Source organism: Solanum pennellii, chromosome 4 (genome assembly GCF_001406875.1).
Source record: "Solanum pennellii chromosome 4, SPENNV200".
Taxonomy (NCBI): Eukaryota; Viridiplantae; Streptophyta; class Magnoliopsida; order Solanales; family Solanaceae; genus Solanum; species Solanum pennellii.
This window is the reverse complement of record NC_028640.1, coordinates 52590688-52644101: the sequence shown is the minus strand read 5'-3', so window position 1 is coordinate 52644101 and position 53414 is coordinate 52590688. Positions and strand designations below refer to the sequence as shown.

General features: G+C 33.3%; 1 pseudogene; it reads left to right on the top strand.

The window, feature by feature from the left end:
* The first annotated feature begins 26124 nt into the window (after positions 1-26124).
* LOC107016763 lies at positions 26125-30302 on the top strand (annotated as a pseudogene).
* Positions 30303-53414: the final 23112 nt, after the last annotated feature.

The window sequence follows — 53414 nt, the reverse complement described above, 5'->3', positions numbered from 1 at the left end:
ATCCTTGTGTCGGAACGTGAGACTCCGATCCATCTACTATCCTGGTGGCGGAACGTGACACTCCGATCCATCTACTATCCTGGTGTCGGAACGTGACCCCCGATCCATTACTATCCTGGTGTCGGAACGTGACCCCCGATCCATTACTATCCTGGTGTCGGAACGTGACCCCCGATCCATTACTATCCTGGTGTCGGAACGTGACCCCCGATCCATTACTATCCTGGTGTCGGAACGTGACCCCCGATCCATTACTATCCTGGTGTCGGAACGTGACCCCCGATCCATTACTATCCTGGTGTCGGAACGTGACCCCCGATCCATTACTATCCTGGTGTCGGAACGTGACCCCCGATCCATTACTATCCTGGTGTCGGAACGTGACCCCCGATCCATTACTATCCTGGTGTCGGAACGTGACCCCCGATCCATTACTATCCTGGTGTCGGAACGTGACCCCCGATCCATTACTATCCTGGTGTCGGAACGTGACCCCCGATCCATTACTATCCTGGTGTCGGAACGTGACCCCCGATCCATTACTATCCTGGTGTCGGAACGTGACCCCCGATCCATTACTATCCTGGTGTCGGAACGTGACCCCCGATCCATTACTATCCTGGTGTCGGAACGTGACCCCCGATCCATTACTATCCTGGTGTCGGAACGTGACCCCCGATCCATTACTATCCTGGTGTCGGAACGTGACCCCCGATCCATTACTATCCTGGTGTCGGAACGTGACCCCCGATCCATTACTATCCTGGTGTCGGAACGTGACCCCCGATCCATTACTATCCTGGTGTCGGAACGTGACCCCCGATCCATTACTATCCTGGTGTCGGAACGTGACCCCCGATCCATTACTATCCTGGTGTCGGAACGTGACCCCCGATCCATTACTATCCTGGTGTCGGAACGTGACCCCCGATCCATTACTATCCTGGTGTCGGAACGTGACCCCCGATCCATTACTATCCTGGTGTCGGAACGTGACCCCCGATCCATTACTATCCTGGTGTCGGAACGTGACCCCCGATCCATTACTATCCTGGTGTCGGAACGTGACCCCCGATCCATTACTATCCTGGTGTCGGAACGTGACCCCCGATCCATTACTATCCTGGTGTCGGAACGTGACCCCCGATCCATTACTATCCTGGTGTCGGAACGTGACCCCCGATCCATTACTATCCTGGTGTCGGAACGTGACCCCCGATCCATTACTATCCTGGTGTCGGAACGTGACCCCCGATCCATTACTATCCTGGTGTCGGAACGTGACCCCCGATCCATTACTATCCTGGTGTCGGAACGTGACCCCCGATCCATTACTATCCTGGTGTCGGAACGTGACCCCCGATCCATTACTATCCTGGTGTCGGAACGTGACCCCCGATCCATTACTATCCTGGTGTCGGAACGTGACCCCCGATCCATTACTATCCTGGTGTCGGAACGTGACCCCCGATCCATTACTATCCTGGTGTCGGAACGTGACCCCCGATCCATTACTATCCTGGTGTCGGAACGTGACCCCCGATCCATTACTATCCTGGTGTCGGAACGTGACCCCCGATCCATTACTATCCTGGTGTCGGAACGTGACCCCCGATCCATTACTATCCTGGTGTCGGAACGTGACCCCCGATCCATTACTATCCTGGTGTCGGAACGTGACCCCCGATCCATTACTATCCTGGTGTCGGAACGTGACCCCCGATCCATTACTATCCTGGTGTCGGAACGTGACCCCCGATCCATTACTATCCTGGTGTCGGAACGTGACCCCCGATCCATTACTATCCTGGTGTCGGAACGTGACCCCCGATCCATTACTATCCTGGTGTCGGAACGTGACCCCCGATCCATTACTATCCTGGTGTCGGAACGTGACCCCCGATCCATTACTATCCTGGTGTCGGAACGTGACCCCCGATCCATTACTATCCTGGTGTCGGAACGTGACCCCCGATCCATTACTATCCTGGTGTCGGAACGTGACCCCCGATCCATTACTATCCTGGTGTCGGAACGTGACCCCCGATCCATTACTATCCTGGTGTCGGAACGTGACACTCCGATCCATCTACTATCCTGGTGTCAGAACGTGACACCCGATCCATTACTATCCTGGTGTCGGAACGTGACACCCGATCCATCACCCTCATTCCTTTAGTTCATCAAGCCTTCTTTTATACCAAGGCATAATCATTAACAAAGTGGTTTTAAGGTTTTAAGATTCAACAGCCTCATCATGCTAATTCATCACAATTATATAATCACATCATGCATGCACACAATTAAGCATATAGGAGACTTTACAATACTACCCAATACATATCATTCGCTATAAAGAGTTTACTATGAAATAGCATAAACCATAACCTACGTCCACCGAAGAATCGTGATCAAGCAATCTACTTCCCAAGCCTTTTTGTTTCCCTCTTCGTTCTCCCTCTCTCTCTGTTCTTTCTATTTTTCTTATTCAAACCCTTTTTCTTTACCCTAATTGTCATATAATTAAGTATAAAAGATGATAAAAATAACCCACTTTTTATTTCAGGGTTATCTCCTTTAACCCCCAAGTAATTGAATTATTAACATTAATCCACTAACTTTATAATTATAAGCATGAATAGTCCAAAACGCCCCTTTAAAAACATTAGCAGAAATCCGACCCAGTCAGGGTTACGCAGTCTGTGACGGTCCGTCACGACTGTGACGGTCCGTCCTGCATGTCCGTCACAAAGTTCAGAGAGTTAATTCTGTGGGGAGATTTGTGACGGTCCGTCGTGCCAACGACGGTCCGTCCTGCCATTCTGTCGTGAAGTTCAGAGAGTCGATCTCAGTACCCAAATTTTCAGATTCTAAGTGTTTTGGAACGAGACCCCCTCGACGGTCCGTCGTGCCCATGACGGTCCGTCGTGGGATCCGTCGACCCTGACAGTTATTAAAAGAATAAACTCTACTGCTCAAAACGACTAAACAGGTCGTTACATACAAACAGAAACGAGACCTTTGGTTGCTTGGGTAGTAAGGCGGTGTTTTTCCTTTTCTTTATGGTATTAAAAAGATTTTACCTGTTTGGAAACGTAAAATTTTGAATGTTTTGAATACTCTGTTTGGTAACACAGATGGTTTTACATTCATGCTTGTTCTTAAATGATGTATGATTTGAGACTTTGATTGTTTATTTCAAAGTTATGTTGTGTGTTGAATTCACTTAGGGAACTTCAAACATTGAGTGGTAACTTACAATTTGGCTAGTAGGAATTTCTTTCCTGTTAATGGCTTAGTCCAAGTTATATCGAGAAGTATTTATGTCGGACATGATGCGTCCTCATCTATAAAGAAGAAACTCAAAGAAGCATCATTCAATTTGGGGTTCTTGTGTTGATGTTTATTTTGGAGCATCATAATAGAAATCTTAGATAATAATGTAATTATAAATTATTTTATTAAAATTTAGAGTGAAAATATGTCTTTTTTATTTTATATTAGTTATTTGTTTTTCTCGTTACAAAAAATCATAAATAAAAATGATAAATTTCATTAATTTGGACTTTAAGAATCTTTTTCTGAAGCTTTACAAACTTGATTACATTTACAAAAATAAAAAAGGAACAATTTTAAGGATAAATGAGATCAAAATGATTGGAAGAACTATCTATGACAAAGTGAACAATTAATATAGGACTATGAAAAGACTTTCTTTTCGAAACAACCTAAAAAAAGAGCCAATATCACATAAATTAAGGGAAAAAGAAAGTAAAAATTAATGTGATTATTTATTTAGAGAAATTGGCACGTATTTTTAGTTACTGAAAATTTACTTTGATCTGTCCAATTTAATCCACTTTTTTTTTTAAATGTAACATTTAATACCTCAAAATAGTTAAATTTTATTGTGTAGGCCAGTTACATATTCAATTTTCTGATGTTATGACTATTTTAATTATAGGAAATCGTCATTTTTATGTATAAGAGATACAGAAGATACCAAGAGATATCATTTCTTCAGTATTATAGACACAAAATTTGTACATTTTAGCTATTTTTATGTAAGGGCAATCAAGAAGGAGCAAAGGTATATTCGTTTGAATTTTCTTGACAACAAATTTATATGATATATATAAGATTTTTTTTTGTGTTTATATATAAATTTTAAATTCCTCAGTATAAATGTCTTTGTACATTGTAAGGCGTTTAAATTTCACTTGTTTAATTACCATTTTTAGCAGACCACGAAAAAGTTAGAGGTTTTGTAGTAGTATGAATTTTTTATACATATTCATAAAATATTTTTGTCAATAACGTTATTGTTTACTAAAATATTTTAAAGAACTAATAAAATAATTAAACTTAGCAAAAATTGAGTTGAATTGTGTCTTGACTCATTATATGCCCAGTTTTGGCTCAATTGATATTGATCCAATCAAATTCAGTTCGAATTCGATCTTCACCCGTTTGTTGTCTTGACCCATTATGATTGACCTAAAATTGATCCAATTTGCTCAATTACCGTCCCTAACAAAGCCTAAGATTAAAATAGAAGAAAAATCAATGAAACAAATGCACTTAAACAAGAAAAACTAATTAAAAACTACCAAGTAGTTATCCTCTTTTGGATGAGTCGCGATTTAAAAGAGCAAATGAAGATTAGCCAAGAAATCCCTAATGTTACAACCAAATTGTAGATAGTCGTGTGTATTTACCATTTCACTATGAAATAAAAAGATCAGCTATAAATAGTAATTACTTTTAGCATTCACTACAAATATTACTAGTATGATAATTACATATCATAAATAAGTTGTACCATATGAGTTTTATTTTATTTTAATAATTCAATAGATTCACCATTTCATTATATTACATGTTGCACAACAAAAAATAAAAACATTTTTCGTGAAATCCTATAAATTGGTCCTTTTATGATAATTAGGGTTACTACCTCCACTCGATTCAATCACAAAAGTTACAGTAGCGTAAGATAGGTCAAAGGGACATTGATTTCGTTTTCTGCCTCAAATATGCTCGTTCAAAATCCTGGTATGTATATATATTAATTTCTTTATTAGCATAAATGTTTATGCTTTTACATACCGTATCAAAGCCTAGAACTTGAACTAATGATTTTCACTCAAGATGTAACTTTATCTTGTTATCACAGGCGAACCCACATTCATATGTGTGGGCGCATATACATCTATATCTATCTCTGACAAAAAAAAGATATAACTAATAGCGCACTCTTAATGAGTGTAGAGCTATCCTTGTGCTAGAGAAATTACCCAGAAAACTAGGGTTTGAATCTCGCTAAAGCCCTTATTCTTTTTAAGTTTATTGGTCCAAATGAAGTCTTCAATTTTTAAGCCCATTTTTTCTTGTTATAGACACAGATTTTTATATACTATTATGACATAAGATTTTGGACAACCACTATTAAGAATGGAGAAAGAAAAATGTGTTAGAATGGGCATTTAATAAACAACAACAATATTTTTTTGATAGATTTAATACATCATGTTAGGAATCTAACTAAAAGAAAGAGAATGATTCTTATTTAGTCCTAGAACCCACGAAATCAAAAAAGAAATAGTTATGGAAAAACGTAATCAAGTTTTTAAGTATTAAATCTTTTTCAGGTGGCGTAGAGAGTGTTGAAAGCAAATGACAAGTAAAAAATATGAAGGAAGGAAAATTAATCAGTATTCAACATATGTCCTTTCTTAATTGATCATTTTAACATTAGTTAGTGTAGAAATCTCACAAAAGTATGTATAAATCAAGGATTTATTGATGATTATAATGTTGAGTTACAAACGTCTTACATAGGAGAAGAGTCCTATTCTAGTTGTACTAGGAGTCCTACTACAATACAAATATTTACATGAGTAGTAATTTATTACAAGTGAAATACCTTATCCTAATCAACTCCTACAATGTTCAGTTTCTTAATCGTACAAAACTTAGGATTTAGTAGTCTAATCCTAGTATGAATCTAACTCTAACTCGTCAGCCTGCTTCAATGGACTTGTTCTTTCGACGTGTTCCATCAGTCGTCAAGCTTCCTTCAACACTTCCCCTCATGCTAGTGAGTAGAGAAATTGTAACTCATAGCTTGCTGCAAAAACCAGAAAAAACCTATTTTGTTAAGGCTTTGGTATGAATATTAGCTAGCTGATCCTTAGACTTTACAAATTGAGTAAGAAGTTGTCCCCTGCCCGTTTCTCACGAACAAAATGATAGTCCAGTTCAACATGTATGGTTCTAGCATGCATAACTGGATTAATCCTCATGTACAACACACTCATATTATATTAATACAATGTACAAACATATCGAAGGAACACTCCAAGGTCATGAAGATGATATAAAATCCAAGTCATATCTGCGGCAGTGAAGGCTAGTGATCTATAATCAGCTTCAGCGCTCGATCGAGCTATTGTGCTCTGTTTCTTCGAGGTCTAAGAATACAATTTGCACCTATGTAGATACTAAAACATGTAGTTGATCTCCTAGTTTATCTACAACCTCCCAAATACACATTTAAGTAGTCATACAACCTCCATGGTGATTGTGAAATAATTCTGAGTCCAAAGTGTAGACTACCTTTGATGTACTTGAGTAATCATTTTTACTCCTTGAATATGTTCAACGTTTGGGATTTGCATAAATTGGCTTGCTAAACTCACAGCATGAGTGATATCAGGTATTGTGAAGGTCAAATATTGAAGACTCCCTACTATCATTCTTTAAAATGATGCATATACAAAACTTCCCACAGTTTTTTGCAAACCAAGAATTTTCTATTTTATTTGTTGGAATTGAATTTGAATAAAGAATTAATAGAAGACGGAATCACTGAAATCTTGTTTCGTCTTCACTGGGAACTTGAGTAAGGAGTAGACCTTTTTATTTTGGGATTTTTTAGAGTGTTTTCTAGCCAAACAAGTGGCTACAGCCTTTGCCAAAGTCATCTCTGTCTTTGCCAACATCTCAGCACCATACTTGCTTTGGTTTAAGTGAATTCCACCTTTGAAATAGTTCACCTCAATTCCTAAGAAGAAGTGTAAAGGCCAAGATCTTTCACAGAAATTTCTTTCCAAGTTGTAGAACCAACTCTAAAACATGAGATGAATACTTCCTGTGACAATAATATCATCCACGTATAACAAAGAGAAATATTTTTCCTTTGTGAGTTTGCAAAGTAAATAGGGAAGGGTCAATCTTACTACAAATAAAACCAAGGTGTAAGAGATGCATGTTAAACATATAAAACCAGACTCTTGTGGCTTGTTTAAGACCATACAATGCCTTTTAAGTAGACACTCATGCGGAGGATACTAGGGATCAATAAAACTAGGGGGTTGACTCATGTACACCTCCTCTTTTAAGAAGCCTTGTAGAAACACATTTTTGACTTCTACTTGTCTAAATTTCTACTTTGAACTGACAACAATGGATAGAACCACCTTAACAGTTGTAGCTTTAACGACAAAACTAAATATTTCTTCAAAATCTAGCCCTTCAAGCTGCGAGAATCCCATTGCCACAAGTCTGGACTTATACCTATCTATTGTCCCATCAACTTTTAATTTTGTCTTGAACACCCATTTTGATCAAACCAAGTTCATATCAAGAGATTTAGGCACAAAAATTTATGTCTTGTTAGTATGTAAAACACCAATTTCTTCTTGTATTGCTGCAAGCCAATAAGGTGATTTTAGTGCTTCCTTAGTAGTATTTGGTTCTCTCACAATTTATGTGTTGCTGCTAGCAACAAGTAACAAGTGTCGTTCCTTTGCCTTGTTCCAGGTGATCATATGATGCCCTTGGGGTGCTGGAAGTACCTCAACTGTACATTAACCAAGACAGTGGAATGGAGTGTAGCATTGTAAAGTTGAAGGTCAACTGGTACATAAACTAAAGTGGTTGTTTGATGATGATCATTGGTTGGACCTTTAAGAGCAACTTGTTCCTCACTGCTGCTGGCATATTCAAAATTTTCAGCTGGAGTTTCAATGTTAATGTATGGATCATCAAATTCAACCTGTTCTTCAACATCTGATATTGTGCGTGAGAGGTCAATAATACTCTTATCATCAATGAGTACATGAGGTGTAGCAGCATTATCAATAGTAATGGGCGGGCTAGCAACCTGTACTTCCCCTGAATCATAATTATCGGGTGTCTGCTGTTTTGAGAAAGATTCAACAAAAGTAGCAAGGTGAGGTGAGACATAAAAGTTAGTTTGATATTGCTTTGGAGACACATAAGGTAATGTGTTTTCATCAAACACAACATGTCTGAATATGTAAAACCTCCTTGAAGTCTCTTTCTGTTGAATTGAAGTTATTATTTCCTCTTTTTTGTGAGTAGTTTCCTCTTCCTCTGCCTCTTTGGGCAGAGAATGCCATGTTATTGTTTTGTTAAGGCACTTCTTCTTCCTCCTCCCTCATATGAAAACCCTTGAGAGCATTAACAATCTGATTAAAAGTAGGATATGGTGTCTTAACTAGCATGACAGTCCTGAAGGTCTTGTAATTATTACCTAGACCTCTAGGATAATTACTATGTTCATCAACAGACTTGTGAATGGTTGGAAAACCATCACATATGACTTTGAATTCCTTAATGTATTCGTCAATTGTTTGTGTTCCTAGCCTCCGACTTTTCACTTGTTACTTTATTTGGAACTTCTTATCTTTTGTTGCTTGAAAATATGTTTCTCCCAAGCATTCCCACATCTCCTTGGCAGTTGAGCAGCCTACAATCAGGTACACGCTTTCTGCTTTCAAGGTGCCTGAAATCCAACTCCTTCGCAACATATTGTTATCCTCCCAATCATGAACAATGTTGTTGTCTTCTGCACCCTTTCGCCTGTTACACTTTTCTCTGTAGTCTGTCCATTGAAACAGGTCCCTCAACGTGGTAATGTGATGATTTCGGTTAATCTCATCAGTTGAATCAACTAAGTCATCTGTGTCCTCCATATAAGATAGTTCATTGTCTTAAGTTTAATGGAGTAGGACAAAATAAGATGATGAAGTGAAGAGGTCGAAAGAGTGTTGGTAAAATGGGCCATTGCATTTTATAATTTGGTTGTTTTTTATTTTGATCTAATACGTTAAAGAGTGGAAAAACTTTATTGGTCAGATACCACTTATAAATCTCATGAAAGTATGTTAAATCAAGGATGCATTGATTATTATAATGTTGAGTTACAATCTCCTTATATATGAGAAGGGTCCTATTCTAGTTATACTAGGAATCCTACTACAATACAAATAATTACATGAGTAGTATTGTATTACAAGTCAAATACATTATCCTAGTTGACTCCTATAATATTCAATAGCTTAGTCGTACGTAACTTAAGATTTAGTAGTCTAATCGTAGTACGAGTCTAACTCTAACTCGTCAGTCTGCTTCGATGGACCTGTTCCTTCGACGTGTCCCATCAGTCGTCAAGCTTCCTTCAACAGTTAGTACACATAATTGATATAAAAAAAAAACTCAGTGACGGCTCAAGCTAGATAGTATCCTAAAGCTAAAAGTAATTTGGAGGACGAATTTTAATTATTTTTTATTTTTATTTGAGATTCAAGTTGTTTCTTTCTTTTTCATAAAAATAGTTTTATTTTTATGATATTAAACGAAAGATATATTTATACCAATTTTTTTTAAATCTTGTGGTCTTAAACATATCATGTGGAAGTTAAATTTAAAATTGATCCATATAAAAGAGTTACATACAAATTAAAACATTCTTTTTTTTCCTACAAAAAGCTTACGATAATTTTATTGTTACTAAAACATTAGGCCTTTCAATTTTTTGTACCCTAAGGCATATGCCTCATATTTAAAGGCATAGAGCCACCCTATGAAGAAACCTAATTAAAACAATAATAACAAAAGTATTTTTTTTTAAAAAAGAACAGTAGTATACCATGATGATGGGTGTACCTAAATTCATTGTGTAATGGTAGGAACAAAATTAAGTTATTTCTTGTTTCCTCCTAAGATTTGTAGTTTTTTAAAAAAATTAAACTATTAAGAAAAAGTAAAATATTTGTGTAATTCTAATTATGTTTTCTTGAGAAAACATAGGTTAAAGGCATATGGACTTATGTGACTTAGTCTTGAATAATGAATATCGCTTTGTTCAACTATCAATGTTTTTTTTTATTTATAGGAATCTGATTTATCATTCAAGTCTTGATGGCTTTAGGTTTAATTATGGGTTTGGATATGAATATTTGAATTAACAAAATAATACCATTTCTCATGATTTTGGTGTTCTTATTAATAGCTTATACATAAATTAAAATTTCAGGATGTATTTTTTTATTATGTTTCACCAAAATATTGAAATTAAGTGTGTAATTCACTAAATTAATATTTTATGCTTCTTGTAGAACATATGTTCGGGGTCATATGTATCAAAAGAGGTTAATTGTAATACTAGTATTACCTGTACCAGAGTTAAATTTACGGTCAAATATTGTACTAAAATTTCATACAAACTATTTTTATATATACTACCAAATGACACCTTTAGTGCTAAAGGAAGCGTCAAGTATTATCTATTCATTTATAATGTTACAACAACCACATGTCATTCCTATAGTATTTTGATTTAAGCACTCAATACTATAAATTTCTAGTACAATAAGTATGAAATAACTAATTTAAACGTCTAAGTTTTTTTCAAATTCTATAAGAAAATACTTTATATGTGTTTGACTTAACCTATGCCAAACAAATTTACATCAAGAGTTGCAGATTAAAGAAATTAATGCAAATGTCAGCTACTAATAATTTCTTTTGCATTTTTTAAACATGGAAAATGGTTACAATTGCGTCCTATTATGCACCTTTTCTTTTAATCTTAGAGTTATGACATGTTTGGTTGTTGTTCGTGTAGCGTGTGGATTGGCCTTACCTATTGTGCTTTTGTTTATTTTCTACAGATTATCATGCCTTAGGATGAACAAGGACTTAGTTTACCTTCTCCTGATCGACTTAACAACCTTAACATTCATTTAATCGATGACATTCTAAGTAGGTTGTGTTTTCGAGATGTTCGAAGGACTGACAATATATTTGCTGGAGAATTCCACATGTGAAGATTGATCAAACAGTGTGGAAAACACCCGAGGACTTGAAATCCCCTACCATTGGAGTTATTCCGATTCTTGATATTTTCCTCAGGTTTCATAGAGGAATAATATTGAAGGTCACCCTCAGTATTATTAGTCTAATAGTGTGTCCTAATGTTGATCATCTGATTTATTCCCTCGACACTGATCACATTCAACATTTTGTCCTTAAACTTCCATTTATTTATCCTTCATACAGGTTTCCCAACTTCTTTTTTTATTGTTCAGCATTGAGGAATTTGTATTTCATGGAATGTGAAATACAACTTCCATGTTTCTTTCAGGGATTTAAAAGGTGATTAGGCTAAAATTGAAATATGTCACATTATCTACTAATACGATTGAAAGTTTTACATCTAATAACCCGTTGCTTCAGGATTTGGTGCTAAAAGACATAGACAATCTGTACCTCATGAGTATTAATGCTCCTAATCTAAGGTCATTTGTCTTTCGTGGCGATATACAATTGATATATCTTGAAAATGTTCCTGTTCTTTCCAATGTTCTGTATGCGCCTAGAGAATTGGTTCTAGAGGATGAAGATGATTTTGTCAGTATTTTTTCGTCTATTCCTGCTCTTGAGTGTTTCAGCTGGGATCTTTTTGAGGTAATGTTCCTTCATTTAACATAATGGTAATGCATTTTCATTTGTGCTTTTTTTTTATTTTGAGTCATCCTGACTTTGTCATTTTATTTGTTGTTCGATAATGGATCAACTGAAGTTATACAAACAAGGCTTCCATCAACTCTTAACTGTCTGAAATACCTTTTCATGTCTTGGACTACTCTTGGAGAGTTTTTTTAACTTTCGTTTATTCTTTGCATTATACAATGTTCCCAAAATTTGGAAGAAATTGAAATTAAGGTCGTCACTAATGTTTATTTTTCTCTCTATCTTTTCCATGTTTTTATATTCGTGTGTAATGAGTTAATGTTTTTTTCTTGATATTTCTTGAGGGAGTATCATTAATGATGGAGATTATTTTCGAATCTGTGCCCCAGGAGGTTTTTGATGAGATTCCTGCAAGCTTTTTAGATATCACAGTTAATCATCTGAGGACAGTTAAGTTTGATGATGTACTATTAGAAGAGGGTGAAATGCAGCTTCTCAAGGTTTGAAAGTGCAAACAGAAACAAGATGTTTTGTTGATGAGTAGTAAGGCTGTGATTTGCCTTTGTTTTAATGTACTATAAAGATTTTATCTGTTTGGAAACATAGAATTCTAAATGTTTTGAATACTCTGTTTTGGGAACAGAGATGGTTTTTACATTTCATGGATGCTCTTAAATGAAATATGATTTGAGTCTTTGGTTGTTTATTGCAAAGTTATGTTATTTGTTGAATTCTCTCATGGAAACTTACTTTTTGGTTAGTAGGAACTTCTTTCCTGTTAAGGGATTAGTCAAAGTTAGATCAAGAATTTTTATTTAGGACATACTTTTAGACTAGTAATGTCTAGGATAACTTTCAATGTTATTCCTATATGAAACCAGAGGAAACAATCAAGAATAGGAATAAATCCAATGGTAGGGGATGTCAAGTCCTCTCGTGTTTCCCAAACCTTTTGATCAAATTTAACCTGTGTAATTTTTTTGTCAAGTATATTGCCAATCCTTAGAAAGTGTACTAGTTCTTATAAATCTTGAAAAGACAAACTATTTAAAATGTCATCAACTAAATGAATGGCAAGATTGCTAAGTCGATCAAGAGAAGGTAAACATAGTCTTTGTTCATCTAGAGGCATGATAATTTGTAGAAATTAAAAAAGAATACGATTTGTAAGGACAGAGTATATGCTACACGAACAACAAACAAACATGTCACAACTTTAACAATAAAAGAAAAGGTGTATAATTCGTAGATGACACTTGCATTGATTTCTTTAATTTGCAACTTTTGATGTAAAATTGTTTGGATTAGGTTAAAGTAAACATATATAAAGTATTTTTGTATAGAATTTGAAGAGAACCTAGAAGTTCAAATTAGTTATGCGATACTTATTGCACTAAAAATTTAAAGTAGTGAGTGTTTACATCAAAACAATATATGAATGACAGGTGTTTATGCAACATCATAAATCAATAGATAATACTTTACACTTCTTTTAACACTAAAGGAGTCGTTTGGAAGTATAGATAAAAATAGTACTTGTATTAATTTTAGTACCAATGTTTGACTATAAATTTAACATTGGTACAACAAATACTACTATTTCAGTTAACTTTTTTGGGATATATGACCCCAACATTTATAGTACAAGAAGAATGATTATGTATCCTTAGTGAAGTGGATTATTTCGAACTTGTGCCCTATGAGTTTAGTGATGAGATTCATGCAAGATTCTCGAATATCACATTTAATCACCTGAGGACAATTAAGTTTTATGATGTACTATTAGAAGAGAGTGAAATGCAACTTACTTTTAGGAATTTCTTGCTTATTAAAGAATAACTCCAAGTTATATCGAGAAGTATGATGGACATACTCATTCCTTATCTATGAAGACGAAACTCGAAGAATAATCACCCAATTAGGGATTCTTGATTGATGTTTATTTCAAATTTTCAAATTTATGTTGTGTGTTAAATTTCCTTGGGTGAGCTTGACGCATTGAGTGGAAACTTACTTTCTGTCTAGCTAGTAGAAATTTCCTGTCTTCTAAGGAATTAGTCCAAATTAGACCGAGAAGTATATATGTTAGACATGATGCTTCCTCATTTGAGAAGAAGAAACTTGAGAAGAATCACCCAATTTGGGATTCGTGAGTTGATGTTTGTCTAGAAGTTATGTAGTGTGTTGAATTCTCTTGGCGAGCTTGAAGTATTGAATGGAAACTTACTTTTTGTACAGTTAGTACGAATTTTTTTTTTCTTAAGGGATTAGTCTTAGTTAAACGGACAAGTATATATGTTGGACGTTATCCTTCCTCATCTGTGAAGAAGAAACTCGAAGATCATGTCCAACATATATATACTGGTCGGTCTAACTTAGACAAATCCCTTAGCAAACAAGAAATTCCTACTAACCATACAAAAAGTAAGTTTCCACAATACTTCAAGCTCGCCTAGGAGAATTTAACACACAACATAACTTCGAAATTTACATCAACTCAAGAATCCCAAATTGGATTATGCATCTTCTCAAGAAAGGAACATGTCCAACATACTTCTCGTTCTTACTTGGACTAATCTCATAAAAAGCAAGAAATCTCTACTAACCAGAAAGAAAGTAAGTTTCCACTCAATGTTTCAACCTCTCCTACGGAAATTTAACACATAACATAACTTTGAAATAAATATCAACTCACGAATCCCAAATTGGGTGATGCTTCTCGAGTTTCTTTTTCATAGGTGAGGAAGGATCATGTCCAATATATATACATATTGGTAAAACTTGGACTAGTTCCTTAGCCAGACAGAAAGTTAAGTTTCCCAAGTTGTAGAAAGGATAGCATGTACACAACAGTTTACTCCTAACTTTCTTTGTGGTGTTTCAGAGTTGATTTTTGATAGCCCCTCGAATTAAAAGAAATGTTATGCAGTAAAACCAACATCTAAAAAACAAAAATAAATAAATAAAGGATAATAGGGTTCTTTCTACGTTCCAAAATCCCAAGAAAACTAACATCTACCACAAAAAAAAAGTACAAAGTGGAAGATAGGGCTTCTATTTCACAAAATTAACAACACCCAAATGAGAAAGACTTGATTTCTAAACAAAAAGAGAGCAAATTTTAAGCTTATCAACAACTAAAATTACTACTGTAAACATCCAAAAAAAAGATAGAAAAGTATCAAATACCATTTTGCACACACGTTATCCTTCAACTGCTGAACACAAATTTTTTTGATTTTGAAGTCTTCAATTTCATCACCGCGGAGTGAAAGAGGGAACTAAAGAAGGAAAGGGGGAGATAGGTTTTCTTCTTAAATTAAGTTTTATATGAAGTGGGGTGAGTGGGGTGGGTGGTGGGGGCAATTAATTATGTTGGTTCCTTAGTTATATTGTCTTGTACATATCAATTTACGTGATACAATTTAATTCCACATAAAAAAATAAAAATAAACAAAAAATTGGAATGTGACATATAATATAAATCTTATAGATTAATGTGATTATAAATTTACTAAAAATTTAGAGATAAATTATGTATTTTTTATTTTAATTTACTTATTTATTTTCTCATTATAAAAATGATAAATTTCATTAATTTGCACTTAAAGAATTTTTTTCTGAAGGTTTACAAAATTTATTAATTTACAAAATTAAAAAAGTAATAATTTTAACAATAAATGAGATCCAAATGATTGAAATAATAATCTATAATAAAGTGGTCATTTAATATAGGACTATGAAAAGACTTTCTTTTGGAAATAACTTTAAAAAAAGAAGAAAATATCACATAAATTAATGGGAAAAGAGATTAAATTTGATGTTATATGTCTAATTCAGTCCACTTAATATTTTTTGCATGTGACGGTTAACACCTCAAAACAGTTAAACTTCATTTTATAAGTCAGTTACAAATTCAATTTTTGGATTTTGTGATCTTTTTTTAATAAAAAAATCGTCATTATTATATATAAAAGATATAGAAAATACCAAGAGATATCATTTGTTCAGTATTATTGACACAAAATTCATGCATTTTAGCCACTTTTATGCAAAGGCGAATCTAGAAGCGGCGAAGGTGTATTCATTTAAATTTTCTTGACAAAATTTTTATATGATATGTATAAGAATGTTTTTTGTTTGTTTATATATAAATTTTAAATTTCTCAACATAAATGGTTTTGTACATTGTAACGCGTTTAAATTCACTAATTTGATTACCATTGTTTTTAGACGACCATGAAAAATAAGAATGGCAATAAGGCAAGCTAGATGCGGGGAAGGATAGGTTTAAGGGTATGCGAGGCGGGGCGGGCTTAATGTTATGGGGGCGGGTCTGAAGCGGGGTGGGTTGAAGTGGATTTCTTTTTAATTAATGTGGGTCAAGGTGGGCTGCGGGTATATGTGATTTTATATGGGTTCAAACTTAATTTTGACTTCTTACATGTCATAGAATGACAGAACATTATTTATTAAGATAATTCATTAAAGCTACTAAAATATTCAATATTATAAATGAAGATGGTTCATAAAGAATAATACAATTTCTTGCATGATTCTCAATTGACCTCTATAAATAAAATTTAAAGTCACTATCCTATTAAATTAATACAACATAAGGAAAAAATGAATTTTTTTTATAAATTTTATTTTTAGTATCAAACATAACTAAGAAAAAAGAAAATATTATGAAGATTATGCAGGGCGAGTTCATGCGGGACAGGTCTATGTGGGGTAGGGTGGAGCAAGGCGGGTTGAAAATGAAAATTTTTGCTATGCGGGGCGGGGCGGATTAAAAAGTTTGTGGGTTAAGCTCAACCCGCACCGCCCTCGCCCTACACCGCCCCATTGTCATCCCTAATGAAAAAGTAGGAGGTTGTGTAGTATAATTCTTTACATATATCCATAAAATAATTTTATCCTAAAGTTATTGTGTACTAAAAAATTTTAAAAGAACAAATAAATTAATTAAACTGGGTGAAAATTGTGTTGAGTTGGGTCTTGAGTCATTATCTGCTCCTTTTTGGCTCAATTCATATTGATCCAATTAATTCAGTTTGAATTGGATCTTGAACCGTTTGCTATCTTGACACAGTATGATTGACTAACATTGATATAATTCGCTCAATTACCATCTGTAACAATGCTTGAGATTAAATAGAAGAAAATCTATGAAACAAATACACTTATACATGAAAAACTAATCAAAAACTATCAAATAGTTATCCTCTTTTGGATAAGTCGCGATTTATATGAGGAAATGAAGATTAGCCTAGAAATGCCTAATATTAAAACCAAATAGTAGATAGTTGTGTGTATTTACTATTTTCTATGAAATAAAAATATGAGCTATAAATAGTAATTATTTTAAGCAATCACTACTAATATTACTAATATGATTGTTGCATATCATAAATTAGTTGTACCATATAATTTTTGTTTTATTTTAATAATTAAATAGATTGCATCATTTCATTAAATTATATGTTTGGCAACAAAAATAATAACATTTTCAGTAGAATCCTTTAAATTGGTAATTTTCTATTCATTAGGGTTAAAACCTCCACTCAATTCAATCACGAAAGTTACAGTAGCATAAGATAGGGAAAAGGGAGTGTGATTTCGTTTGCTGCCTCAGATACGCTCGTTCAAATTCCTGGTATGTAAATATATTAATTTCTTTATTAGCATAAATTTTTATGTTTTTACATGTCGTATCAGAGCCTGAAACTTGCACTAACGATTTTCACTACGTGAAGTAACTTTATCTTGTTGTGAGAGGCGGACCCACATTCATATGTGTGGGGACATATACATGTATATCTATCTCTGGCAAAAAAAAGATATAATTTACAACGCACTTTTAATGAGTGTAGAATTATCCTTGTGCTAAAGGAATTACCCACAAAACTAGGGTTTGAATCTAGCTAAAGCCCTTATTCTTTTTATATTTATTGTGATATTGGGGGCGGCGGGTTATATTTAAACTTCACTTAGTAAACTACCAGTAGTCGATAGTCGACTTACCTGCAAGTTGCTAGGAAGATAAACAATAACAGAAAGTTGCAGTAAATAATTGATACAAAAGGTTTTATACTGGTTCGGATCACCAACGCGGTGTCTAGTCCTGTCCCCTTGGTATTTATGGGTTTTCCTTAAGAGATTTGAAGAGATCTTCGTGTTACAGAAATTTGAAACTTTATCATGTCTTATATGCAAATCAGATTTCTACCTTGACACTGCCTCAACTTGTATACCTACACTCATATTCTTTCTTTTCTCTTTTCTTTTCAATTGTATCACTCACGTGTTTACGAAGCTTTATGAAAGAGAAAAGAAAACTAGTGGCTATGATCAAGTAAAGTTGCATAGTTTACAGTACAAATCTAGGTCTTTTTATGTAGATGATGATATGTGCTCTTGTAAGGAAAACCCCAAGGGATTTATCTCAATCAAGGATCAATTTGGGGAGTCCTTGATTGAGGCGATTTAGTTGATTTGTATCCATGAAGGAAATAGCTGCTTCTGCTTTTATTTTGCTGGTTTGATATTTTTCTTGTATGATCAACATACTTTTTATCTAGTGACTTGATTTATCTCTCTTTCCTTTCTTGATGATTCGGTTGTGATCTCTGCAGAGTGTGCAAGTAGTCTACTTCATTTAGACTTTCATTTATATGTTGATCAACCATATATTCCTTTCCTTCTATTGTCCCTTAGGATTGAGGCTTGCCTTTTCAATGCCACTTTGTAACTTCAAGCAAATATTTTCCTTCTTGAAGTCGTTTGTGCTGATAATTTCTTTTTTGAAAATCAACTAACTCTAAGGAGTTAACAATCTTCCCCTTTTTCTAAGGACAAGATTGATCACAATTTTAATTGTAATCTTGACAATCAATTTTACTGAGAAAGTTACTTGTACTTCCATGAGGTTTCATGTCTTAGTTCATTGATGTATGCAGCTCTCTCTGTCTTATCTCCCCCATCTCACGGAGCGGTAAGAAAGATGTATTTGTTTTCTCCCCCTTTCAATAGTTTAAAAGAATTGCGAAAAGCATACTAGATTAAAACAAAGACAGCAGATACCAGAGTAGTCTAAGAGTCAGAGAGACAAAAAACTAGTAGTCCAAAAGATAGAGAGGTACATGCCCCTATTGAAAGTTAGTGCAAAAAGTAAAGGTTCAGCCAGTAAAGTTAATGACCAACCCAAAAGTACTTGAGGGAGTTATTCACTTACTCACAGAAGGTGTTGTACGAACGTTCCACATTCCACGAAAGATTGGAGTATGAGGTCTGAATTGTAACAGCAAGCACATTGTTGGAATTGTTGACTCCACTCTTCAGAGATTCAACTTGTTGGATCAAGCGATTTACCATTGAGATACCATTCTACTTAATCATTTTCATGGCAATGCACAACTTACTGATATCAGTGTTAGAGTCTTTCTGTAAATGAAATACCTTTCCACAGCATCATGAAAGGTCTCCAAGTTTCGTTATATAGCTAAATGTCTATTTTTGACCTCCTCATTGTCCAGCAATAAAAGAGCGGCGAAATCCACCGAGATTTTTTAGAGTTCAAGAGAATCCGCCCGAGCTTTGACTGAGTCCTTTTTGACTCACTTTTCACCAACGTGCACATATCCCATACTAGAAAAAGTATGAGAATAATAAGTTTCATTTATAAGATAAGGGGTAAACATAGAAGGATGCACAAGACTGTTCACAATAATCCTCGAGATAAGCAAGACATAGGGCAGACTTGCCAAGAAATTTAAGTCTTTAACACTTTACCACATATACGCCTTGAACCATTCTGCCCAGTTGATTCGGTATTTTTTAAGCAGGAAGTAGAGAACAAATACATCATGAGTAGAGATATTACTCAAGGAGCCATTCTTGGGAATAAGCATTGTGGCCAGGATATGTCCGATAATATGATTCTCAAGACATAGATATAAGGTCCCAAAGTCAGAAATGTGAGTGTCGGGTTCAACCACGACTCGCTTTTCACCATCTAGAGAAACTTCAAAGTCATCAGTCCATGTTCCGTTCATGTATGGAATTACCCTATGAAACTTAGTACCAAACACATCTTCAAATAACTTCTCATTGATGATAAAGCGTTTACCGAGCACCAATGATTCTAACTCACCACTGTTAGGTGAGATGCAGAGATTTGCATAGAACAGGCGAACCGCTTCATCAAAAAGATCAAGACCACACAAAGTAAAAAAGAGATATAGTTTCTCAGATTTGAGATAGGAGCTTACCGGGCAGTGCTACTCCCTTAATCTTTCCTTCTCTTTTTGTTTTAAAAATGTTAACTCTTTGTGTACAAAGATTTATAAAATATGAAAGAATATTACAAATAAGTTCAAGTGAAGTTGTTATTGTGACGAAAAGATGAAACCAAAAATCTAACAATAAAGAACACCAAGTTTAACGTGAAAAAACCCTTCTAACCAATAGGGTAACCACCATGGGATCGACAAGATCCGAATTGCTTAACAATACCAATAAGAGGGTTACAAATATTCTTCTAATGGATACACAAGTGCCAAAAAATAACAAAAAATAGCTACACCAACAAAAGATAAATAGACAGAAACACCACCCAAACCCAGCCTCTGATCGGGAACTAAAACAGGATCTTGATGACATCCGAATCCAATATCCACCATTCAAATAAACCAAAAAGATGTCAGGAACACTCAATACAAATTGTAGCATGATCCAACGGTTAGTTAATCAAAAAACATGATTTGAATGTTGCTCATCGGAGAAAAAAACTGCAGCAAAAGAACCCTTTTCCTTCTCTCTTTTCTCTTGTTGAACGCTCTCTCAAAAACCTCTCTTATGTTCTAATGTCTTTCAAAGACAATATAACTGAGCAATTGAATTATTCTCTCAATACCATCCTCTATTTATGGAGTTTTGCTTTTCCTTACAAAGCCAAAACAAACTACAAATAGAATTACAATTCTAATCCTTTTCCTAATATAATTGGAAACCAAATAAAGAGAATAATTCCAATCCTTTTTCAAGTAGGATTAGGCCATGGGCCTTTGGCTGGAACATGGGCAATCACTCAACAAACTCCCCCTCCAGCCAAGGGGCCAAATGGACTTAAAGTGAAGTAACTATTGACAGGCTTCCTGCCTGCCACACTTCTAAAAAACTCATGATTGTCTACGATGAGTTATTTACACTTATATCTATGAGTATCTAACATGACTTCATCATAACCTTCAGGTTTTCCCATGTTAGTCAATAGAATATACTCATCATGAGAATAACGTGTTGAGCTTCGCTTCTCTGTAGTAGATCTTCTACAAGAAGTTTCTGGAGCATCTGAATTGATCATATCACCATGAGTTGGTTGATTATCAACCACAACATCATCAATAGAAACAATTATATGTTCTACACTCTGATCATTATCTGGATTATTACCATGGGTCCCCTCATGTTCATAAGATATATTAATAATAGGAATGGGGTCAACATCAACTAAGCTCTGATCAGCATGAGAATCTAGTTGCTCAGTCTTGTCAATATCTTCAATAGTTGCGTCTTCAAAGAGCACAACATCATGACTTCTAATGAGCTTCTTATAAATTGGATTATAAAAGTGATATTCAAACTCATCTTGACCGTAACCAATGAAGATGCACTGCTTAGTTTTAACATCCAATTTCGACCTCTCATCTTTTGGAAAATGCACACAAGCTTTACACCCGAACACTTTCAAGTGATCATAAGAGACATCCTTATCAAACAAAACATTGTTTGGAACATCACCACCCAAAGAAACAATAGGAGACAAATTGATAACATAAGCAACAATGTTAAGTGCTTCAGCCCAAAATTAATTTGGAAGTTTAGCCTATGAAAGCACACATTTAATATCTCAACTAAAGTTTTGTTCATCCTCTCTGCCAAAACATTTAATGGAAGAGTCTTCTGATGACGAATTCCTTGCGATTTGCAGTAGTTATCAAAGGGACCAATATACTCACCACCATTATCAGTGCGAATACATTTTAATTTCTTTTTCCCGTTTGTCTCTCAAATAAGGCTTGAAACTGTTTAAACACATCAAGCACTTGATCTGTGGTTTTTAAAGGATATACCCAAATCTTGCGAGAATGATCATTAATGAAAGTAGCAAAGTAAAGTGCAAAACCTTTTGACTTCACTTGAAAAGGAGCACACAAATATGAGTGTACTAGCTCCAATAGCTCAGACTTTCTTGAAGGTGGATGAATGCGAAAAGAAACTCTTCTATATTCCCCTGCTAAGCAATGAACACATCTTTTCACCTTTGCTTGTTTCATACCAGCAAGAAAATTCTTCTTAGCCGAATAGGTATTCCCCCTTTCGCTCATATGACTAAGCCTCTTGTGCCACAATTCTGATAAAGCCTCGCTCTCCACCAAATTAATAGAGTCACCAAGAATCGATCCTTGTGTCACGTATAAATTTGAATGTTTTCTTCCTCGAGCTAAAATCAATGAGCCTTTGGTGAGCTTCCATTGGCCATTGAATAAGTCATTATGATAGCTATCATCATCTAGTTGTCCTAGAGAGATCAAATTTAAGGGAATGTCTGAAGCATGCTTTACATTCTGAACGACCAACGTTGAACCAGTATTGATTTTCAAACAAACAGTGCCAATAACGAACACCTTAACCTCACGAGCATTACTCATCTTTAACACCGTAGAGTTAATAGAAGTATACCCTGAAAATCATTTATATGATAAAGAATAGAACTGCTCTCCTTGTACTTAAAGGTCATCGATTTCATTAACAAGAATAACTTGTGATTGCCAGTTTTTGAAGCGTAAAGCGTCTCCAACTTTTCCAACAATGTTCTGGAATGTGTCTCATTCACAATATGGTTACGAACATTATCTTAAACCCATTGTCTTATATATCCACATACTTGTTAGTGCTCAAATTCCCAATATTCATTGGTCACATTCTCGGGTTAATGAGCAAAAAACCCAGAGGATGCATCTTCTTCACGAACAATAGATCTTTCATCTTGCTTTTCCATATGTTGTAGTTTCTTCCGTTTAGACATACCATCTTTCTCATATTCCCTTCCATACAGATAACCTTAGCTCTGAAACCAGTTGTTGTGATGAAAAGATGAAACCAAAAATCTAACAATAAAGAACACCAAGTTCAACGTGGAAAAACCCTTCAAATTGAAAGTAACCACCATTGATCGACAAGATCCAAATTGCTTCATTATACGAATAAGAGGTATTCTTCAAATGGCTACACAACAAGTACCAAAAAAGAACAAACAATAGCTACACCAATAAAAGATAAATAGAAAGAAACATCACTCAAACTCAGCTTCTTTTCGAGATCTAAAACAGGATCTTGATGACCTCCGTATCCGATCTCCACCATTTAAATCAATCACCAAGATGTCAGGAACACTCAGTCCAAATTGCAGCACGATCCAACGATTAGTTAATCAAGAAACACGATTTGAATATTGCTTGTCAAAGAAAAAGACTACAGCAAAATAACCCTTTTCCTTCTCTCTTTTATCTTGTTGAAAGCTCTCTCAAAACCTCTATTATGTTCTAATGACTTTCAAAGACAATATCAATGAGCAATTGAATTATTCTCTCCAGACCATCCTCTAATTATAGAGTTGTGTTTTTCCTTACAAAGCCAAAACCAACTACAAATAGAATTACAATTCCAATCTTTTTCCTAATAGAATTGGAAACCTAATAAAGAGAATAATTCCAATCCTTTGTTCAAGTAGTATTAGGCCATGGGCCTTTGGCTGGAACATGGGCAATAGCCCAACAAACTCCCCCTCTAGCCAAGGGGCCAAATTGACTTAAAGTGAAGTAACTTTTGACAGGCTTCCTGCCCGCCACACTTCTAAAAAAACTCATGATTATCTAGGATGAGTTCTTTCCACTTATATCTATGAGTATCTAACATGACATCATCATAACCTTCAGGTTCTCCCATGTTAGTCAATAGAATAACGTGTTGAGCTTCGCTTCTCTGTAGTAGATCTTCTACAAGAGGTTTTTGGAGAATTTGAAGTGATTATCCTTGATTCATTTGTAATTGATATGTTGAATCATGTACATATTAGATATGTGCATGATAGATCAATTCTTTCCTTGCGTGAGGATTTTGAGTCTTGGCTTGATAGTCGTGTGTGATTTGATCCTTTCCTTAAGTTGATTTATCTTGTACTCTTTGTAAATATTGGTATGATGATGTTTCCTTAACATTTTCCCTTGATTTTATCTTTGATATCCTTGATTGATTTTCCTTGAATGCGGCTTTGATTTCACATGTTGTGAGATTTGATCTGATTGAACAAATATTTACATTCCATTCTTAGCTGGTGCGCCTATCCTTAGTGTGATCACTGAGAGCATCCCGATTGTAGCCTTGTACTTGTGTTGTATCTTGTTTACTTCCTGCATCAAGAACCTGGTCAGTATTGTCATTATTAAAATGTTTGAATATGAGGTTAACAAAACATTGTCAAGTTTGTAAATATTTATTTTATTTTATTTTATTTTGAAAAAAAGCATAAGTACTCCCTTGAACTATGGTCAAAATTTTAAGAATACACATTTTCTTTATATGTCCTAATAGCTCCTAGAACTATTTTGAAATGTAATAAATACACATTTTTTGGTGTTAAGGTGGCTTAGAGAGTGTTGAAAGTAAATAACAAGTAAAAAATATGAAGAAAGAAAAAAATTAATCAGTATTCAACATATGTCCTTTCTTAATTGAACATTTTAGCATTAGTTAGTAAACATAATTGATAAGTAAGCTCAGTGACGGCTCAAGCTAATTAGTGGTCTAAAGTCAAAAATAAGTTGGATGCCTAAATTTTAATTACTTTTTTTTCAATGTGAGATTCAAGTTATTTATTTCTTTTTGATAAAAAGGTTTTATTTTTTATGATCTTAAAATATATATATATATATATANTATATATATATATATATGTATGTATGTTTGCATGTATGTATGTATGTATGTATGTATGCATGCATTGATCTTGTGGTCTTAAACATATCATCGGAAAGTTAAATTTAAAAAATGGTCCATAAAAAAGAATCTTAAACAAATTAAAACATTCTTTCTTTTTTTGCTAAAAAGCTTAAGATAATTTTATTATTACTAAAAATTAGGCCCTTTAATTTTGGGGTTTAAGGCATATGCCTCGTCTTTAAAGGCATTGAGTCACCCTCTGAAGAAACCCTAATTAAAACAACAAAAACAAGAAATATACTCTGATGATGGGTGTATCTAAATTCATTGTGTAATGGTGGTGGTAGCACAAAATTAGGTTATTTCAAACTTGTTTCCCTTAAGATTGTAGTTTTTCAAATAATTACACTATTAAGAAAAAGTAAAATATTTGTGAAATTCTAATTATCTTATCTATAGAAAACACAGATTAAAGGCATATGGACTTATGGCTTAGTCTTGAATAATGAATATCACCTTGTTCAACTATCAATATTTTTTTTTTAATTTATAGGAATCTGATTTCTCATTTAAGTCTTGATGGTTTTAGGTTTGATTATGGGATTTGATATGAATATTTCAATTAACAAAATAACACAATTTCTCATGATTTTGGTTTTCTTATTAATAGCTTATACATAAATTAAATTTCAGGATGTATTTTTTATTATGTTTCACCAAAATATTGAAATTAAGTGTGTAGTTCACTAAATTAATATTTTATACTTCTTGTAGAACAAATGTTTGGGGTCCTATATGCCAAAAGACGTTAATTGTAATACTAATATTAGTTGTACCAGAGTTAAATTTACGATCAAACATTGTACTAAAATTACATACAAACTATTTTTATATATACTACCAATTGACACCTTTAGTTCTAAAGTAAGTGTTAAGTATTATCTATTCATTTATAATGTTACAACAAACACATGTCATTCCTATAGTATTTTGATGTAAGCACTCAATACTATAAATTTCTAGTACAACAAGTAATACATCACTAATTTAAACGTCTAAGTTTTTTTCAAATTCTATACAAAAATACTTTATATGTTTTTGATTTAACCTAAGCCAAACAAATTTACATCAAGAGTTGCATATTAAAGAAATCAATGCAAATGTCAACTACAAATAATTTCTTTAGCATTTTCTAAACATGGAAAAAGGTTACATTTGCCTTCTATTATGCACCTTTTCTTTTAATCTTAGAATTCTGACATGTTTGTTTGTTGTTCATGTATTGTGTACTTTGACCTTACCTATCATACTTTTGTTTACTTTCTACAGATTATCATGCCTTCGGATGAACAACTTAGCAACCTTAACATTCATTTAATCGATGACATTCTAAGTAGGTTGTCTTTTCGAGATGTTGTTAGAGTTAGTACACTTTCGAAGGACTGGCAATATATTTGCTGGAGAATTCCACATGTGAAGTTTGATCAAACAGTGTTGAAAACACCCGAGGACTTGACGTCCCCTACCATTGGATTTATTCCAATTATTTATAGTTTCCTCAGGTTTCACACAGGAATAATATTGAAGGTCACCCTACATATTATTAGTCTAATAGTGTGTCCTGATGTTGATAGTTTGATTTTTTCCCTCGACACTGATCATCTTCAATATTTTGTCCTTAAACTTCCATTTATTTATCCTCCATACAGGTTGCCTAACTTCTTTTTTAATTGTTCAACATTGAGGCATTTGTATCTCAAGGAATGTGAAATACGTCTTCCATGTTTCTTTAAGGGATTTAATAAGTTGATTAGGCTAATATTGAAATCTATCATGTTATCTTCTGATACGTTTGAAAGTTTGATCTCTAATTCCCCATTGCTTGAGGATTTGGTGCTAAAAGACATACACAATCCGTACTTCATGAGTATTAATGCTCCGAAGTTAAGGTCATTTGTCTTTCGTGGCGATATACAATTGATACATCTTGAAAATGTCCCCGTTCTTTCCAATGTTCTGTATGCGCCTAGAGAATTAGTTCAAGGGGACGAAGATGATTTTGTCAATTTTTTTCATCTATTCCTGCTCTCGAATGTTTCAGCTTGGATCTTTTTGAGGTAATGTTCCTTCATTTTACTTAATGGTAATGTATTTTCATGTGTGCTTTTTTTTGGAATTTCAGTCATCCTGATTTTTGTCATTTTATTCGTAAGTCGATAATGGATCAACTAAAGTTATACCAACAAGGCTTCCATAAGTTCTTAACAGTCTGAAATGCCTATTCATGTCTTGGATTACTCTTGGAGAGTTTTTTGAGCTTTCGTTTGCTCTTTGCATAATACGGAGCTCTCCAAATTTGGAAAAAATTTAAATTAAGGTTGTCACTAATGTTTATTTTTCTCTCTATCTTTTCCATGTTTTTATATTCGTATGTAATGACTTGATGGTTTTTTTCTTGATTTTTCTTAGGAATGTATCCTTAGTGATGGAGATTATTTCGAATGAGTACCCTAGGAGGTTGTTGATGAGATTCCTACAAGCTTTTCGGATATCACATTTAATCATCTGAGAATAGTTAAGTTTAATGATGTACTATTAGAAGAGGTTGAAATGCAGCTTATCAAGGTTTTATTGGCAAAGTCTCCAGCACTGGTGAAAATGGTAATCAAGCCTCGTCAAATGGAAACTAACAAATCTCTCAACGTACTCGCGGAGATAACAAAGTTTCAACGGGCATCATCTAAAGCAGATGTCGTGTATCTTGTTGATTAGTATCGTTATCACAATCCTTCTTAATCTTTTGCTAAAATATTTTGGATGTACAAACAGAAACGAGACGTTTGGTTGATGGAGTAATAAGACTGTGTTTTGCCTTTGCTTTAAGGTACTATAAAGGTTTTATCTGCTTGAAAACATAGAATTGTGAACCTGGATGAATGTTTTGAATACTCTGTTTGGGAATAGAGATGGTTTTACATATCATGCTTGTTATTGATTTAAGACTTTAGTTGTTTGTTTTGAAATTATGATGTGTGTTGCAGAACTAACAATGATTTTGCATGACATTCTTGTTATGGATTCATCTCTGAAATAAGATTTTCCTTAATTTTTCTTCTACTATATATATTCTCTCTATTTTAATATTTTTGATGCATCTTAAATAAGATATATTACATACTTTAACATGTAAAATGACTGTATGATATACAAAATATTTAAACGAAAAAATGCATATTACTTGGGAGTTAATATATATACTCTTAGAATCATTCAGAAAAACGAAAAAAGAAGTTTTAGTTGTTAAATACGAAATCAAATTTGCTCTTCATTTCAGATGGGGCACAAAGGTCGATTTGATTTAATTTTTAATTATAAAAAACCTAAAGTAACTATTTCATTTTATTAGTTCTAAAAACTAAATCAAATCATATAAAGTTGGATTTTTCACTTTCGACTTCACTTTATTTTTTTGATTTATTTTATTTTTTTATAATTACAAGGTGATTGAAAAAGAGATTAATTATATTTTCATAATTTTCAAAAAACTATAAAATTCACATAAATAAAAAATACTTTAAGCATTCGTTACAAAATAAATTGTTAACTTCAAAACTGAAACTATAATAGTATAATTTAACTTTAATCCTAATACAAAATAAAATAATTTCAAAAGCTTGTATCTTCAGTTTCTTCCAACACCTCCATTTGAATAGACAAAGAGAGCAGAGTGCTTCACATTCATCCTCTCTCAAGTTCTTCTTCTTCTCTGTTAACACAAATTCTCCGCTTTTATGGTTCTTGTTCTATAGAATTTTTATATCAAGATTGCATTTTTATTTTTTGGGTATGCTTTAATATGATGAAATTGAAGTGGGGTTTGCTTAAAACTTGATGGGGTTAATGTTTTTCAAGGACATGGTGTGTTGGTAGGTGTGGGTCTATCATGGATGTGTTTCAATAGTTGCGGAATTAGGATTTTTACTAGGTTGAAATAGGAATAATAAGTTTCTAAGTTTTGGATTACTAAAACAACACTTATTTTACTTGAATTTGATTCACTTGAGTTGTTTGTCTTTCGAAAAGAATCTCTTTTTTAGTACACAAGTAAACTAGGTAGTGTGTACTCTAATCGGACAGTTTCGAGATTCCTTACATATTGTGTTCTTGTTTATTTTCTGCCGATTCTTGTTGTAGTAGTCATTTGATGTTATGCTTTCAAATGGGAAAACAACAACTTTTACCTCTGCGATCTACATAGAAACCTTCCTGATAATGTAATTGATGACATCTAACGACGTTGCCTTTACGAAATGTTGTGAGGACAAGCATCTTATCAAAGAAATGGAATATAATTGGCATAGACTTCCACAGCTGAAATTTGATCAAACACTTTGGTAAACAACAGAGGACTTGATATCACTTGATATATTTCCTCTCTAGGAATGGCATTCAACATCTTGTCCTTAAACATCCGTTTAGGAGTAAGTCATATGAATTGCCTTCTGCATATTTTACATGTTCACGATTGAGGTATCTGTTTCTCAAGGACTGTCAAATACGTCCTCATCCGGTGTTTGAGGGATTTGATTAGTTAATTAGCTTAGCACTAATTGAAGTCAATATTTCTTCTTAATTTCATGAAAGTATAATCTCACATTGCCCGTTGCTTGAGCATTTGGTGCTGCAACATGACGCTATTACAAATAACATTGATATTAGTGCTCCCAAGCTGAGGTCAATTATCGTCACTGGCAATATAATGTTTATACATTTAAAGAATGTCCCTCTTCTTTCTAAAGTTTCATATGAGCCTACAGAATTTTCGGTAGAGGTAGAACATGATGTTGACAAGATTTTTGAGTCTATTCCTGCTCTCGATAGTCTCTGATGGAATCACGAGTATGTTCAGGTAATATAGCTTCATAACTTGCATTTTCATAACTTTGAGTCATCCTGATTTTCGACATTTTCTACCTAGGACGTGTATATTGGACCGGCTCCCTTATGCTCTTTTCTATCTTAAACGCCTTCACATGTCTTGCATTTATCTAGGAGTATTCTTAGATCTTTCGTTTGCTCTTTGCTTGATAAGAAGCTCTCCAGATTTAGAAGAAATTGAAATCGAGGTTGTTAATGATGTTTACTTTTCTCTCTCTTTTTCGTATGTATTTGACTTTCTTATGATCTTCAATTTTAAATCAAGGCTGATGGTTTTTCTTATTCTTTCTTAGAACTATTCTGAACATGCGCACCGGGAGGCTGTTGATGATATTCCTGAAAGTTTCTCGGATATGACATTTAATCAATTGAGGACAGTAAAGATTTATTATGTAACAGGAGTAGCAGCTGAAATGCAGCTTATCAAGGTTCTATTGGCCAAGTCTCCAACACTGGTCAGAATGATAACCAAGCCCTGTGTAACGGAAGATAAAAAATCTTTTAAAGTACTCGCTGAGGTAAAAAAATTTCAGCGTACATCATCTAATGCAGAAGTTGTGTATAGTGTAGATTAGAATCCATATTACGATCCTGTTTGATCTTAATTAGTCTTTAATCAAATCATAATCTTTTGCTAAAATGTTTGAAATCGTAAAAAGAATGTTGATACAGTAGTAAGGCTGTTATTTTGCATTTGCCACTGTGAAGACCATCAGTTTGTGAACATAGGTGAATCTGGCTGAATGTTTTTGATTAATTTGTTTCAATGTTTGTTCTTTGAATGATCTATGTGATGACGCTTTGGTTGGTTATTGATCTTTTAAATATATTCATTGTGGTCCTCATGGTCATTGTGCATTGTTTTTTATTTGATATGATCATGACATGAGTTGAGCGTAAATGGAATAGTGAGGATTCATATAGTCGATTTCAACAAGTTGTTTTATGAGAGTCGACGACGTTGTTGACACATTGTTCTGAATAGTGAAAAAGAATGAAATTCGATCAAATCCCTTGATCTTGATGGTTAGTAAACAATACCCCTTTTGAATGGACATGATAATCCCTTTCAACAACATTTTTCAATGAGGATTATGATACAATATACATTATAAGCTGAAATTGAATTTCAACAATATTATTCTTACAAGCTCAATGTTACAATTCCACATCCCAGAAAAATTATCACTAAAAATAGTAAAAGGGGAAAAAAGGGGGTGGGGGTGGGGGTGGGGTTAGTTTTTCATAAATCAGTCTTTTTCCTATACAGTCAGAACATATTTTATTCCATTATGCAGCTTCCATATAATCATATATACACAAGCTCAATCGAACCCTACCGCAGACAAAAAGTCTGGTATATAAGTGGAGAAGAGTAAAGGGGCAGGTCTATCATCCACTGAGTTATGAACCGTGCACTATTGACCCTCGAGGACTTCTTGGTTATAAAAAAAAAAGAACAAAAAAAACAAGCTCAATAACATACAACAATATAACTTGATCATTCTATCTTAGATGCCCTTTTTTTTGTTTCATCTAATTGACTATCTTTTATAATCTAAAGCAGAAGTTGTGTATCTTGTTGATTAGTATCATTATCACAATCCTTCTTAATCTTTAGTTAAAATGTTTTGGAAGTACAAACAGATACGAGACCTTTGGTTGATGGAGTAGTAAGGCTGTGTTTTGCCTTTTCTTTAAGGTACTAAAAAGATTTTATCTGCTTGGAAACATAGAATTGTGAATGTTATGAATACTCTGTTTGGTAACAGAGATGGTTTTTACATTCATGCTTGTTATTAAATGATGTATAATTTGAGACTTTAGTTGTTTATTTCAAAGTTATTGTTTATTTCAAAGTTATGTTGTGTGTTGATTTCTCTTATGGAGCTTCAAACATTGAGTGGGAACTTACTTTTTGGCTAGTAGGAATTTCTTTCCTGTTAAGGGATTGGTCCAAGTTAGATCGAGCAGTATTTAGGTCGGACATGATTCGTCCTCATCTATGAAGAAGAAACTCGAAGAAGCATCATTCAATTCGGGGTTCTTGTGTTTATGTTTATACTGGAGCATCATAATAGAAATATTAGATATTATTGTGATTTTAAATTATTTTATTAAAATTTTGAGTGAAAATATGTCTTTTTTATTTTATATTAGTTATTTGTTTTTCTCATTACAAAAAATCATAAATAAAAATGATATATTTTACTGATTTGAACTTATAGAATTTTTTCTGAAGGTTTACAAACTTGATTACATTTACAAAAATAAAAAAGGAATAGTTTTAAGGATAAATGAGATCAAAATGATTGGAAGAATTATATATTATAAAGTGAACAATTAATATAGGACTATGAAAAACTTTCTTTTCGAAATAACCTTAGAAAAAGTAAATATCACATAAATTAAGGGGAAAGAGAGTAAAAATTAATGTGATTGTTTATTTAGAGAAATTGGCAGGCATATTTAGTTACTAAAAATTTCCTTTGATCTATCAAATTCAGTCCACTTAATTTTTTTGCATGTGACATTTAATACCTTAAAATAGTTAACTTTGATTATATAGCCAGTCACAAATTCAATTTTCTGATTTTATAACTTATTTTAATTATAGGAAATCGTCATTTTTATGTAAAAGAGATCTAGAAAATACCAAGAGATATCATTTGTTCTGTATTATAGACACAAAATTCCTACATTTTAGCCGCTTTTTATGTAAGGGCGAATCTAGAAGGGGCGAAGGTATTTTCATTTGAAATTTCTTATCAAAAAATTTATATGATATATATAAGAATTTTTTCAGTGTTTATATATAAATTTTAATGTTTAACTTACATAAATAGTTATAGTTTTAGGGTTATCAGATAGAAATAGATATAAGTATCATATTTTTAAAAAATAGCTAAGTTTGTGAATGGTTATATCCATATATATGTCGTTTTATTTTTAATAGAAAAACTTATTCTAATTAATTTCCCACTAAATCAGGTAAATTGGTTAACGTAACTGACAAGGCTTTTTTTCAGCCCTTAAATCCATTAATTCGGCATTTTAAATATGTAACTGATCACTAACTTTTAGTATTCTCATCAGTTAAAAAAAAATTATGTATGCTCTTTATTATTTAATTGCCTCCTAAGAAAAATACAATTAAATAGCTATCAACACTGTTTTGATCCGACGTTTCATAAAATAGAGCGAAGAGAATTGCTATGTAGAATATAGCATTAGCGGAATAGTGGTGAAGAAATAAACTTCGTATTTTGATTTATGACGGTATGTATAGTAAGGAAAGGTTTATTTTTTGTGAGAAAAATAATATTTTTCGTATTCAGTTGATTATGTATTCATCATTTATTTAAGTATTTAATGTATGCATACTTTCGTATAGAATGTATAAATGAAATTATATATTGATTATAGGTTGAATTGTCAACTGATTGCACTTATTCAGTAAGTGATGAAGGGAAGACTTATATCTTATGCTTGGCAAAGAAGACTTGTAGTTGCAATAGGTTTCAAGTTGACGGAATACCATGCGCACATGCGTGGAGGGTTTTGAACAAAAAAAAAAATCTTCTAGATGAATATTGTTCTCATTTTTACTTGCCAAAAACAATATTGAAAACATATGAAGTGCATGTATCCTCTTCCTCACAAAAGTGAATGGAATTTACTTGAACACACTGCTACTGAAGTTGTGTTGACACCAAAATACAAGCGACATTCGAGAGGCCAAAGAAGCAAGTGAAGTCATTTAGCGATTTGAGTAAAAGGAAGTGTACTAATTCTTGTTGTACACATATAATAGGTGGTTCATGTCGAACTGCAATACGGAATGCATAGTACCTTATACATCCCGCTATAAAAGCATTCTTTAACTTAATTATCGCTATGTCGAAACAATGAATTAAAAATGTCATATGTTTTCTGAAATATTTGTTTTTTTATTTGTTTGCTTAAATTATAAATTAACTTGAATGTTATCTCAATACTTAATTTGATACTATTAATATGTATTGACATATCCAAACCACTGATAATACGTGCATATAGTTATAGTTGATAATATGTTGGTGAATACATATATAAAACAATTATACTAGTGAAAAATTGATAAATATAATAGACAACCTATAAAAATACAAAAGGAACAATGTTCTTTATATACACTTACATATTACTTTGGTGTATGATAAAAATCACTTTAAAAACATGTAATAATGTAATTACTACCAGCATTTATGATATGATTATCACTTTTAAGAATGTAAGTATCCAAATTTCTTTAAGTAATAACTCACAATAAATGAATATAGTAATACTTGTGTATATTTTGATATGAAAAAGACTCTAGCATACATTTAAACTATTGAATATATTGATAAAAAAATACACAACTGAACATATTGATTATGAAAAGTAGATATCCAAGAGTATATATTTTTAGATGAACTATACATTTATACAAACATACATTCATCTCTTCCTACCACTACATTGAATGAAATAACCCCAACAAAAAAGTTTAACTAAGTAGCTACCAAAACAGTAAAGCAACATGATCATATATCAATAGAAGAGTTCATAATGTTTGACAAAAAAAATATTAGTTTTAATCATAAGCATTAAATAGAAGTAAAAAATGAAAACTAGCACAAGAAACTAATAAATTCTAACAAGTTGACTATTATCGATTTTTGTGGGTGGCCTGATCATTCTGGGTGGTGCCTCGATATACCAATTTAGAAGGTATATCCTCTACATAAACTTACTTGTTCAACTTACACTACATTCATATGAATACACCGTACTATAGTCATCTTCAAAAAAAAGAGTGACGACATATCAATTTTTTTCCATTCACTGTCAGTGATGTACCTTCTTTCCTCTTACAAGAACCACCTCTTTCTTATTCTTCCATCAGACTCAATGTTATAGGGTTATTCAAAGATTCTGATTTCTTCTGAATCTCCATTGCAACAATGGAGCATGAAATTTGTGATTGCTTTTGTGCTATACACAATCAAACGAGAGCATTCCCAACACATAATTATCGGGATAATTTGTGCCTCTTGTGAACCTCTTGAGAGTATCCAATTCCGACATAAAAATATTGAATACAACCAACAACTTTAACCCTAATAATATGCCAAAACGTAAAACTATATAAAATATTCAAAAAAAATAGAGGGAAAAATGGGAATTAGAAGATATCGGTCGAAACCAGTAACAATGAACCATTGAAGAACAAGCAAACTTGTTGATTGTGAAGATTTGATGAGCGAAGAGTCCGTAATTTTGTGGATCCTACTAGGAGATGGAGTTGATTTAGGAGTAATAGAATTGACTTGGGGATAAAGAATTTAAATTAGGGATAATGAAAGAATGCTAAAAAGTGAAAATAGGGAAGAGATAGTGTGAAAAGTGGGAAAAAGTAAACTTTATGTGTGTGAATTACATTTTGCTATTTATTAATTAAATATACCTATAAAATAAAAATTAATTATAGTGTAGCAATATTATTTTATTATTAATATTTAGTTAGACATTTTCGGTAGTTTCTCCAATTTTAAATTACTCAACATAAATGGCTTTGTCCATTGTAAGTTGTTTAAATTTCACTTGTTTAATTACCATTTTTTTAGAAGACCATGAAAAAGTTGAAGGTTTTGTAGTGGTATGAAATTTTTATACATACTCATAAAATATTTTTATCAATAACGTTATTGTGTACTAAAATATTTAAAAGAACTAATAAAATAATTAAACTTAGCGAAAATCGAGTTGAGTTGGGTCTCGACTCATTATCTGCCCCGTTTTGGCTCAATTCATATTGATCCAATCAAATTCAGTTTGGATTGGATGTTGACCCGTTTGTTGTCTTGAACCATTATGATGACCTAAAAGTGATCAAATTTGCTCAAATACCGTCCCTAACAATGCCTAGATCAAAATAGAAGAAAAATCAATGAAACAAATGCACTTATACAAGAAAACTAATTATAAAACTACCAAATAGTTATCCTATTTTGGATGAGTCGCGATTTAATAGAGCAAATGAAGATTAGCCTAGAAATATCTAATGTTACAACCAAATTGTAGATATCCATGTGTATTTACCATTTTTCTACGAAATAAAAAGATTAGCTATAAATAGTAATTATTTTTAGCATTCACTACTAATATTACTAATATGATAATTACATATCATAAATTAGTTGTACCATATAAGTTTTATTTTATTTTATTAATTAAATAGATTCATCATTTCATTAGATTACATATTGCGCAACAAAAACAATAACATTTTCCGTGGCATCCTATAAATTGGTCCTTTTATGTTCATTAGGGTTACTACCTCCACTTGATTCAATCACGAAAGTTACAGTAGCGTAAGATAGGGCAAAAGGACATTGATTTCGTTTTCTACCTCAAATACGCTCGTTCAAAATCCTGGTATGTATATAAACTAATTTCTTCATTAGCATAAATGTTTATGATTTTACATGCTGTATCAGAGCCTGAAACTTGAACTAATGATTTCACTCTTGAACTAACTTTATCCTGTGATGAGAGGCGAAGTCACATTCATATGTGTGGGTGCATATACATGTATATCTATATCTGACCAAAAAAATAATTAACAGCGCACTCTTAATGAGTATAGAACTATCCTTGTGCTAGAGAAATCACCCACAAAACTAGGGTTTGAATCTAGCTAAATCCCTTATTTCTTATTAAGTTTACTGGTGCACCTGAAGTCTTAAATTATTAAATTTATTTTTTGTTTTTTATAGACACAAATTTTAATTTTCTATTATGACATAAGATTTTAGACAACCGCTATTAAGATTGAATAAAGAAAAATGTGTTTGAATGGGCACTGAATAAACTACAACTTTGATAGATTTAATACATCATGTTAGGAATCTAACTAAAAGAAACACAATGATTCTTATTTAGTCCTAGAAACCACGAATTCCAAAAAGAAATAGTTAGGGAAAAAATAGTCAAGTTTTTTAAGTATTAAATCTGTTTTAGGTGGCGTAAAGAGTGTTGAAAGCAAATTACAAATAAAAAAATAAGAAGGAAAAAAAATTAACCAGTATTCAACATATGTCATTTCTTAATTTAACATTTTAACATTAGTTAGTGTAGAAATATAACGATAGTATGGATCAAGGATGTATTGATGAATATAATGTTGAGTTACAAGCTCCTTACATAGGAGAAGAGTCATATTCTAGTTATACTAGGAAACCTTCAACAATACAAATAATTACATGAGTAGTAATTTATTACAAGTCAAATACCTTATCCTAGTCAACTCCTATAATGTTCAGTAGCTTAATCGTATATAACTTAGGATTTCGTAGTCTAATCCTAGTATGAATCCAACTATAGCTCGTCAGCCTACTTCAATGGAGTTGTTCCTTTGACGTGTTCCATCAATCATCAAGCTTCCTTCAACACTTCCCTCAAGGTAGTGAGTAGAGGAATTGTATCTCCTAGCTTGCTGCAAAAAGTAGTGAAAACCTGTTTTGTTAAGGCTTTGATATGAATTTCAGCTAGTTGATCCTTAGGATTCAAAAATTGAGTAAGAAATTGTCCCCTGGCCCCTTTCTCACGAATAAAATGATAGTGCAGTTCAATATGTTTGGTTCTAGCATGCATAACTGGAATAGTTGTCATGTACAACACACTCATATTATCATAATACAACGTAGGAACAAATCGAAGGAACACTACAATGTCATGAAGAATATACAAAATCAATGTCATTTCTGGGGCAGTGGAGGCTAGTGCTCTATACTCAGCTTCAGCGCCCAATCGAGCTACTGTGGTCTGTTTCATGGAGGTCTAAAAAATAAAATTTGCATCTAGGTAGATACTATAACCTGTAGTTGATCTCCTAGTTGTGATACAACCTCCCAATCAGCATTTGAGTAGCGATACAACCTACATGGTGATTGTGAAATAATTCTAAGTGCAAAGTGTAGAGTACCTTTGATGAACCTGCGTATCATTTTTACCCCTTAAAGATGTTCAATGTTTGGGCTTTGCATAAATTGGCTTGCTAAATTCACAACATGAGTGATATTAGGTCTTGTGAGGGTCAAATTTGAAGAGTCCCTACTATCATTTTGTAAAATCATGCATATACAAGCCTTCCCACAGCTTCATGCAAACCATGTTTTCTAGCCAAATGAGTGGCTGCAACCTTTGCCAAAGTCATCTCTGTCTTGGCCAAGTTCTTGCTTTCAAGCTTATCATTCCCATAGACTCGTATTAATCAGCTTATCGTAGATATATCTACGTTCAGCTTGTTTCTTAGATCACTCACTCTACCAAGAGGTAAAACCTTCGATCCTTGTTTATGTTAATGTACATCCTCAAAACAGCTTTCGGTACTTATCATATTCAAGCTTTATCAATCCAGACACTATATTTAAAATAACAGCTTTACAAATATATTCAGCCAAATGTAGAAATAGGCAGTAGGAAATTCAAGAACAAAAGAAAATCAAGGGGAAATACAGCCGGTAAAACGGAAACCTAAGAAATCAAATCTGAAAACCAAGAGCAAAACAGAGTTACCTTTGAAATTCCAACAGTCAACTTGATCACTCTATATAAAGTGAGTCAGACATATTATCAAACAGGTTGGGTGCATAAAATTAACAACATATCCCTAATTATAAGATTTATTCTCTTTACAAATCAACTTGGATAATTCTATCCCAAAATTAAGTGAAATATAGATAAGCATCAGTGGCTATGACAAGTATATGATAATATTGCGAAAATTATAGAAAAACTTGAAAAATACGAAAAAGCGTCAATTATCTTAAAAAACATGAGAAAATTAAGGGAAAGGTGTCAAATAGGTCTCGTTTTTGTTTTTGGTGACAGATTGACCAAGAGCTAGTCAATCCTCTTTAAAATGTAATTAAGTAAATATGGAACAAAAGTAACATTTCTAAAACTTTATGATCTTTTGTAAAATACAAAAAAGCACACTTTTATAATTCAAACCAAATCATTTTAAAAAAAGAATCTTTTCATCTTCTTCCTCTCTTCACTCCTGGGGCATTTTTCTTCTTTTCCTTAAAAATTCAGAAATTCCTCGTTACCCTTCCTCTCCGGTCCTCCATTATCTTCCTCTCCAGTCGTTACTCTCTCATCTTTCTGAACTATAATTGTGTTCGACTAGACTTAATGATGTGTATTATTTATTATTTTTGAAAGAAAATCAACCAACTCAAAAAATCCTCATTTTGAGGAAATGTATATGTATTGTTATCATTCAGTGAAAAGTCATTTTTTGTTGCAGTTGTTGTTCTTTTTGTGGCTATTTTGATGATATGATTATAGAAATATAGTGTTGTTCAGGTGTCCAACATATATTTTATTTGATGAAACTTTTAGCGTATGTTGCCACAATTTAGTGATATGTTGGTGCATATTCAAACAGTTATCATATGTTGTAACATCTCACTTTAGGTCAACATCTTGAACATCTGTTGCCACATAAGATTCATATGTTGCTACAATCGTTATATTTGTGTAAACATATGATTCATATGTAGCAACATAAGATCTATATGTCGCAACATAATTTTATGTATTGCAACAGCAGGTACATATGTGGCAACATAATATTAATTTATCGCAAAAGACTATCCATCTGTTGCAACATACTGCTATTATTATTTTATAATGAATTGTAAAATCTCAATCTTTTTTTATTTACCTTGTAGATGAAATGATATAAGAAACTTCATTTTCTAACATGAAATGCTCTTTTTGTCTATGTGAAGAATGTGAGCAGGAACATGATTATTTTATTAGTCGTGTTAAAAAACTCACTAATATTTTTAAGGAAATGACTCATAATATTGATGTGCAAATATCCAAAAAGATTTCACAGCCTTTGAAGTGTAGGAGGTTGAAAAAATATATTTCCCAAACACTTTGTAATTAGTGAGAAGAAAGAAAAGGAGAAGAACGCAAAGGAGGAGAAGGAGAAGGAGAAGAAGGCAAAGTAGAAGAAGGAAAAGGAGAAGAAGGAGAAGAAGGCAAATGAGGAGAAGGAGAAGGAGAAGGAGAAGGAGAAGGAGAAGAAGTCAAAGGAGGAGGATGAGAAGGAGAAGAAGGCAAAACAGGAGAAGGAGAAGGAAAAAGAGAAGAAGAAGAAGAAGAAGGCAAAGGAGATGGAGAAGGAGAAAGAGAACAATAAAGAGAAGAAAGTTGAAGTCATCAGTTGTGATGTGAAGCGACAATATCCATTTGAAGATTTTAACATTGACGGAGAGGGTCCAACTGAACTAATGTCATCCTTCTCGCAATGGATAAACGAGGGTCTTTACAAGCATCATGCAAAAAAGTAAGTAAAGTAAGGTAATTTAACTATTATTAGTATTTCTTTTTATTGTCTACTAAATAGTTATTTTTAATGATTACACAATTGCAGAGGAAACAAGGAGGATCACTACTTAGCCAATTGCTCAAAACTTGATTTTGACCGACTTGATTTTGTAGTTGCATTTCAAAGGAATAAGGACTGGTTCTACATAATGTCTCAACCCAATAAGTGATGTAATGATGAGGTAAATCCATTACCACTTTTAAATGTATTTTTTAGTACATGAATATATACAATTAAATTGATACACTTGTTTGATGCATGAGTGCAGTATGTGGATCTCATATTTTACTATTTTCCTAAGAAGTCGAAGTAGAAGATTCAGTCTAAATATCAATATACCACCACTAGTTGATTTTTCAAAACATATATTGACAATGTTAGTGAATATAAGAATAAAATCGTTGGCATAATGATAGGGTTTGGTATACCCTGTGGACTGCCTTGGCACCTTGCAGATGATGTTTATGTTCCTGTAAATAGTAATGGGGAATTCCATTAGGTCTTGGCAGTCGTTGCATTAACAGAATGGTGCATAAAAGTGTATGATTCCATGTCCTCAACTAGGTTTAATAGAAAATTATCCTCCGAGCTTAAAAAGTTGTCTACAATGTTGCCAAAGTACCTTGAGTTAAGTGGATTTTTTGAGCAAAAAGAGCAAACTAACTGGTCAGTTCTTAAATGTTACCAAGGAAAAAACAAATCTAACTCATTCGAAGTCAGACATGTTACTGGTATTGCCAAACAAGAAAACAATAGTCTGTAAGTAACATCATATTATTTTGACTTACGACTATCGAAATGTGATGTTATTATATTTTCTGATTGATGATATACCATGCAGAGATTGTGGAACTTTTGTTGTTGCATACACTGAGTTTTTGAGTGATGGATTAGAAGTACCATCATGTGGAATTAGTGCTGACACCCTTCGCTTAAGAGACGCTTCACTCCATGGAATTATGGGATTGTAAAGGCTCGAAATGGTTATGTTAGTAACAATGAAGACCCAGAGATGTGTAGAACTAAAAAAAAGCTAAGATCGATGAAAATGTTGTGTTCACAACTATTGATTATATAGGTGGTTATGTCTATCATATCATTGTGAATTACTTTTTTGTTGATAAGTTGTATAAAACAGTTGGTTAAGTGGTAATTAAAATATTTTTATGATTATTTTGATTTTGTTTAAACAAATGTCAGTTTTGATGGAAAGGATCAAATGTGTTGTCTGTGGCAACATATGTAATTTCTGTTGTAATAAACACGACAAACTTATATGTCGCAACATATCATTTATATGTAGGAACAGATAGTATATATGTAGCAACATATGTCACAGTTTGAATTGTCATAATTAAAAAAAAAAGTAAATGGCGTTAATTTTCATTTTCCCTCTCTCCTCTCTCTCTCCTCTCTTCTATAAATGTTGTTTTGTATTCCAAGATTTATTTATTTATACGAATTAATTTCAGTTTTCTTCTTCTTTTATTTGCCAATATTTTCTCCTTCTCTCTTCTCTTCTTCTCTTAGTCCATCCTTCACAAATTATCTTCTACACCACGGTGGTGGTGTCCTCATAATATCTACTTTATCGTTGATACCTATATTTTTCAGGTAAGGTAACATCTAATTAGGGTTTGAAATGCATGTGCTTATTTGCTTATTGCCCTGTTTTGACTTGTGATTGTAGCTCATGTGTGTGTGGCTTTCAAATATTTTATTTTTGTGATTGCAGATACTAATATAATGGCTACTTTCACAAGAAAATTTGATATTGATATATCTGACCAAACAAAGATCCAGAAGAAGGCTAGGTCTAAAATTGCTAGGAAGACGAACGAAAATACTAAACTTTTAGAAAATCTTGCAACTGAAATATTTTCTTCTTCTCAAGAAGAAGTAGAATTTTGTCAAAAAGCATATGAAGACAGACAAGTAGAGGAGAAAGAAAATGAAAAACAATAATCAGTTGAGGAACAAGGAAAAATAAATGAAGTTCAGCAAGAACAAGGAGAAAAAATATAGAAAAAGTAGTTGTGGCAGAAAAAGAAAGAATAAATGAAGTTCATGAAGAAGAACAAGAACTTCATGAAGAGTTCAATGCTAGTGGTGATGATGGGATTAAAATCATCCATGTAAACACTTTTCCTGTGCATCTGCATCCTGATGCTAATGGTGACAGCATTATTAGGTCAGTCCTGGAAAGACCTGTTATAAAATTCAGGGATATCCTCAAGAGAAATCAATTGGAAGATTTTTTCAGAAATAGTTGTTTTGGTCATTTTCTTGATTTACCCATTGATCCACTTCCACATTTTCAAAAGACCATCGTGTATGAACTTCTGAAAAGAAGGTTCATTTTCGGAAATCCCAATAAGATGGATGAGATTCTAAGTAATTATTATGGCATGCCAGTTTTCTTTGGCATAGAGAGTTTGCCATAGTTACAACACTAAAATGTCATCCTCCTGTTGAGCCCATCCCTGAATACATTGTTTAAACGGAACCACGAAGAAGACAGAAAGTAGTAAAATAAGTAGCAGAAGCAGGACAACGGTCGCTGCCAACTGAGGAGCAAGACTTGATTTCCCTTGTTGGCAAAAGCCTTAAAAATTCTTACTTATTAAGTTTGTTGGAACGGGGGGATACACCAAGGAAGCACAAGGAGTCATTGTGCTTACTTTGGTTTACACATAATATACTTTTGCCGAAGGATCCGGGCAACAACATACTTTTAAAGTATGTCAATTTCTGTCAGGATATTGAAGCTTTCAAGAACTACCTGTGGGGTCATCAGAGCTTTCATCAAACTGTCGACTACTAGTTGAGGCCTTTAGGAGAAAAGACCAGTACCTTGTTTGGATTTCCATAGGCTTTTATGGTAAAGCTGAATATTTTTAATCTTTATATTATACTAAGTAATAATTCAACATTTGATTATTGACATATTTTCCTTTTTTACAGGACTGGGCATTTGAATTCATTCCTTATTTGACCCATCAAGTAATTGCAGAAGAAGAGAGATCATCCCCAAGGATGATGAGATGGTTGTTGGCAAGAACAAAAACTAATAAATAAGGTCATATTCCATATCTTTTTAACCCTCCTTTTGATGCAGTAATTTGAGGATATTATTAGTATATTACAGTCATATGTTTCTACAGATGTCTCTTATGTTTCTACAGATAATTCAATTGTTGCTACATGTGACACAAATCTTGCTACAGATAAATCATCTGTAGCAACATGTGACACATGTAGCAACATTTGTTTCACATGTTTTTACAGATAAATCCTTTGTCCAAAAATTTCTTTCATATGTAGAAACAAATGAATCATCTATAGCAACATGTGAAACAAATCTTGCTACAGATAAATCATCTATAGCAACATGTGTCACATGTAGCAACAGACATTTCATCTGTAGCAACATTTGTTTCACATGTTGCTACAGATAAATCATACGTAGCAAGATTTATGTCACATGTAGCAATAGATGAATCACCTGTAGCAATGTGTGAAACAAATCTTGATACAGATGATTCATCTGTAGGAAGATGTTGTGTCACATGTAGCAACAGGTGGATCATCTGTAGAAACATCTGATACATGTTGCTACTGATAAATTGTCTGTTACTACATCTACCACATGTTTCTACAGATGATTTATCTGTAGCAAGATTTGTTTCACATGTAGCAACAGATGAATCATCTGTAGCAACATGGTAATTCTTACTGATGACTCATTTTTACAATTTTAGGTTGTGCACCCATGTATTACCCCAACAGAAGAGGAATTGCAATTGCCAACACTAGGGTTGATTGAAACCATTTTTATCCTATTGTGGATAGAGTTAAATTGGTGTTGGTTGGACCAACAACAATCAAAAGAGACCGACTTCATAATGAAGTCGTTAATGAATTAGTTGTTTTTGATGGTGATGCTGCTGCTGGTGGTATTGGTCCTGCTGCTGGTGCTGGTGTTGGTGTTGGTGCTGGTGCTGCTGATGTTGCTGATGTTGATGCAGGACAACACGAAGGGAATATCTCTTGTAGATGATGTTCTGTCTTTCTCGGTTAGAAGTGTAAGAAGCATGATGAATATTCTGTCATGTATCTTAAAAAATTGAGTGAATCTGTCAATGAATTAAAAAATAAGAGAGGTGTAAAGGGCATTGTATCAAAGAATGTGCGGCATACATATACTCCACGGGCCAAGAGGAGAAAAGAATCATTTGCCAAGTAGAGGCAAAATTTGAAAAGAAAGAAGTTTGGAGAAATTTCAAGGGACGTTATTGAGAAGGTGACGGAGTATAAAAAGTTGAATATTTATAAGTGTGTCTCTGTTGCTGAAAAAACCAAAGTGTTGACTGTGACGCGTGTAAAGGATATTCGAATAGAATATGACATGCATGTTTTACTGGTCAATATTTCAGGAACATGACAAACATAGAAGTTTAGTGGAAAATTGGGTAATCCTACTTTTTATATTATTAACTATTTCTTTTATATTTTCAGTGATTTGTCTTCCGAACTATTTAATATTATTTTTATTTCAGTATATTGAAAAAATCCTTAACCTCATGCGTCAGAGGCATATGACATACCCTGATAACTATGATCCCAAAGATAGAATCCTGGATCTCTACTTTTATTCGAACTTCCTAGAAAGATATAAATAAATGAGCGATGAGGCAATAAGGGTTGGTAGTAAAAGCATGAATCATTTACTAGATGACTTTGTATGGGATAATGATATGATTGACTATGTCAGGGGTATTAGGCAAACCCCTGGAGGCATGGATTGGATTGATGCAAAAAGGATTTTGACAGTCATCAACACGGGTGTCCATTTTGTGACTCTCGAGATTCTCTTGCACGAGGGTCGCGTCAATGTGTATGACTGCAACTTGATGGTTACTAAACATGCCAACTTTTTGACACTCACTTAACTTGTGTTCAAGTTGCTGCCTAAATTGTTGATGTAGAGTGGTATAATGAATTATTTTCCAGAAAAGTTGCTCACTCAACCATGGGAATTTAACGGTCGAGTGGAACCTATTGTACAAAATAGAACTGGAGCGGCGTGTGAGTCATATTCCTTGCATTCATTGAGCATTTGATTAGCAAGACAGACCTTCAACCACCCAAAACATTGTTATGTGACAATCTGATTGAACGGATGCAATATGTTTGGGCTTATGGGATAAAATCTCAGAGCTTAAAGCCTTGACATTAGCGTTTGTAATTAAACACAATGTTTAATTTATGAATTATGTTGTTTTATTTTATCTTAAAGACAAAGTAATTAAAGACAATATTTATTTTATCAATTCGTCTATCACAACATGTTGCATATGTTTCTACATTTTATTTGTCTGTAGCAACATTTGTGCATATGTTGCTAAAGATGATGCTTATATCGCAACATTCGTTTGTTACATATGTGGCAAATGTTGCTACATATGATTCGTCTGTAGAAACATTTGTGACATATGTTGCTACAGCTGATGCGTATATCACGACATTCGTCTGTTACGTATGTAGCAAATGTTGCTACGTATGATTCATCTGTAGCTACATTTATGGCATATGTTGCTACAGCTGATGCGTATATCGCAACATTCGTCTGTTACGTATGTGGAAAATGTTACTACATATGATTCGTCTGTAGCAACATGTGGCATATGTTGCTACAGACGAATCAGATGTAGCACCATTTGTGACATATGTTGCTACAACTGATGCGTATATCGCAACATTCGTCTATTACATTTGTGGTAAATGTTGCTACAGATGATTCGTCTGTAGAAACATTCGTTTTTCACAGCGAAGTTTTTATTTAATTAGGAGTGCAAAACTACGCCTATTTAATTCCACAACTATGATAATTATCTTGGTTGTACACAACTACATAACAATTTTGTATCCTCTACGAAATCTTCTTGGTAATGCTTAAAAATACAAGAGAAAAAAACAAAGAACACCAACAATGGCGTCCAGATGCTACAACATTTGGTCTTTTTCATCTCCTTCATCCCCCATTCGGTACTTCTTTTGATATGACATTCATCAAAAGTGTCCAACTCCTTAATTTTGTTCGCCAATCGGAGAATGACGAACTTGGATAGCATATCAACATCTTCATGATCACTCCATCTAAAGAAGTTGCATGGATTCTCCTAAAATACAAACCACAAAGAAATAAATTTTAGTTAAAAATAAATAAATAGATCTCAAGTCTCCAAATATTTTAGAAATAAACATACATACACGATATCGTGGACAAGACCAAAATCTGCGACCTGGATTGTCTTTTGACCATAAAGTTTGCATTGAAAGTTGATCTCCATGTTTGCAATACATTTTAACATTCAACATAGTATCATTTTCATCATCACAAATTCGACTTAGTATAGCATTTGACATCATACCAAATCAACTAACAAAAAATCGATCTAATGAAAATCGATTTACTGTTGAATATGGGAGTACAGAAATTTAGTTTAACCAAAGGCCAATCAAATATAGAACAGTGTGACCTCTGGAGTGACAGACAGAAAATCAAATAAGATCATTACATTTAATGTGAAGCGACAACTCCTATAGGAGATAGGACATCCAAGGAGAGCGAGAGAGAGTGAAAAAAAAGCGCCAAAGATGAAGTGAAAAAGATGAAAAATTTGAAAACCCTATTCTTGAAATGAAACTGAAAACGTATTCTAGAATGAGACACTAATAGACGATTTAATCAATTTAGGAAAGGAAAAATGGAAATTTGAACCAAATTTTGGTGATTTAGAACATAAATAATAAATAATAATAAGGTATAACATTTGGAAGAATGATTTAGGAGGGTGTTATATAACTATCACATAGATTTACTTGGACAATGTATGATGAACTAGTGAGATGATTTTCTTTATAAATATAATTGCTATAATCCAATGGAGAGTGTTGTGTACGACCATAATTTGTTACATCATAATTCGAAAGTAAGTACACAACAAGTGAAGGCAACATTTTCACCATATGTAATATAATATGTTGCCACATATATAATTTCAAAATAAATACAAAAAATAATATAATCAACATCGTCTTCAACACAGATTAAATTATTCTCACACAGTCATATGCGGAAGAAATTTAACTAGATAATCTAGTTCTAAATCACAAATACACAATTCGCAACGAATATAGTCTTCATCGTCACTTCCTCTGGGCCAACCAATCTTGCGGGCATTTTGTTGGGGTTGATGCACAGTGCAACAAATGGGTCTTACACCCAAAATATTAGGTTCTTGCACCCACATTTGATTTAAAATGCACCGCAAATGGAGTCGACATCTTCTGACTATTACTGACATATTTTTTTCATGTTGGCAATGTACATCAAGACTTCTCTCATAGAAATACCACCTTCAATGATTGAAATTACGGCAAGAACATACTCTACACCACGGTTGACACCTTCTGCTGCTTTTTTTTACCATTCTTAGTGCAGTTGGATCATTACGATTGAAAAAATTAAACAATAAAAAGAAACAACACATTAAGGTTACAAAATAAATTTATGCAAGGTGAAAAAAAATTAAAAACAGTAAAATTATCACGCCTTTTCTATATAAGGCTTCTAAGTTCTCCGATGCTATGCAAATTTTCATGACACACATGACATGTTGATTCCTCGTCCATATAGGTTCAGTGGGAAAGCTGGCCAATGTAACCTTCTGATATACAGAACGTTCATTACCAACTTCATTGAGGAACCTAGAACATAATTTAACACTAACTAAATCTTCTAGAGAGTAGGAAGAAAATCTTTCAATGATAAGAATTACTAGTTCAGTCGGGAGGGATTCGAAGAGGTTTTTCCTAGTTGAAACCATTTTTGAGAATGAAGAAGAAGAGAAGACAACTTTTGACTTATCTCTCCCTTCTTGTGTTCTTATAAAAGCCAGCAATTTTAAAATGTTGCAAGACATGACGTTTCAACAGAGTGAACTGAAGAATCATAATTACTAAACAAAAGGTATTATCTAGTAGCACACTCCCACGTAATCATGATTTAAAACTATATTGGGACAGATGATTATATGTAGCAATATTTGAGTCATATGTTGCTACAACTGATTCGCCTGTAGCAACATTTATTGCTTATGTTGCCACATCTAATATATCTAAAAGCACACTCCCACGTAATTATTATTTAAAAGTATAAGTTGCTACATATGATTATATGTAGAAACATTTGAGTCATATGTTGCTACAGATGATTCACGTGTAGCAACATTTGAGTTATATATTGCTACATCTGATGCGTATATCGCAACATTCGTTCGTCACAACATGTGGCATATATTGCTACAAATGATTCACCTATAGCAATATTTGTTGCATATGTTGCGACATCTAATATATCTAAAATCACACTCTCACGTAATCATTATTTAAAAGTATATGTTGCTACATATGATTATATGTATCTACATTTGATTCATATGTTGCTACAGATGATTCGCCTGCAGCAACATTTGCGTCACATGTTGCTACAGCTAATGCGTATATCGCAACATTCGTCCGTCACAACATGTGGGACATGTTGCTTCAACTAATTCGCATGTAGCAATATTTGTTGCATATGTTGCCACATCTAATATATCTAAAAGCACACTCCCACATAATCATTATTTAAAAGTATATGTTGCTACAGATGATTATATGTAGCAACATTTGGCAATATTTGAGTCATATGTTGCTACAGTTGATGCGTACCTCGCAACATTCGTCCGACACAACATGTGGCATATGTTGCTACAGATGATTCGCCTGTAGCAAAATTTGTTGCATATGTTGCCACATCTAATATATCTAAAAGTACACTCCCACGTAATCATTATTAAAAAGTATATGTTACTACAGATGTTTATATATAGCAACATTTGAGTCAGATGTTGCTATAGATGATTCTCCTGTAGCAACATTTGAGTCATATGTTGCTACAACTCATGCGTATATCACAACATTTGTCCGTCACAACATGTGGCATATGTTGCTACAGATGATTCGCCTATAGCAACATTTGTTGCATGTGTTCCGCATATAATATATCCTATAGTAACATTTGACATGTGTTGACACAGAAATAAAGAAGAGCAACAAATCACGCATTGGGGCATTTCTAAATAAGATTATATAATAGAGATCATCGTCAAATAAGAAAGAACATTCATTAAAGTTCAACAAAACAACGGTTAACACTTCTTATGGGGCATTTCGACTTGAGCAAAAAGTTTTTTGTGGCCAAAGTCCCTACATACTAAACACTTATTTTATCTTACTGGAAATGATTCACCAACTCCACACCATCTCTTATATGTCCTTCTTCCGGGTTTACTTGCATCAACATATGAAGGAGGTTTTTCTCTCTGTATGATATCTAAAGGGACAATCCAAGAATCTTCAGTTGGCACCGGGTGAATTTCCTGACAATATGCCATTATGTATTTTTCCACTGAATAATATGGAGAGGAGTACAGGTAAATCTGATTTCCAGATTCAGCACCATGTTGGAATCGAATCGCTGTCATGGCATGTGGACAAGGTATTTTGTCCAAATCAAAAATTCTACAAGTACAAGTTCTTCTTTGTAGATCCACAGTAGAAACATCTCCATGACCAGTGACACTGAACTTGTAGTTAGCGATTTGATGGGTCAACAACTTGTTGCCCACGTTGAGATACTCTAATATGTCTTTTTCAATTGAAGGAACAAATCTATTTGCGGGAGTGAACCAGTTTCATACGCCTCTGGTGAAATAACAATGCAAATCTCTTGTTTATTTCATCAAATAGAGCGACAATGGGAAATTCTCTTTCAACATCAAACTAGCATTCACCAATTCCGCGATGTTTGCCGTCATAATGTTATATCTACACAACAACAGATAAAAATCAAACAAAACACATAAAGTAAAAATAAACTCAATTGAGATGGTACCTATTTCCCGGGCAAAATGCCCTACTCCATTTGTGAAATCCAATACGTTCAAGAGCTTCAGCGGCCTTTGGTACCAAATCTCTTATTTGATTGAAATGGTCATTGAACTTACATATATCGTACGCCTTTGCTGCTTTATAAAAATGGGACACTACATTTGAATTGTGAAAGTTATTTCAAATATTTTTCCCAAGGTGTATCATGCAACTACCATAATGAGATGTAGGGTATATTCTCGAAACCATCTTTGGAATACTTGGATGCCTATCAGAGATAATGCACAACTCATCAATATCATCTACAAAGCTTCTCATATTTTTTAAAAATATTTATATGAGGCATTACATTCTTTGTCCCCGACACAGAAAGTCACTGGAAATATATGATTCTCGGCATCTTGTGCCACCGCCGAAAGCAGAATTCCTCCATACTTGCTCCTTAGAAATGTTCCATCAACGTCTATTAATTTTCTCATTTCTTGAAAACCAATTATCCAAGCAGCATATGATACATAGAAGTACTGGAACCTCCCATTTTCATCGAGCGACAATGCCGTCTTGCTTCCTGGATTCGCAACTTCAAGCATATATCGGTAGGCATTAAGCACTGCGTACCCGTGCTCATGTGTTCCCCTAATATTAGACATAGTATGATCCATGCCCTTATAAGTCTTCCAATAACTTACCTTACAACATAATTCTGCGCGGAGTTGATTTGATATGTCTCTTGTGGATGGGCCTTTACCATTGAATCCTATTTTCAAAGTACTTACCTATGACTTTTGTCGTGGCATGGGGATTATGGCTTGTAAGATGCTCTGAACCACACGTATGGTACTTTTCATATATTCTAATGGAAAAACTATCACTACTTGTAAATTTCACAGCACTCAACCACCAATTGCAATTCGGATATGAACATTTAAAGAAAAACACTTTACGAGAATTGATCACCTTTTTCAGACTAAAATCTTTTTCAAACAAGCAATTTTCAACGAATTTTACAGTTCTTGCTTGTTCTTGAATAACATTCCCTTATAAAATTCTATTTCATCATCTCTAACATTATTCACACGTGAAGCTTGAGTAGAACGTTGATTGTTGTTGTCAACTATAGGTGTGGGAGAAAACTTGCAATCCGGCCCTTCAAATTGACCTTCACTCACACCTTCACCTTCACCTTGACCTTCACCTTCACCTTTACCTATTCCAATTTCATCATCATGATTATTCATGTCCGCATGATGAAATTCATCATTAAACATATCTTGTTGGCATTCCTCTACATTATTATGATTCTCCTCGATAGGATTTTCTTCCACGTATACTCTTAACATGGGCGGTTTCTCTACTCCTCCCAAATAAACAAGCAAACTAGATTGATCAGTTCTTCTAAAAGGTAAAACCTTCTCATTATGAAAAAAATGTGGAATGTAACTCATAAGAAGATCTTGCGGTTTACAATTGTATCCACAATTTTGCACGACTAAATTGAAGAAATCATCATACAAAATGTTTCTTTCTACATACATCCCTACTGAACAAGATCCTCGTTTTTTACTATCATCCCAACACCATATGAATTGATTTTTCTTCTCAACCCATTCACCACGATAATCTATCCCTACAAATAATGACATTGTACCTGCATAAATTAATTAAAAACCCAACTAGTAATATTTATAATAATTATATATCGCAACATATGGTTTTTCTATTGCAAAATGTAACACAGATGTTGCTACATATGAATGTTCTGTCGTTACAGACAAATCAAATGTGACATCTTTTTTATGTTATATCTAATGTTGCAACTTGTGGATTTTCTATTGCGAAATATAACTCATATGTTCATATGATTTTTCTGTTGCGAAATCTAACACATATGTTGTTACATATGATTGTTCTGTTGTTAAAACAAATCACATGTAGCAACATTATTATGTTATATCATATGTTGTCATATATGGCTTTTCAGTTGTGAAATGTTTGTAAGTCATATGTTGCTACATATTATTGTTATGTTTCGATTGGAATAACATTTATGTTGCTAAAAATGACTTTAATATGTTATAATAGTCTACTGTTGCAACATATATAACAAAATGTTTGAAACGCGAATGCAAATTATCCACAAAAATTGTAGGTACCCAGATCAGATGATAATAAATTGATTTTAAATAACTATTAAATTTTACATACAAGGAACAATGTTGTGTAGCCCAATCGCTTATGAATTAATTTGAATTGAAAAAAAATGAAATTTGATCCACAGATTACAGATTATGTAATCTGATTGAACCACTAGCACCCAAGACACACACAATGTGCGAAAAGAAGAACAAGAATAAGAAGATGAAGAGATCGGGAACAAAGGCAAGCAATTGAACAAGCAAAGACGAGAGCAGAACAACAAGAAGACGAAGAAGAAGAAGAAAAAAAAAAGGAGGAATATGACTGCTGGAGGCGGGGGGAAATCTTTTATTTTCCCTTTTGGCTCCATATTTTCCACAAAAATAGGTTAAATTAGGTTTGATTTATTCAATTTATCCTTTTACCCCTCATTTAATTCCCACAAAAGTTTGTTAAATTAGTTATTGTGAAATTACCATTATACCCATCATTTAATTTAGTGGACCAAAATATAAACTTATAAACATGAGGGCAACTCCACAATCCTTAATGGATCACATAATTGTCACCTACACCCAATACTTAAGAATTATGTCACCATCCATTTATTTTGAAATCTTAATGTCACCTTTTTTTAAAATCCCGAAAAACATCACCATTATTGTTGGGGACCTCCAACTTCCGCCTCAAACTCTTCTTGTCCAACACCAAAATAGTCCATAAAATCAAAAAAAACAAAGATGTAAGATAGATTGTTGCTAACAAAAATAAAAAATAAAATTGAACAAAATTTCAATGTTTATTCTATGTCAAGTGAGGAGAATTGGAAAACATAGCAATTATTTTTCAGTGGTGTGTGTAATGCACTCTCTCTTTTATATGAAAAACTTTGACACATTACATTTCACATAGATAAAATATTTTATTCAGATAAAAATTAAATAATTAAAAATTAAAAATTACTATCCATATAAAAAATTAAATTATTTTTCTTATCTCACTCCACCACCTCCTCCACGTATCCCCCCACGACAACCCCATCCTTTTTTTTCAAAAAAAAAATCATTTCTAAAATATTTTTAAAATTTTCATATTTCATCCTCCCCCCCCCCCCCCC